The sequence below is a fragment of the Pan troglodytes genome, chromosome 22 (assembly GCF_028858775.2).
Source record: "Pan troglodytes isolate AG18354 chromosome 22, NHGRI_mPanTro3-v2.0_pri, whole genome shotgun sequence".
Taxonomy (NCBI): domain Eukaryota; kingdom Metazoa; phylum Chordata; class Mammalia; order Primates; family Hominidae; genus Pan; species Pan troglodytes.
In genome coordinates, this window is record NC_072420.2 from 45,580,332 (window position 1) to 45,648,238 (window position 67,907).

General features: G+C 58.9%; 2 protein-coding genes across 11 annotated transcripts; one reads left to right on the forward strand and one right to left on the reverse strand.

The window, feature by feature from the left end:
- Positions 1–465: 465 nt before the first annotated feature.
- LOC101059045 (uncharacterized protein encoded by LINC01547) lies at positions 466–5,708 on the reverse strand. 3 transcript variants are annotated; one of them, XM_063803503.1, is made up of 3 exons: positions 3,290–3,471; positions 1,366–1,629; positions 466–835 (listed from the first exon to the last, which is right to left on the reverse strand). In XM_063803503.1, the coding sequence occupies exons 1-3, from the start codon at positions 3,353–3,355 to the stop codon at positions 551–553; spliced, it is 615 nt and encodes a 204-aa protein (XP_063659573.1). In that variant the 5' UTR covers positions 3,356–3,471; the 3' UTR covers positions 466–550. The 3 variants fall into 3 exon arrangements, 1 of the variants encoding a protein (XP_063659573.1); XR_010154429.1 differs by lacking the exons at positions 1,366–1,629; positions 3,290–3,471 and adding an exon at positions 4,193–4,328 and having other exon boundaries at positions 750–835; XR_010154428.1 differs by lacking the exons at positions 466–835; positions 1,366–1,629; positions 3,290–3,471 and adding exons at positions 2,246–2,807; positions 4,193–5,708.
- A 1-nt stretch (position 5,709) lies between these two features.
- On the forward strand, positions 5,710–44,433 carry SLX9 (SLX9 ribosome biogenesis factor). Of its 8 annotated transcripts, none has more exons than XM_054675132.2 (8): positions 5,710–5,951; positions 9,433–9,541; positions 25,570–25,638; positions 32,505–32,652; positions 34,583–34,808; positions 35,292–35,351; positions 38,934–39,002; positions 42,095–44,433. In XM_054675132.2, exons 1-8 carry the CDS (start codon positions 5,823–5,825, stop codon positions 42,299–42,301), a joined length of 1,017 nt encoding a protein of 338 aa, XP_054531107.1. In that variant the 5' UTR covers positions 5,710–5,822; the 3' UTR covers positions 42,302–44,433. The 8 variants fall into 8 exon arrangements, with proteins under 8 accessions (XP_054531107.1, XP_009439831.3, XP_054531112.1 ...); XM_009441556.5 differs by having other exon boundaries at positions 38,937–39,002; XM_054675134.2 differs by lacking the exon at positions 9,433–9,541 and having other exon boundaries at positions 5,761–5,951.
- Positions 44,434–67,907: the final 23,474 nt, after the last annotated feature.

Below are 67,907 nucleotides of genomic sequence, written 5' to 3' on the forward strand. Positions count from 1 at the left end.
CATGTTCTTTTCTTGAGAACTTTCACCAGGTATGTCAGGAGCTGGGCTCCACCAGGGAGACTCAAGTGGAAAGCCCTCATCCTTGTCCTCCAGGAGACAGGAAAACCTATGGTTACAATTCCAGGGACAAGAGCGATGCATGTGAGGTGTGGCAAATCTCACTGTTCAACTGGAGAAATCAGAGACAGCTTCCTGGAGGCAGTGATACCTGGACAGGCTTCTCCACAGGAGGGAAGCGAGTGAGAGAAGCCAAGTGGGATGGACCCATCATGTAGGGGGAACAGTGCGCGCAGAACCGACAACCACCCCCACCCTAGGCCCAGAGCTCACGGAGAGAGCTGGGCCTCTCGGGGTGACTACATAGTTCCCTGCTGGATCTTAGGTCTTGTCCTTGGGCAGCTCTGCTGAGACCTCTATGCCTGTTCCAGGCTGCACCAAGGTTTTGTGACTATTGACCCTCGACTCTGAGTTGGGAGTTGCTGTATTTTTACTAAGGGATGGAGAGACACAGCCCCCAAACCCCAGGGAGCTGGGCTGGCTCTCCTATGGCTCAGCCCATAGCTCCAGCCCCAGGGATGTCCAGAGGATCAGAAAACTCCCTCCCTCCTTTAAAGCAGCTACCGGCAGAGTCCGTGGAGCTCTTGGGGGCTGGGAGACAGGCAGGAAACCCACCTGGCAGGCAGGCAAGAGCCCATGGGGGAGGGTTGATCTTTGATCTTCCTCTGATGGCCCAACGGGAACTGTGAGCACCCAGCCGCTCACTGGGACATCTCGGTGCAGGGAAAGGGCTGAAGCTGGCGCAGCCACGGCAGCATCCCCTCTCGTGGCAGTGCTCCTGAAACAGAGACGTGGTCTGGGCAGCATGCTGAAAGGCATTTCTGAATGAAGCCTCCTACTGACCTAGAGCCAGCACACACCACTCCAGGGGCAGAGAGGAGAGAGCAGGAGCAGGAGACAGTCCAGGGCAGAGGCAGGCTCAGAGTCCATGGAGACCCTCCCTGGGGCACCCCCTGCATCTGCAGGGGTCCAGGCCTAGCACTGGCTCTGCAAGGATTCAGCCACTCATACTGTGCCCCCCCAGCATGGGGCATCTGTGGGTCTCCCTGAAGGTGGGCACCTGGGCAGCCTTCCTGAGGGGTCAGAGCATCCTTGCAGGCATCAGTGATTCCCTCTGTCCCTTTCACCACTGGCCATGGCTGGAGCAGAGCAGCACCGCATGGTTTGGCTCTGGACAGCCGTGAGGCCCCATGAGGCCCAGCATGTCTGCAGGGGCCTCTCCTAGCCCCCTCTCTGCATTCTGAGGCTTCACTTGTTGAACAGAAAGAGGCAGCAGAATCCCAAATAAGAGTGCATCGTGTCACCTACCAGCTCCAGCGCCTGGGGGCTGAGTGTGGACTCAGAGCTTCTGTCCAGCAGAGGCCCCTGATGTGCAGCTGCACCGAGACACCCAGGCAGGGCGTCACCTGCAAGGTCAGCTGCAAGGCTGGGGCTGGGGTTTGTAATCGCTATTGTCTCTTGGCCTGCAGGATCCTCGCACGTGCCGCTTTGGTCCTGATGGGCAGGACCCAGGTCTCTCACTAGACCAGTGTTTCCCCCTGTGAGGCCTGGAGAGGAGCCTTCTGGCCACTCCTGGGTACAACACGAAGGGAGCAGCAGGCCTGAGTTTTTTATTTTTACTTTTTTTTTTTTTTTTTTTTTTTTGAGACGGAGTCTCGCTCCATCGCCCAGGCTGGAGTGCAGTGGTGCGATCTCGGCCCACTGCAAGCTCCGCCTCCCCGGTTCATGCCATTCTCCTGCCTCAGCCTCCTGAGTAGCTGGGACTACAGGCGCCCACCACCACGCCCAGCTAATTTTTTGTATTTTTAGTAGAGACAGGGTTTCACCGTGTTAGCCAGGATGGTCTTGATCTCCTGACATCATGATCTGCCCGCCTCGGCCTCCCAAAGTGCTGGGATTACAGGTGTAAGCCACTGCACCCGGCCAGGCCTGAGCTTTTTATATACACCAACTGCCAAACATTCCACGTGAATTTCCTGAAACTTCTCTTTGGAAAGCTTCTGTTTGTATGTATAAGGCAATGTGCATGCCAGCATGTCAGTTACAGCAGGAGAGAGGGAACAAGCCATGTGGGAACTGATGGAGCCATGTCACATCCAGTGTCCTCTGCAGCCGCTATGGAGTGACAGGAGGAATGAGGGGCAAACGGTAAGATCTTTATGACGTGAGAGAAGCCAGGCGCGGAGCAGGGAACAGTCAGGTTTAATTGGTGTGAAGAACAGGATCACTGAAAAATATTTTCTCATAGATAAAACTCTTTTTGTATAAAAGTCTACAGAATTGTGATAGGAAACCCATAATCATGGTTTCAAGTGGGCAGAGAACTAGGCTCTGGCATCGGGGGGGAAGGGGAACTGTTCACTGTCAACACCTTTTAGGACGTTTCCATTGGGATCGAAGGGTGGCTCACTCTGCCACTTTGACATAAGAATCACTTCTACCTAAGGCACTTGAAAAATGGCACAGGCAAGAGCATCATCGGATCTCTCCTTTTCTTCCTGAAGACAGGAGATAAAAACGCTCAGGTGAAAGATGCCTTCCCTGTACCGGGCAAAGAAAGATTCCTCTACAGGGAAGCACGTCCATAGCCGACAGAATTCTGTACAGACATTAAAGTAATTAAAGTAATTCCTGTCGTTCTTAAGCCTCCCCACACGGTTTACTTTTCCACAACTGCCTCTTTGTTCAGCCTCCTGCAAAAGCACATAGGTTTCGTCACTTCTTTGGGTCTTTGCTTCCTTAGGAGGGTCCTGTGTGACATAAAAGTGACATTAAATTTGTATACATTTCTCTTGTTAATCCATCTGATTTCAACTGAGTTCCCAGGCCCAGCCAGGAACCTAAGAGGAGGGAGGTGGATATTTGCCTCCCCTACAGTATCATGTACATATATGACTTCTTAAAAAAGAAAATCTGGGGCCACATGGCAGTGGCTCACGCCTGTCATCTCAGCATTTTGGGAGGCTGAAGTGGGACGACTACTTGAGCCGAGGAGTTCAAGATCAGCCTGGGCAACATAGGGAGATTGTGTCTCTACCAAAAAAAAAAACCCAAAAAATTAGCCAGGTGTGGTGGCACATGCCTGTGTTCCCAGCTATTCAGGAGGCTAAGATGGGAGGATCACTTGAGCCCAGGAGGTCACCGTTACAGTGAGCTATGATTGCACCACTGTTCCAACTTGGGCAACAGAGTGAGACCCTGTCTCTTAATTTTTTTTTAATTAATTAGTTACCTGATTAACACAGTTCCTTATTGGTGAGGGATTCTCTACTGTGGTCCTTCTGCAGTCCCACCCCATACATGAATGGCTTCTTTTGAAGCTTCCTCCTTTGTACAGGTGAGTATCTTTGTCACTGCCTTACTCTGTTTTGTGCTGCTATAACAGAATACCACAGACTAGGTAATTTATATAATGAACTGAAATTTACTGGCTCATGGTTCTGGAGACTGGGAAGTCCAAGACAGAAGAGCTGGCAACTGGCAAGGGCCTTCTTGCTGTGTCATCCCATGGTGGAACAGCAAAGAGAGGGCAAGAGTGTGCCAAAAGGGGGGCAAACTAGTCCTTTTATGAAAAATACTTTGATAACAAACCCACTCCCATGATAACATTAACCCTTTCCTGACGGTAGAGTCCTTGTGGTCTAATCACCTCTTAAAGGTGCCACATCTTAATACTAGTATGACGGCAATTGCATTTCAACATGGGTTTCAGAGGGGACCAACATTCAAACCATAGCAGTCTCAAACACTGGGCTGGCAGTGGAAGAGGAGGCTGATCTTTAAATATAGATTTTTTTTTTTTTTTTGAGACAGAGTTTTGCTCTTGTTGCCCAGGCCAGAGTGCAACGGTGCGATCTTGGGTCGTTGCAACCTCTGCCTCCCCGGTTCAAGCAATTCTCCTCCCTCAGCCTCCTGAGTAGCCGGGATTACAGGCATGCGCCACCACACCTGGCTAATTTTGTATTTTTAGTGGAGATGGGGTTTCTCCACGTTGGTCAGGCTGGTCTCAGACTCCTGACCTCAGGTGATCTGCCTGCCTCAGCCTCCCAAAGTGCTGGGATTACAGGCGTGGGCCACCGCGCCCAGCTAGAATATGTTCTTTATAAACAGGCACAATTCCATGAAGTAAACTCACGTTGGAATGGTTAACAGGTAAAGTGATCCAGCTGGCTGAAACAACAGGCATTCACCGGCATCCAAAGTACATAAAGATGAGCACTTTGAGATTGCGCCACTGCACTCCAGCCTGGGTGACAGAGTGAGACTGTCTCACCAAAAAAAAAAGATCAGCACTTTCACCTCAAGAGTCGCTAGGCTCAGATGCTGAACGCACCCTGAAGGAACTCTAAAGATACCAGCCTCTGGAGTTTTCATCTCTGGAGTTTTCACAGCCAACAGCATTCCTAGGTAGACTGGTTGAGAACACGGCTAGTTGGAGGGTAAAAAGAATGACTTGTGAATGCTCAATAGGTCTTTGAATATGTAAGTAGACACGACTTGAAGCCAGTTGCTCAGCCTTGAATATATCCTAGAGTCTATCACCTTGGGCTGTGAGTGGCTTGTGCGGTCATCTGTCCATCTCTCAGCTGGGCAAGAAACTTGATGTCCTTTCTGAGAGGTGGCCCTGGCTCTGCCTGGGACCTGCTACTCTTCTCCAAAGTGCATTTTTTTGTGGCTGGGTTTTCACTGCGGGTCCTGGGCAGGCGAGTGCTGGTGCCCAGTGTTGGGGAACAGGGTAGATAGAGGTGTGGCTGCTACCTGGCTGGGCCCCGACTTGGCAGCCTTCCTTCATGGCCCCCAGCCACAGCCTGTTCCATAGTTTGTTCTCGATGTGTCAGCTTTGTGTTCCCATGAGAACAATGGGCTCCTTGAGGACAGGCATTGCATCGTACCTGTGGTCTCTTCCCTAACGCACCCCAGTACGCCCAGCATAGACAGCACAGGGTGCAAGCAGTCAGATGAGCAGGGCTCCCGTTCCCAGCACGGGACCCAGCCCGTTACCTCGCTGCTATGTTTCCCACGTAAACGGAGCAATACCCAATTCTAAGGAACTGTTCTGAGGACTAAATGGAATAGTGTAAAAAATAAATTGACATGAAGTGAAAGTCAATTAAAATGCACTAGCTTGGCCAGGCGCAGTGTGGCTCATGCCTGTAACCCCAGCGCTTTGGGAGGCCGAGGAGGGAGGATCGCTGGAGCCCAGGAGTTTAAGACCAGCCAGACAACACAGCAAGATCCCGGCTGTAGCAAAACATTAATAAAAATTAGCCGGGCGTGGCGGTGCCCACCGGTGGTCCCACCTTCTCGAGAGGCTGAGGCGGGAGGATCGCTCGAGTCCCGGACGTCGAGGCTGCAATGAGCCGATTTCGCGCCATTGCGCTCCAGCCTGGGCGACAGCGCGAGACTCCTTCTCAAATATAGAATTTTAAAAAGGCCATCTCGACTGCCGCGGGGGTCGCGTCCTCTCCATCCCCGACCTTGGACGGAACCCCGGGCTTGGGTCTCCCACGATCTAGACAGAAACTCGTTGTTTCTCGTGCTCCGCGCCACCCGCGTCCTCCGGTCTGTTTCTCCCAGCTGCGTCGGTGAAAGGCGGAGCGCCGCCACCCTACACCCCCTACCCTGCGCCCGCCCGAGCCGCTTCCGGGTACTTCCGGCGCCCGCGGGGCTCCCGGCACCCGCGGCGCCTGTTTCCGCCGGGCGGCGAGAACGCAGGACCAGCTTCCGGGAGGCGCTCCGCACGTTCGCCGTGCTCCGCCGGGAAGATGGGGAAAGTGAGGGGTTTGCGCGCCCGAGTGCACCAGGCTGCCGTGAGGCCGAAAGGGGAGGCCGCCCCCGGCCCCGCGCCCCCTGCCCCGGAGGCGACCCCTCCGCCGGCCTCGGCCGCGGGGAAGGTGAGTTGGGGAGGCGCTGGCCGGGGGCTGCCGCGTGGGTCCGAGGGCGGGTGAGCTGCGGGGCGCCGCCTCCGGGAGGGTTCCGCGACCCCGGCCTTCCCTCGGGCTCTGCGGGCGTTTGCTGCGCGACAGACGCGACCTTCTTGCTTCGCGAAGCGTCGTAAACTCCGAGGCACCGCTCTGCGCTGCCGTCCTGGGCACACGGACTCGCGCCGCTCCCGGGGAGGGGAGAGAGCCAGGAACCTCCCGCTGCGGTCCAGGGTTGCCACGCGGACCCCAGAGGTTCCTGAATCGCACTGAGCTCCCAGGAAAGGAAAGGACGTTCCCAGAGTTAGAGAAGAACGGAGAGCAAACTGAAGAGAGACCCCGTTCCCTTTAGCAGTCAGCTGCCTGTTTCCCCATCCCACTCAGCCAAGCAAGCACGAATCTACCTTCTGTCTTTATTCTAGACACTGCATGTGAATGGAATTATTGCTTTCAGGATTTTTTTTTTTTTTGGCTTTTGCCTTAAATATTTTGACCGATGTGTCTTGGTGTAAGGTGTCTTTGCATTTATTTTGCGTGTTCACTGAGCTTCTTGCGTGTGTAGGTTAATGTTTTTCGTTACATTGGCAAGTCTTCAGCCATTATTTCCTTGAATATTTTTTTCTGCCCTTTTCTGTCACTCCTCTCTTTCGGATACTTCCATTATAAATATGTACGTCGTGCTTAATGGTGTCCCACAGTGCTCTGAGGCGCTGTTCACTCAGTTTTTCTCTTTTCTTCAGATGGCATAATCTATCTTAATTCAAGTTTACTGATGTTCTGCCAGCCCAGAGCTGCTTTTGAACCTTTCCAGTGAAATTTTCATTTTTTTTTTTTTTTGACTCCAGGATTTATTTACTTTCTCTTCTCCTGTTCCTCCTCATTTTAAAAATAATTTCTCTTTACTGATGTGTTCTGTTTGATGTGAGAATGTCATTATACCTTCGTTTAATTCTTTAGACACGGTTTCTTTTAGTCCTTAGAAATATTTATAATGCCTACTCTGAATTCTTTACATGTGGGCTGCTCAAAGCAGTTTCTGTTGCCTGGCTCATGCTGGCAGGTAGGAGCAGGTGGGCCTTCTTTGAATGTATCACTTTTTGTGGAAAATTGGGCATTTTGGATAGTCCTGTAGCAACCAGTGATTAGTATCTGCTTGATTACTTTGTTTATTGATCTGGAACTGAACTATGTGACCTCTCTCCTTGTCCCCTTCCGGCTGTGTGCAGCCTCTGATGTGCCCCCTTGGCTTTTTTTTTTTTTTCTTCCTGTTTTCCTCTTTTAGCCTGGCTAGTTGGATCTGCTTAAGCTCCTCACTGGTCAGCAATTGTTCTTAAAGCCTCCTTGGCCAGTGGGTTTTTGCCTTTTACCACTGGATACCTCTGGCTTGGAGGTGGCTGTCAGGTTCAGCGTGTTCACATTTTTGACCTTCATTTCTGCCCTCAGAGGCACAGCCAAGGACTAGTAGCTTACAGAGTCCCTCTGCTCACTCCTGGTAGGGTGCGCCCTTGAACATGCGCACAGCCTCCAGACTGCCAGGGATGCGACTTCCTGGGAGTTGTTCCTGGGTCAGAGGGGCTTACTGTCTACCCAGGAGCCTTGGGCACCCTGCCCTCTGCATCCGTCACCACCCAGAGCTCCTTCCTGGTCAACAACACCCGTAGGCGTGAGAGCCCTCGCAGGAGCTCCAGACAAAGCGAGTCCCCTCTGGCAGAGCTATGGAGTTCTTCCTTTTTGCAGCCTACCGCCCCTGGGCAGGAGCTCCGTGTCAGGACACCAGAGATGGGGCAGGAGCAGCTTCAGCTTCTCAGGTGACATCTCTCTCTACTAGCAGGAGAGGGGCGTGCCCTTAGTTGTCTTGGCTCATTGAAACCTGTGCCAGCATTTTTTTATTAAGCTCCAAAAATATGCATTAATGAGATATAAAGTGCTACCATGGAGAATGTCCCAGGTACAGTGGGAAAAGCAGTCGTCTGCCGTATACCAACATACATTCATGATCTGGAAGGCTGCATGCTGCACCCCTTGTCCCCACCTGGTCCCTGTTTGCCTGTGAGGCCTCAGCCTACCTGTGCTGCCTCAGCCACCTGCCTGCCCATCTGAAGGCTGCCCTGGTCTCCAGCACTGTTCCCCCGTGAGTCTGATATTTTCCCACCTACCGACTTTTCTGTCCCTGCCACGTAACCCTCCAAGACCAAGGACTTCTCCCTCAGGTGCTGTGGGTGAGGGCACCTGGGGAGTTGCAGTCCAGCCTGGCACCTCTTGGTGCCCTGGATGCCTTCTACCTCATCTGCATCCTGTCTCCTCCTCTGTAATGTGAGCGAGGCCATATTTTATCTCTACCTTCAAGGTTTTTAGGTTGGGCCTGAGATTTAGAATTACATAAAACAGATTTAACAGGAGAAAAGCATACCCATTCATTGAAGTTTTATGTGACATGGGAGCCTTATAAGGAAATGAAGACAAGGAAGTGGGAGAACTTTGTGCTTCTTTGAGAGGGTGAGAGGTTGAACGGAGGCGGTTGTGGAAAACTAAACCACGTGGGGAGGCTGCAGGAGGGGAGGGGTTGTGTTCACCAGGTGTGTCTGTACAGAGTGCTCTTGGCTCCTCTGATCCGTCCCTGATGATAAGAATGTCACTTGCCTTCTGGTGTAGGAGGGCATCTTCCATATGGGGGTTTTATCTCCTTTCAGGAAAAACAGGGAGGGGATTAATATGCCCTCTTGGTACCTGCTATATTTTTAAGTGCCTTTAGCTCAAAATAATTATTTTGCCAAAGTGACATGTTTTGGGGTGGCGTATTCTGACCCCCTTCAGAAACCTCTGTTGAGGTCAATGCCGCCTTCCCTGCCAAGGTCAGTGAGGCTTGCACATGAATGGGCCGGGCAGCACGGGGGTCAGGGACCGGGGGGTTCTGTCTCCTCACAGTGTGGTCGGCAGCTGACTTGGAGGAACTGAAATCTTCATGCAGGGATGAGTGTGGCTCAGAAACAGACCTGGCAGAGAGGCTGCTGAGATGACTAGTTCTGATGGGATGTGGTCAGTCTGAGCTGAAAGAGCTGGCAGGCTGGGAGCTGCCTATCCTTCATCTGCTCAGCTGCAGGTTTCTTCTGTGACACAGGAGAATGTTGTAGAAAGAGTAAGACGAAATGGTTGGGAAGGAAATTTGGTTCTTGAGATACTGGTCCTGACTCCTGAAGAACCAGGAGTGAAGCCCGTCTGGTGATTGAAGGCAGGGAGCAGGTGGGCCTGGGCGCTGCGGGTCTGCCCTGGAGCTCTGGAACCGGAGGCTCCTGCTCTGGGAGGTGAGGGTTGTTTCCCCCAGGTCCTCCCGGGCAGAGAAGCTGGGGAATCCAGGTTCTTGTCCTCCATCTTCTCCTCACCTTTAATGTCCCTCTGAAACCACAGAGCAAGTCTCACACCTCTTCTTTTCGTCCGTTTTTGTTGGGGACATTAGGACTGGGCGTTCATCAACACCAACATCTTTGCCAGGACCAAGATAGACCCCAGCGCCTTGGTTCAGAAGCTGGAGCTGGACGTGAGGAGCGTCACTTCCGTCAGGAGAGGTGAGGCAGGCTCGAGTGCACGGGTTACCATGCTGATGCCCAGCAGATCTGGGATTGTTCACTCACACACCCGAGGTCTCAGCAGCTTTCCAGCTAACCTGTACCTGACAATGTCCTTGAGCAAGGGATGCCCCTGGCTGTTTCTTGGGGCGATTCCCCAGAGTAGATTGCAGCTGCGGTTTTGCCCCTGGGCTGCATCATGTCCCCGCAGCTCTGCAAGAACTGCTCTGCATCCTGGCAGCCACGCTGAAGCCACAGGAACTTGGGCTTTGGTGACCTACAGGGTTTGAACTGTTTTCTCCGTGTGTGCTGATTCTCTCGTGGTCTGTCTGTATGTTTGGGGCAGTTTTGATCCTTTTCTTAAACAAGTGCTTTATGTGTTGCAGAGGTTAGCTGCTTATCATTTTGTACAAATAACTCTTGAGGGTTTAGATCCTGAAGCCGAAGCAGGGTCCTCTCAGTTTCATCAGATCCATGCGCAGCCCTTCCCCGTCTCCTGGTTGTGCTCCTTGCAGCCCTGCAGCACACACGTCAGCCTGGCCAGTGAGAGGGTCTGGGAACTCCCACTCACTCCAGTGTCCGGAGCTTAGCAGGGAACGCAGTCCCCCTGCACCTCCTGCTGAGTCTGAGGTGTTTTAGAGAGTTCCCGGCCACCATGGTCAATGCCGGGAGTGTTGACTTTCTGGCTGGAGGATGGTGAGCAGTGTCACTCCCCAGGGATAAATCCAGGAAAAAGCTTCCTTCACTCATCTAAGGGAGTCGGTGAGGAGCACAAGGAATACTTTTTACATCTTGACAGCCTCGGGAAGCCATAGGTTGGGGAGGGAGAGGGCCTGGCTGTAGGGGCAGAGCTCAGGGCACCAGTGTGACAGTGAAGACTGCACGTGGCTTCACAGTCAGCAGAGCTGGGAGCGCCAGGACAGGGCAGGAGCCGGGTCTGGGGCCTGTAGATGGCCTGTTAAGATCGTGGGCTCTGGGCCTCTGCCCCTCACCACCTGGTAGCCTCTGGCTGGACACTTGATCGCTCTGGGCCTGGGCTTTGCACCTGTCAAAGGAGGTAACAGTATTTATCTCCTAAGTTCTTGCAGTTTTGAGGTTGAGATGAGGTAGTTGGTGTGAAACGTTTAAAACAGTGCAGTGAAGGCTGTGGAGGTGCCCGCTCTGCATCTGTTGACCGAGGTTTGTCTGGTGGGAAGGCTGGGGATGAGTGGGTTTTGCAGCTGCCCAGAGGTGGGCCAGCCCTAATTCCTTGGGCACAAGTCATGTGATCATGGGTGCTCTGTGACCCTTAGCTCCATTGTCCACAAAGCAGCGACAGACATAGCTCATAGATGCTGAGGGCCTCACTGTGCCTCTAGAAAGATCCAGGTACATTTAACCAGTGCTGGCTTCCTGCTCCTTCTCTCCAAGGAGGACCTGGTGAGGTGACCAGGCCAGGTAACTCCAGAGAGAAGTTGTGCCTTCCAGCCAGGAACGCTTGATGTGGGTGGTCCGCCCGAGCTGTGTCCCTGGTTGCTGACAAGGCCTTTAAGGCTGTCCCCAAGGGGATGGGAGTCGTGGGTCTCAGTGACCTGGCTCTGGCCTGAGCTTCTCAGAGCTCTTTCACACAGCAGCCTCTTTCCTCTGCCTTTTCTTGGCCCTCTCCCTTGAAGCCCCTGTGGCTCATCTGGTCCCCAAGGTCACCTGCTGCACTGACTGTCACGTCCCCTCTTCCCCTCCTAATTTAGGGAGACGTCACGCTCACGACCCGTCTTGCCTACCAGGGAAACTCCTCTTTAGCAACATCTGGCCTCGCAGCGTTCTTGGGCTGAGGTCGTGCCCAGCAGCCCTGTGGCCTCTCCTTTGAGCCACGCTGGATCTTTGTTTTTGTTTGTTTGTTTTTTGTTTGTTTGTTTGTTTGGAGACAGAGTCTTGCTCTGTCGCCAGGGTGGAGTGCAGTGGCATGATCTTGGCTCACTGCAACCTCCGCCTCCTGGGTTCAAGTGATTCCCCTGCCTCAGCCTCCTGAGTAGCGGGGACAGGACCACAGGCACATGCCACCACGCCCAGCTAATGCCACCACGCCTGGCTAATTTTTGTATTTTTAGTAGAGATGGGGTTTCACCCCGTTGGCCGGGATGGTCTCGATCTCTTGACCTCGGAGATCTGCCTGTCTTGGCCTCTCAAAGTGCTGGGATTACAGGTGTGAGTCACCACGCCCGGCCTGGTCTTTGTTTTTTGTAAGCTCAAACCTCATTAATTTAGAGTAACTGGTGGGAGAGGGTAGAAGCTTGAACTTTACAATGTCAAAGATTGATTTCAAATTTCAGAACCACGTTATCAGAGTAGAGCATAGAAATGTTTTCTTGAAATAATTGAACAATAAGTTGAAAAAATTTGAAGATTCTATTGTTTGTGAGTCCGTTGGGTAATTAATTTTTTCTTAATTCACATACCCTTATTTGTGCATAAAAATCTTAAAGCTTGTGCTGACCGGACTGTAGCGTGGCCCGTTCTGGCGCTCCCCAGCCCTGAGCTCGTGCTGACAGTAGCGTGGCCCGTTCTGGCACTTCCTGCTTGTGTGCAGGTGTTTCCCATAGCCCGCCTTGAGGGGCACAAGGATGGGAATTATTTGAGTGGTGCGGCAGGGTCAGGGTTTTGGGTGTTGGGGAGGAGCCTTGGCCTGGGGAGGCACTTAGTGGTTCTGGCCAGGAGCCGGTGGCTTTGTGCACTGCCCATGGCTGTGATTTCTGCCTTGGTGCCCCAGGGGGATTCAGGAGAAGGTGCTCCAAAATGGTGCCTTGGAGGTTGTCCCTGAGGTGCGTTCCAGGTGGCTGTCCTGTGGGAGGGGCGTTCTGAGCTCATCGCCGTGGGCCCCCATTACAGCCCTCCTGGAGCGAGGCCTCTGGCCAGCCGTCTCTGGCTGTGGCTCTCAGCCCACGGTTCTGGTGCATATTCCTTCCACCGCCCTGCTGTGGGTTTTCTGCACTGAAGAGCCCCGGGCTGGATGAAGGGGACCATCGGACATCACAGAGGGCTCAGACGGAGGGACAGGCCTCCACTTCCCCTGCCCTGGGATGTGAAGCACCAGCTTGGCAGGGTGGCAGGGCCCACAGACCCTCATGGGTGGGACCTGCAGACCCTTAGAGGAGTAGCCCCACAGGCGGAGGGGCTTGCCCTGGTCTGGGGGCTCCAGCCCCTTTTCTTCAGGCCTCCGAGGTATCCAGGCGCCTCAGTGGGGTCCTTTGCATCTTGGTTGCTCCTCACCACGTTCCTCCCTCTCTCCAGGAACAGTTCTGTTTTTTTGGTGTGGTCTCCTCAGCTCCTGATTGGCTGGTGCCCTGCGTCCCTACCCCCACCCCACCCCGGGCTTGTGCTGGGGCCTGAGTGCCCATGTCATGCAGATACTGCATCCTGTGACTTGGCCGCCACCCTTCAATGACCTGCCTGGCTATGGAGGTGAGGTGGCGGCCTGTGGGTGCCTGTCTGCCTGGCTTAGTGCGACACCGCCTTCCCAAGATGTGTCTCATCGTCCGTGCCCTGCCTGAGTCAGGAATAGCACTGCATGCTGCGTCTCTGGCCAAGGAGCCGGGTGGCCCAGGGGAGGGGTCTAGGCTGTGGCCCATCACCTGGTGGACACCCGTGTGCCCATCTGCGCCCCTCCTCTCCCCCTCTAGCCCTGGGAAGTGGTGGGGCTTGTTAGTCCCTGTGACTAACAAGTTCATGGCATCTTTCCTATGTTTTTTTTCAAGCCCTTGGGATCCCAGCTCGCCAGGAAGCCACATCTGACCCGTTTCCCTTCCTGTGCCCTGGAGCCTGCCTTACCCTTACGGGCATCCTGGGAGGGACCCTCTGAGCTCTGCAGCCTCCTGCCACGGGAGGGGGAGGGCATGGGTGCAGGGCTGAGGCTGGCCTAGAGTCCCCTCCCCGCCCCAGCTCTCTAAGACCCCCTGCACCTCCCCAGCAGGACTCAGCTTTGCCTGTGGGCCGCGTTGTGCATGCAGGGGCTTTGCGGCAGCCTGTGGACCCCATGTCGGGGCTATAGCTCCTCCATGTCCGCTCTAGGGGTGGCGAGGGACCTGTGGCAGAGCCGGGGTGAGCACCCGTCTCCTGAGCCTCCCCCAACGCAGTGCCACCTGCTGTGCGTGCTGTGTGGCCAGCTCTAGCTGGCTTATGCGATACCAGAGCCTGGCAGCCGGCCGGGTGTCCAGTGGTGGCTGATCCTCCAGCCTTGGGCACGGCGCCAATCCTTGGCATCGGGCATCCGGGGAGCTGGTCATGCAGCATCGGGCAATCGGGCGTCTGGGGAGGTGGTCGTGGAGCATCAGGCGGTCTGGGGAGCTGGTCGTGGAGCATCGGGCGGTCCGGGGAGATGGTCGTGGAGCATCGGGCGGTCCGGGGAGCTGGTCGTGGAGCATCGGGCGTCCGGGGAGCTGGTCATGCAGCATCGGGCGGTCCGGGTAGCTGGTGGTGGAGCATCGGGCGTCCGGGGAGCTGGTCATGGAGCATCGGGCGTCTGGGGAGCCGGTCATGGAGCACACTTAGAATTGGATTTCTAGTTCTGTGTTCCTTCATACCAGAAAACGAGCCCGCCTGTTTTCAGACAGGCACTTGGGACTCAAGCTCAGACACAGGCAGGGTCGGGCAAGGCCTGGTGTGGACTCAGAGCCGGGTGGGGCTGGGGCCCCCTGGAGCAGAGGATGTTGGGAGGCCTGTCACCATTGCTGGAGAGGGAGCTCACAGCACGGTGGACGGCTTGGGGGCGGGGGGGCCATGAGAGGTGCCGGTGGTGGTACAGGATTTTGGGGGTGTTGCTTTTCTGGCCAGATACCTGTGGCCGGTGGCACCTTTACTTGAGTTTTGTCCGGGCCCGCTGGGCTCATTTCACCCACTTGGCCTGGCAGGCTGAGCTCAGCTCATGCTACTGGCCTGGATCTCATGCCTCCAAGGGAGACTGGAGTCAGGCGTGGAGTGGTGAAGTGTGTGTGTGAGCAAGTGTGGGGTCCGGCCATTGCAGGCCAGCGCCAAGCCACCCTCAGCCCCCGCCTTGGCTTCCTCCCAGAGCTTGTTGATGCCCAAGGTCCAGAGGGGGCCAAGGTGGCAGGGTCTGAGTGTGTGCACACCCAGCCGGGCTCTGACAGCACCCGGGCTTGGCCCCAACCCCCTCTTTGAGATTGGAGTGGCCGTTGGAAGCAGCGAGAGGCCAGGCAGCAGGAGCAGGCATCTCTGAGTCTGCAAGGGTAAGAGTGCAGAGAGGCCAGGGTCCCGAGCCCCGACTTGGCTGCTGCTTGCTCCTGCTCCTGCTGGCTCTGTGGAGCATGCAGCCCTGGCTCCCCCTCACACGGTTTGTGACCTTGCCCGGGGGCTGCTCCTGATCTGGGAGTGGATTGTGGGCCCTGGGCCCTGGGCCCGGCTGTCAGGAGTGTCGGGCCTGGCAGTCACACCGATGTGGGGTGGATCCTAGGGATGCAGCCCAGGTGGCCCTGTACCATAGCCTCCTCCAGAGGAACCCAGCACCCTCGGCCGGGTGGACACAGGGACCACACTGCTGTCTGGGTCCCCAAAGCGCGGCCCCAGCCCCACCTGCTCCCCAGAACCCTCTGTGCAGCCGCAGCAGGCCAGAGCGCACCATGGGGCTAGGCTCTGAAGCCACAGAGGCCTACTCTTAGACGCAGGGCACAGGGCACCCACCGCCGCCATTGCTGCTCCGGCAGCCACTCCTGCCGCTTCTGCCTGCGTCTCCCGGCTGTGTACGACCTGCTGCTGCTGTCAGTGGAACACGTCTGCGTCTGCAGGCGTGTTGGACTGGGTGACGAGGCCACCAGGCTGTGGTGCAAGGACATCCCGAGCTCCTGCACCCAGCCCTTGGGCAGGGCTGGCTCCCCCGGTCAGCACAGAGCGCTGCCCAGGTGATCGTACCTGCTTAGACCCCACTCCACCCCCAGGCACCTGCGGTGGAGGGCGCGACCTTGGCTTCCTGGCCGTCCCTCTGCCCTGGTGATCTGGCCAGCAGAGGGCAGCAGAGCTGTGTCCTTGTCAGGTCAGCCCAGGTGTGGGACAGTCCCGGGATAGAGACGAAGGCTCTCCCTCCTGCCTTGCACAGCGGAGACTTGGGAAGTCCCAGCTCCTCATCAGACAGTACAGACTCTGGGGTTACAGGGTTGTCTTCAGGGATTTTTTTTTTTTTTAAGATAACTGGAAAATGGCAGAAAATGAGCCTTGCCCCACCCTGCCTGTGTCTCTGGGCTTGAGTCCCAGGTGCCTGCCTGAAAACAGAATGAGCTCATTTTCTGCTATTTTCCAGTATCTCAAAAAAAAAAAATCCCTTTTTAAAGACCTTTTTTTACAGTTGTGAAGTCAAGGGTATGACAGAAACCATGCAGAATGTACTTGTTGCTTATATCTACTCCCAAGTTAAAATAAGAACAAACTGACGAGGAAGTTACATGGAGATGGCTCTGTGGAAGCGAGGCTTGGGGTCAGATGGCCTCGGCTCGGCCGCAGCTCCCTGTGTGTCACCTGCCTTGGCTGCGTGGTGCGGCGGCTGGGAGTGGCGCGCCTTCTTACCTGCGCTCCTGCGGAGAGTGTGGCCGTGCCAGCCGGTATGTTGGGAGCCCAATGACTTGTTGTTTCTTAAGCCAGGCATCCTTGTGAGCCACGTGTTGTTGAGACGCTAGACTAGGGGTCGGAGGCGTGGCCTATGCCAGTCCGGCTGGGAGCGTGGCCCTGTTGGTGGCGCTTCTCAGGCCCACGGTCACGCAGTCACATGGTGCCATGCTGAGGCATTTGACTTGGACCAGACATAGTGCTGTTTCCTCCCATCTTAGTGGGAGTCAGGAGCCAGCCAGGGCCTCTGGGGTTCTAGCCTCCTGCACCTCCTTGCCGGCGTCCTCAGGGTTTCTGCGATCACCTCCTTCATCTGCGAAAGGGGGGTGTCGGGGGGCTGCTGTAGAACTGCTGTGGGTTTATCCTCATAGAACTTTGAGCACAGAGACTGGCCCAGGCGGGTGTGGGCTGCACCTGTGCCTGAGGATCACGGTGACCCCACCTGGTCCCTGTCCTGGAGCACGTGGCGGCGACTGGGTACACGTGTCGTGGGCACAGTGCAGCAGGCTAAGCCTTCATCGGATTACAGTTGCCGGTTTGATTTAAAGGCCTTAAAAATGGTTTAAACACACAGCAGCAGCAGAACACACAGGAGAAGATTCCTCTGGGCTTGGCCAGCCTCTCCTGTGCCTGTGTCTCATGGCCTGGCTCCTGTTCACTCAGCTTGAGATGAAACCGTGGCTGCTGCCATACTGGGCGCAGAGGAGGCTCCCATCTCCTGGTGGCGCTGAAGCCCACAGCCATCCAAGGGGCCAACATCTTGCGGCATCGCGCAGGGAGGTAGGAGAGAGGCAGGGAGAGTGGGCATGGATGGCCCTGGCTTGCTGCACAGCCTGGGAGGAAGCAGGGGGACAGGCTGTGGATGTGGCCCTTGCCCGTCCTGTTCAAGTCCCAGCTCTACCATCTGGATCCAGGGGCTGAGTCCTCAACGCACAGGGTGAACGTCTGCGTCTTTGCCCACTGTGCCCCACTCACTGTCATGCCTGTGGCTGAGACTTGAAGGTTAGGGATCAACTTTTACCTAAAATTACTTCTGTAGAAAATAACATTTCATGATTGAGAAAGCAGCGCGTATGCACACATTGCAGAATAGACAAATACGCAACATTGGGAGATAAAAGCCAGGCCCTGCCCCCGGAGCCGCCCGAGCACACTGTGTGGGCACCATCTCTCACTGCCCGAGGGCACTGTGTGGGCACCATCTCTCGCCTACATGTGTTCTCGCCCAGGCCTGCTGCACGTGCCGATCACTAACCGGGGTGGGGCATCTCAGGAAAGGCCCTTAGCTAGCAGTGTCTTCAGGAGCCCTTGCTGCTCTTTGTCCGAGCAGGGTTCGCCCGTCGTGTGTGGCCTTTGTGGGCCGTGCACGTCTGGATCTCACCGGCTCGCCGAGGTCCCTGGGCCGCTGTCTTGGGCTTGCGCTGCTCGCCCCCAGGAAGCTCAGCCACTGCCTTTTTCTATTTGCCAGACAGCAATCGGCAGCTTCCCTGGCCACTCAGGGAGTGAGTCCTCCTCATCAGAGCTGTCTGCTGTCAGGGCTGATGTTTAAGTTGTTTCTGGAACTTTCACATCAGAGTGTGTGGCCTGATCACCTTGGGCCTGGCCTGGGGATTCCCGGGGCCGCCTTCCATCACCAGAAGGTTGGCCCCAGGGCCCTCCTTCTCCCCTACAGGACTGGCCCCAGCTGCTTCAGGACCGCCCTCCCATGGGGGATGCTGTGCCCAGCAGAGGTCTTTTGGCCGAGTGGACAGTTGGGGTTATGTGGCCCCACGCCCAGCAGAGGTCTTTTGGCCGGGTGGACAGTTGGGGTTGTGTGGCCCCACGGGACCCTCCCTCGTTTGGGGTGCTGCTATGTGGGTGTCCGTGTCATGTGCTCCGGGCGCCCCCCTGCCTAGGAGACGGCGGGGCAGTGTCTGAGCATGTGGGTTGCTATTTCTGAACCTGGCACTTGGAGCTCGGTGGCTGGAGCTATTTAAGGTTCTTGACATGTTCGGTTGGTGGGGCCTGGCTGGCAGCATCCTGCTGAGGCCATCTGCACGTCACTGTCCTCATCGACAGCTGGGGTGGGAGGGCAGCTGAGTGTTTTCAAATGGAAACTTAGGGGTGAGCAGGGAAGGGCTGGGGCCCCAGGTGCCACTGTATTCTGGGTGTGGCACTCATTCTGACTTGCAGGTGCCATCCTGAGACTAGGAGGTCCCGAGGGCCCTGCCTCTGGCAGCCTCCCCCTTGGCACCCCACCTGGTGTGTTTTCTAGACCCCGCCTGGCAAGGCCCAGGCCGAGCCTGTGCAGCAGGCTCTCCTCATTCACTCCTCAGACACTGCTCCTCATGGGAGGTGGCAGCGAGTGCCCCCTGGCTACGGGGCTATCCCTTCCTCTGTGGGCGCATGGCCGGCCTGTCACGTTCAGGGGCCCTGGGCACTGTGGTTTTCTGATGTGTGCTTGTCTGAGGTGTAGGCAGGTCGTGGAGGCTGTCTTGCGAGGTTCCCTAGGTGGGCCCCCAGACCAGCTGAACCCACCAAGAGCTGCGAGTGCCTGTACCTCCCAGAGCAGGATGCCTCTAGGTGAGCAGCACAGCCACTCCCTCGGGCACCATCCCCAGCGGTGGGGCCCTGTGTCCGGGCCTCGGGAGCCTCTTCTGCACCACCCCCGGCGGTGGGGCCCTGCATCCGGGCCTCGGGAGCCTCTTCTGCACCACCCCCGGCGGTGGGGCCCTGCGTCCGGGCCTCGGGAGCCTGTCCTGCACCATCCCCGGCGGTGGGGCCCGGCGTCCGGGCCTCGGGAGCCTGTCCTGCACCATCCCCGGCGGTGGGGCCCTGCGTCCGGGCCTCGGGAGCCTGTCCTGCACCATCCCCGGCGGTGGGGCCCTGTGTCCGGGCCTTGGGAGCCTGTCCTGTGTTGACTTAGGACTGAAGCAGTTCTCTGGGGCTTCTTCCTTTCCAGGTGGGACGGGGTAGTTTGGGCAGATGCTGAGGACACAGGCCAGGTGTGGCTCAGGAGGCCAAGAGTGCCCTCTGGCCCCACAGCCTGGGTTCCTCAGTGCAGTAGCGTGACCTTGGCGCTCTGCATTCAGTGTCCCTGGGTCGTGCCACCCCCCGGGGAGCTCTTGGCCATGACTGCTCTTCCCTGCGGCGCTGCTGGTACTTTCCTCGCCGCAAACCTCGGCCGCACCCCAAGGCCTTGCTGAAGCCCTCAGTCCCAGTAGCTGTTGATCCTTTGGCATTTTCTGCATCACGACCATGCCATGTATGGGGACAGCGGTGGTTCTGTCTCTTGCTTCTCCATTCTTAGGCCTTTGACGTGTTTCTCTTGCCTTGTTACCCTGGCTGGGAGCTCACAGGACAGCAAGAAGCCACGCTGCTCCCGGGGCACATGCTGCATCCACCGCTGGCTGCACTGCCCTTGGGGTTCTGGAGGGTCCTTGTGGGGTGAGCTAACACTGGGGGTGGGTGTGGAGTGTGCCAGGAGCCTGCTGCTGTGTCTGTGGAGAGAATCCTGTGGGGTTTGGAGCCCACGTTTCTTGTTTGTATCAGCTCCATGACACTTGCAAGGCCAGATCCCGCGGACTCTGCGTCTTCTGGTCGGTGGGTTGCTGAGGGGAGCAGAGGGGCCGAGCGTTCTGTGGGCGCCGTGCACAGGCTGTCTCCAGTGCTCCTGGGTACCCTTCTCTCAGGGGCCCCGTCTCCCAGGCCACCTTCTCTCGGGAGGAATGTCGAACCCCTGGCTGGGGTGGATGGTGTTGGCTGGAGGGTGGGGGCTGCCCGATGCGGCACTTTGGGAGCTCCGGCTGTCGGCAGGTTTGTCTGTGGTTTTGAATGTCCACCCTCAGGTCCTGGGAGAAGGGAGTTGAGGTGAGCCCTTTGCCTTTCCTCAGGACTGCAGAGGTGGGCACAGGGCCCAGTGGTGGAAACGTCCTCCGGCCCTGCAGCCTGGGCTCCTCAGCACAGTAGCGTCACCTTGGTGCTCTGCGTCTCAGTGTCCCTGGGTAGCGCCACCCCCCAGGCACTCTTGGCTGTGTCCCTGGGTAGCGCCACCCCCCAGGCGCTCTTGGCTGTGACTGCTCTTCCCTGTGGTGCCGCTGGTACTTTCCTCGCCACAAACCTCGGCGGGGGGTGTCTGCCGATGCGGACCCTGGATGGCGGTGCCTGGTTTGTTCCAGTACGCTGTCTTTGACCAGGACAATTTGTTACCAATTTTTCAAAAGGTCTTTGGGTTTTTCTTTAAAATGGACACCTAATGACAAACATGTAGTATAAAGAAAGAAGAGGCCGGGGACGGTGGCTCACACCTGTAGTCCCAGCACTTTGGGAGGCAGAGGCAGGTGGATCACTTGAGGTCAGGAGTTTGAGACCAGGCTGGCCAACATCATGAAAGACCCCGTCTCTACTAAAAATACAAAAATTAGCTGGGTGTGGTGGTGTGTGCCTGTAATTCCAGCTGCTCCGGAGGCTGAGGCAGGAGAATGGCTTGAACCCAGAAGGCAGAGATTGCAAGATGGTGCCACTGCGCTCCAGCCTGGGCGACAGAGTGAGACTTTGTCTCAAAAAAAAAAAAAGAAGTAAGAAAGCTTGGAAAACAGAGAGAGACAGGGCAACCCAGCCCTCCCGCTTCCCCGCTCCTAGTCCCCTGTGCTCCTGCTGCTTCTCCCCGCTGCCACGGTGCTAGGCACGTGCACCACCCCCTCACATGCTCGCCCACCAGCGCTCCGAGGGAAAGCTGTGCTTTCTCCAGCTTATTCCTGCAGCACTGCCTCTACGTGAAGTTGTGCAAAGTGGCACATGATAGATACCGTGAAAAACTCAATGCAAACTACCATTAAGTGACAGCCTCCCCGCTGCAGACTTGGTCTATCTGCTCCTTACTTTTTTTTTTTGTGAGTCAGTGTCTTGCTCTGTCACCCAGGCTGGAGTGCAGTGGTACAATCTGGCCTCACTGCAGCTTCGACCTCCTGGGCTCACGCAATCCTCCCTCCCACTTTGGCCTCCTGAGCAGCTGGGACCACAGGCACGTGCTGCTGCTCCCGGCCCCCTCTTTTCTTTACAAGTGGGTGTGTGTCTGCCCCTGCTGCTTCCCTGGGCTGCGTTCTAAGGCAGCCTTACATCACGGCTGCTGAGGTTTTGTTGTCCGATGCACCCAGCTCTATAGGGAGTGTGGGCCATCCTTGAAAACGGAGTGAAGACATTTGTAGATCAAACCACAGCAGTGGAGTTGCTGATCCAGTCGGATGAACGTCTGATACTTCACAGGCGTTCCCAGGTTGCCTACTGCAGACACCGCCGGGAGCAGCACCCAAGTCGGCCTCCGCCTGCGGCCTGTACCTTTGGAGGATATGGACGAGGTGTCTGCCGATGTGGACCCCAGCCTGCGGTGCCTGCTTTGTAAAATGCGCGGCTTTTCATCAGCAAGGCTACGTTCAGCCTTCATCGCTGTGAGCTGCCTATATGTGCCTTTTCCTGTTTTTCTTTTCGGCTGTTGATTGGTTTGAAAAAGCTATGTAGGAAGGAAGCAATCTCTTTCGTTAACTGCAGCTGTCTCCCCCTCGTTGGTAGTTCTTTTGAATTTGTTCATGTTATTTTTTTCTCTGCGGAGGTTTAAAGTTTCTCTGTAGCAAATTCGGTGTTTTCTGTGTGTTTTGTGGCCCCTTTGTGTCCTCTGCAGTGCTTTTGTAGTGCCTTTTTAATGTATTTAATCCATCAGGACTTTATTTTTGTGTATAGGGTGAGACGGATGATTCCCACTTCATTTTTCCCCAAACGGCCTGTCCTACGATGCATTTCAGCTTGCATTCACCCAGAAGGCGTGGCAAGGAGAACCTCAGCACCACGAGATGCTGCTGGCACGTGCCGCTTCAGCTGGTGACCTGGGTGGTGTTGGCAGCATCTGAGTGGCTCTGTAGGCCGCAGCATCTCCCGGCACCCGAGCCCGAGATGAAGCAGCACGTGCCAGCAGCATCGCGTCGTGTGTTCTGTCCTGAGCCTCATGCAGATCTTTGTGGAGTGAGAATCACGGCTTGTTGATGGCGTGCACGGAAAAGCCGGTCTCATGCTGATTTTCCTTAGGGTCCATCAGAACACGTGCCCCGTGAACCGTGTCACCCCACAGCCCAACTCTGGTGAGCCTGGTTCTGTGTCTGCTGACCTGGTGAGGGCTGGGGACCAGGTGAGCTGCCTGCGGCACAGGCGTGCTGTGTAGCTGCCATGTGTGGCTTCCTCCACTGAGGCTGGTTTACCGTGTCTGTTCCCGGGGCCCCTTTGTTAGAGTGCAAGAGCCCAGGCAGCACCGTGGCAGCTGGGAAGGCTGTGGTTCCGGTGGGGCGGTTGCCTTGCCCAGTGTACCTGGAATTGCAGCTCCAGAGCACGGGCCCTGGCTCCTGCATGGCAGCGTCTCACCTTCCCTTTTCTTGTCAGGGTTTTTAGGCAGCCTGTACCTGCGTGCACCCATCCCTCTCTCTGTGCGGGGCCATTCAGCTCATGCTGCAGGTTTCTGCCGGGCCGGCCGGCGTTCCAGGGACCAGAGCCACCCCCAGAGCTCTGTGACGAGTCAGCTCAGGGCAGGTTTCTAGTCACTCCCCAAGGGCAGGGCTGAGGCGGGGTCTTCCAGAGTCAAGGGTTAGAGGGGCTGTTCCTTGAACGGCCCTTGAGTCCTCCTCAGAGTGCCTCCCACTGGGCCGGAGGGGCTGTCCCACACGGTCAGTCCCCACACGCTGCTCGTGAGCCCGGTGCCTCTATGCAGATCGCTCCGTGGCAGCTGCATCCTGGGCTCCTGAAGACTCAGGCAAGGGCACGGCTTCTCCTCATCCTCCTCCTCTTCATCTCCACCATCCATCTGCCCTGTGCCTTGCAGTCCAGCTCAGATACAGGCACTGTGGCAGCCAGGAGCACCCTGGATACCACCGGGCCCCAGGACCCAGATCACAGGAGCCACCTCATGCCCTGCGGCCTTGTCTTTCACCCTTTGGGCTTGTTCACTGCCAGTAGCAACAGGTGGCCCCAGAGGGTTCCACCGAGTGTGAGGGGGAGTGGATGGCACCTGCAGCATGTTCCCCCACAGGGAGGCCTGGGCTCTGTCTTGGGGGGTCCTGTCTCGGTTTTGGGGGGAATGAGGGTATGAGCACCTCGTCTAGCCTTGCCTCAGCCACTGGCTGGGGTTCTGTGAGGTTCAGTTTAATGGGGACTTGCCCGTCTCCTGACACCTTTGAGCTGTGGACTGAGCGGGCCAGAAGGAGTGGCAGTGTGTGAGCCGCCCGTGCAGCAGGTGGCCTAGGGTGTGAAGCAGACAGGGCACGGAGGAAGAAGCCTGTCTGCCTAGAGTGGGAAGCCGAGGTCGCAGCCGCCTCTGCCCTTCTGAGTGTGCACCCTTCTGTAGCCTCAGCTCGGCTGGCTGGCGATTGTATGAAGTCGTTTTTACTGTCACCTCTGGCTTGGTATTCCTGGTGCCCACTTGGACTTCCAGGCCCCGTGTGAGAAGCTCGGGCTCGGCGGATGACCTGCCTCAGGTGTGGCCCCTGTTGCCGTCACTTTGTCACTAATCAGACGTGTTTGGTGACCTTCCCCTCCCCATAGCCACTGGGGCTGTAGTGCTGGTGCTGCTAGGATCTGGGTTTGGGGCGAGGCCCAGGACAGTAGCGGCTCCAGACACCCTTGCTTGAGGCGCAGCATCTGCACTCCCAGCCCGGCCCTCCTCCAAGCTGGCGTTTCTGCTGCACCCACGGGACGCTCCTGTGCTTCCACAGCACCTGCGAGAGCTGTGGTGTGCTGGCCTTGTCGTAGGTAAGTTTAGAAACCGGAGCAGCTCGAGCGGACTTCACACTGTCCCCAACACAGGGTGGGGTGCGCCCACCTGCCCTGTCCATGTGGCCTTGGGCCTGCGGGGGAGAGGGAATCGGGACCCACAGGGTGAGCCCCCTCCATAGCCCGCGGCACCGACTCGATCTCAGTGAACACCCGTCAGCCCATCCAGAGGCTAGAAGGGGGAGCAGGCGTGAACCTGTGCTGGGGCACTTCAGCAAGGGCGCCTCGGGCCCGGAAAGCGGCGGGCGCTGGGGGTCGTGGGGCCGCCGCCAGCAGTTCCAGGCGGCCTCTGCTCCAGCTGCAGCATTCCAAGCCCTCTCCTCCTGCAGGAGCGGTGTGTTTGGTTCCTGTTGTCCTGGTGCCATGGCAATGGGGCTGGGGAGCTCCCTGGGGCCAGAGCCGGGAAGGGTCACTGTGCTGCGTTCCTGACCTGGCCTGCGCCCAGGCCTCATTTTCTTCATTCCAACACAACACAGGTCACTGTTCGGGTCAGTTTCCACTGGTCTTAGATTCATTTTTCTTTTGAAACAATTTCAAAACTACAGAAAAGCTGCAGAATCAGCCCCTCCCCTTTGTGGTCGGGAGGGAGAGGTCGGGATGCTATGGAGGAAAGTAGGTCAACCCAGGCACACCAGGAAGCTGTGGGAGGGGATTAAATCCTGCGGGAGCCCTGGGCCTTGGAGGTTTCACACCAGCTCCTGAAGTGAAGTCTGAAATGCCGAGCACAGCGACTGCCTTTCTCCAGGCAGGGCTTGCTTCTGCTTTGTTTTTCATTAGACATGGTGGATTTGTTGGACAAGCCAGGAAGGTCTGCATGAATTAAAAGAGATATCGGGAGATGTGTTCTGGGGAGACTGCAGCCGAGGCTGAACCGTCTCGGGAAATCAGTTAAGGCCGAGGAAATGGGGATGCCCTTGAGTCCACTCTGTTTCAGAGCAAACTGGAGTCAGAGACGCAGCACCCAGTGCCCTCTCCACCTGTCCGCACCTGCAGAGCCCTGCAGGCTCATCCCACCCCTGACCCTGTCCCCGCAGCAAATGAGCCTCCTTTCCCCGCCCACCGGGCAGGTGGCTGGGCCCCGCGTGGACCAAGCACAGGGGCGCCTGTGGAGTTCACTTTTGGAGGCTCCCTGAGAGGGCCGCTTTGTGGGGTCCAGGGATGAAGCCTCTGGTCACCGAGCACGTCGTCGGGCCTGGCAGGGGGCAGGGAGCACGTACGTCGCTGGGCCTGACGTGACCACGCGGGATCTTGGGGATGTCCCCCTAAGGGCCTCTGCCCTGTTCGTGGCCCCCTTCATGAGCCGTCGGGCATTCCTGCATGGCTTCACTGCAGTGACTGCCCTGACAGTCATTCGGGGCATGAGTGGGGAGGAGGCCTCCTCGTTGGGACACCTGCTTTCCGGGGCGGGCCGGGGTGAGTGGCCAGGCCATCACTGTGGGGGGACGCTGCTGAGAGAGCCTCCCGAGGCCGGGCCGAGGCGTGCTGCAGGTGCCCCTGGTGCTGTCCAGAGCCCGGGAGTCTGAGAGGCTGGCACAGGCCAGACCAGTTGCAGTGACTGTGGCAGCTCTGCAGTCAGGACCCGCCCCAGCCCATTCTCAGGTCATGGGGGTGCCACCTGGACACGTTTTGCTCACTCCCGTGTTCTCTTTCCTCAGGTGCAGAGGCCAAGACCGTTTTGCCCAAGAAGGAGAAAATGAAGCTGAGGCGTGAGCAATGGTTACAGAGTAAGTCCATGCCTGCGTCTTGAGGCAGCTGCCGGCCCAAGTCCCATCCCGTGGGCCCTCCTATTCCCACAGCCTCACATCTGGCCTTCTACACCAGCCACACTCCCCGAGGAGTGCCCAAGGGGATCACCCAAGACACTTCAGAGGCTGCTGTAGGGGCCGAAGGACAGTGGAGGCACAGAGAGGTTGGCCATGAAGACTTGGCAGCATGGCCAAGCCGGTCTGGCCTGTTGTGGATGGCACTGCCACCCCGTCCGTGTGGGCACCTGCAGAGCTGGGCTGCCTCCCTTTGGAGGACGGCCTTGGGAAGCTGCTGCTCTCGGCTCCTTGTTTGTAAAAATTACCTATTTTTGTTCCCCACCGTGAAATTTTTTATTGTGGAAGTAACCTGTGCTTGTGGAGTTTTTATGGTTCAGAAATGCCTGCAGTGGTATGTGAAATCCTTCCAGGCCTTGCCCGCGGTGAAAACAGTGTCTGCGCATAGCGCAGGGGCAGGGCCCCTGGTGTCCCCAGACCCTTTCAGGCCTGTGGCTCCCTCTTTTCTGAGGTCAGCCTTGCCACGTGCTCCCAGCCGCACGTCTCCGCAGGCTGAAACCACACTTCCCACTCAGGTTGTTTTGGAGTATCTCCTTATTTTTCGTGGTGCTGGATATTTGCCAGTGTTTTTCTAAGATTGTTTCTCGTCAAAATTATTTTGTATTTTTCGGTTATCTTTTTAGTGTGATTCTGCTACCTTTGTGAAATTAATTTGGAATATTTTCTTTTTTATGTTATCTGCTTTATTTTTTCCTTGGAGGTTTTAAAGAAAATGTATGTTTTTCAGAGGTAGGACCTAGAAAACTTTGTCAGTTTCTTTCGTGATTATTAGTTTTATGGTTTCTGTCCCTTTTTGGATATTTCTTAGGGAAATGATTCATTCCTCCATTTTCTTTTTCACAGTTCCTAGCATAGCTGTGAAAGTGGATTTGGACGGGCTACTGGACTGTGGCCATTTGGACCCTGATTTTCTAGGCTGTAATTCTTTGATGATGTGTAAATTTTATTCCATGGCACTTGGTCCTTTTTTTTTTTGGTTTTTCACAACTTGAGTCAATTTTGGCCACTCATAAAATGATCGAATTTGTCTGAGGATGGTGTCTCATGCCTGTAATCCCAGCACTTTGGAAGGTTGAGGTGGAAGGATCACCTACGCCCAGGAGTTTCAGACGAGCCTGGGCAATATAGCGAGACCTTGTCTCTACAAAAAATGTAAAAATTAGTCAGATTAGGTGGTGTGTGCCTCTGAGCCTCTAGTCCTAGCGACTTAGGAGGCTGAGGTAGGAAGATCGCTTCAACCCAGGAGTTTGAGGCTGCAGTGAGCCGTAATTGCACTAGTGCACTCCAGCCTGGGTGACAGAGTGGGTCCTTGTCTCTAAATAATGTTAATGATCAAATTTAGTCAGATCTCAGTCTTCATATGTTAGTTGCCTTCTTATTAAATATTCTATTTTCTTTATCGTTCTTTATTTGTATCTCCACCTTCATTTCTGATTAAATTAAGAAGTTTTGTCTCTTCCATTTAATAATTAATTAATGTATTTAATAACCAATTCTACTCTTTTGTCTTCAAAATTATTTGTTTTTATTTTGATCACTCCCGTTTTAGCTTTCTTTGGGTTTCAGTTACTCTACTTATCTGTTTGTATATGTTTTGTTCAGGAGTGAAAGGCTGTAAGTTATCTCTAAATACAGCTTTAGCTACATTTCCCAAGTTACTTTTACTTTGTATTTTATTATGAAAAATTTTATTTAGGAAAGTGGGAAGAATTTTATAGTGAATACCCTGTACCCACCACACAGATTTTACAATCTTTATTACATAACCGTTCATCTAGCAGTTTCTGTCCATCTACCAACATGGGTTTTTAAAAATGCGTTTCAAAGTAAATGGCAGACATCAGTACACTCCACCCCAAATAATTCTGCTAGAGTTCATGATTCTTTTTTTTTCTTTTTCTTTTGAAGATTGTATTTACATAAAATGAAATGCAAATCTAAAGTGTGCCATTCAATGATTGCTGACAAATGTTGTAGACACCTGTGCAGCTGAAATCCTGTTCAGGTTATGGACCATCACCACCATTCCCCGGCAGTCACGCACCCCCCCAGTCAATTACCTCTCCCACTGGCCCCAGAGGTAACAACAGCTGTGTCACCCTTTGTCGTCCACAGTTGAGCTTTTCTTGCCTTAGACTCCGTATAAATGGAATCATGTAGGATGCACTCTTTCTGCTTCTGGCTGCTTTTGCTCAGCGTAATGGTTTTGAAACCCATCCAGGCTGCATGTAGCAGCAGTCCATGCCTTTTGATTGCTGAGAAGTATTTCATTGTATGAATACACCATTTGTTACTCACTTTCCTGCTGATGGGCACCTGGGCTTTTTTCCATTTTTAGCTACTGTGAATAAGGCTGCTCTGAACATTCTTTACAAGTCTTTTTGTGGACATGTTTTCGTTTCTCTTGGGTAAGTGCTGAGGAATGGAATGCTGGGTCATAGGGTAGGTGTATGTTTAGTTTTATAAGCAGCTGCCAGACGCTTTTCTAGAGTGGTTGTACACTCACACTCCCACCAGAGCCTGTGAGAGTTCTCCTGGCCCTCAGCTTTGCCAACACGTGGCCTGCCGTCCCCTCAGCCTCAGCCGTCTGGTAATCATGAAATGGTATCTCATGGTGGTACTCATTTCCGTTGCCACCAAAAGAGCATTTACATGTGCTTACTGTCCATTTGTGTTTCAGCGTTAGTGAAATTCATTTTTCATGAGGCTTTTTGTCTTTTTATTATTGAGCTCTAAGAGTTCTTTGTCCTAGAGTCCAGTCTTTGGTTGGATATGTGTTTTACAGATGTTTTTCCCAGACTGTGACTTGCCTGTTCATTTTCTTTATTTTTATTTATTTATTTTTTTTTTGAGATAGAGTCTTGCTCTGTCGCCAGGCTGGAGTGCAGTGGTGCGATCTTGGCTTACTAGCAAGCAACACCTCCCGGGTTCAAGCGATTCTCCTGCCTCAGCCTTCTGAGTAGCTGGGACTACAGGCGCCTGCCACCGTGCCCGGCTAATTTTTTTGTATTTTTAGTAGAGATGGGGTTTCACCGTGTTAGCAGGATGATCTCGATCTCTTGACCTCGTGATCTGCCCGCCTTGGCCTCCCAAAGTGCTCGGATTACAGGCGTGAGAACTTTTTTTTTTTTTTTAAATAAACGAGAGTTTAATTTTGAGAAGTTTAATTTATATTAGTTATTGTGTGTGTATATGTATGTGTGTCCTATTTAAGAAAACTTTGCCTAATCCCAAGTCATGAAGATATTATTCCTGTTTCCTTCTAAAAACTTTATACTTTGAGCTTTCATATTTTTTTTTTTTCTATCTTGAATTGTTTGTCTATGTGGTGTTAGTGGTTAAGTTCCTTTTTTCCCCCTAATATGGATATTCAGCTGTTCCAGCACCATTTGTTATAAGTACTTTTCTTTCCTTATTGGATTGTTTTGTTGCCTTTGTGAAAAATCAGAAAGTCTCATAAGTGTGGATCTGTTTCTAGGCTGTCTTCTGTTCCATTGCTCTATTTGTTGTACCTTAGCAAAAACCATACTGTCTTGATTACCATAGCTTTAGGATTAGTCTGGAAGTCAGGTAACATAAGTCCTTTTTGTTGGTTCGTCTGTCTTGAGGTTGTTTTGGATATTCTAAGTCCTTGGCATTTCCATATAAATTATCATTAGCTTGTCTATTTCTTTAAAAACAACAACAAAAACCTAGTGGGGTTATGATTGGGATTTCATTGAATCTATAGATCAGTTCAGAATTACCATCTTAGCAAAGCAAATCTTCAAATTCATGAACATAGTATATCTCACCATTTAAATTTCATCATCAGTGTTATACAGTTTTAGTGTAGAGATCTTACATCTTATAATAAGCTTATTGCTAAGTATTTTATACTTTCTTATGCTGTCATAAATGCAGTTTTTTCTCAGCTCTCTGCTAGTATGTTAAAATACAATTGGTTTTTTAAAATACTAATCTTGTATCCTATGAATTTACTAATATCATGCATTAGATCTGGTAGTCATTTTGTAGATTCCTTAGGATCTTTAGAAATGCATGTTTTCTGTATGTGTGGATTTTTTTCCTCAATTTGCTTTTTTTCCCCAATATGTGTTGAAATTTTCCCTGTGGATCTGCACGCACCATCCCACCTCGCCTTTGTGAGGACAAGCTTGCAAACTTTGTCCTTGCTGTTCCTCCCATTGCAGGGCCCTCCCACTCCTGGAGGGCTCCCCCGGTCACTCTCCATCCCTTGCTTTGCTTTGTTTTGTCCACATACCTCCCCAGCGCCCAGGTAGCGCCTCTATGCTCCACCACACAGCCTGTGCCCCAGCCGTGCCGTGGACAGTGGCTCCCCATGCCCTGTGGGCGGGAGGGTGGGTCGTTGGAATCACACACATGTCCCACTTGACTTTCCCAACCCTCAGTTGTCCTCCAAGGCGGCTGGGCCAGTTCACACCCACCCACCAGCTCCCTCCGTCCTCGAACACTCGATATTATGAAACATTTAAAAATTTGCCAGTCTATGAGGTGCAACATTTCCTTGATTTCGAATCCAGTCGAGTGGCTTCTACTGTATTTTTTGGCCTTTGATTCCTCTTTGTTTTTAGTATTTAATTCATACATACTGATTTTTAGGAACAGTGTGAGAGGGGATCTGGCTCTTTCCCCAGGAGGACCCAGTTTATCTAACCTCACGTGTCATGCTCACACTTTGCCCGGTCTGCCCTGCGTCCACTGAGTGTTCATCAGCACTTTTGCCACGCTGTTAATTTCTGTTATTTTATAATTTGCTTTAATATCCGATAGCCCTACTTTCTTGTTGCTTGTTCTTTATAAAAAATATTTTTACTATTCTTATGCATTTAGTTGTTTTTAAAAAATAAAATTTAGGATTAGCTGCACAGGTTTGACTAAAAATCCCGTTGAAATTTTAACTGAGGCAGCATCCGATTTTTCTGGAGTAACTGACAGAGAAGAACTGCACTCTCCCGTTGGTTCTCCTGGCTGCTTGGAAGCTGGTGTTTGTGTGGGACCTCCCCTAGGTGCTGCAGATGAGAGCAGTGCTGAGTGTTCCCAGGCCGTGGGTCCCGCCCCACCACTGCCTCGCTCCCTCCCTCCCCCTCAGAATTGAGTGGGCCGGGTGGGATTGTCGATATTGTGGTCATCTTTTCCTTGCTCGGATTTATCACTGAGTATCTAATGTTTGGCCCTGAAATGTGATACTCACTGTGGGTTTCTAGCAGCTCATCTGTCAAGGAGCTTCCTTCCGTTTGTGGTTTCATTGTAATTTTTCTCATGCGTGGGCAGTGAATTGTGCAGAATCCTCTGCACACTGGTGGTGGTGACCATAGGCTTTCTTGCCTCTTGAGTGGCCACTGTGGAGGGTCACCCTGAGGCATTTCCCGGGAGAACCATCCTTGCATGCCTGGGGCTCACCCTGCTTGGGCACAAGGTATCCTTCTTTTGAAAGGCTTCTGGCTTTGACTTGCTGAGGTGCGAGCCTTTGTGTCTGTCCTCATGGGAGCCACACGCCTCTGCTTTGCTTTTCCTGGCCTGGGTCTGCAGCCTGTGAAGGAGCCATCTGGCCTGGCCCGCCCCTCCCTACCCCAGCTTCCAGGGTGCCCTGGCTCTCTTTTGATGAGGTGCCGAGTAACGTGTCTACCACAGTCCAGGCAGGGTGGAGTAAGCGCTGGATTCTTACCTTATAAACCCCCATGATTCCCAAGGCTGTGGAGAGCTGGTGTACACCTTCCAAGCTCTCAACCTGCACTGGGGGCTGAGGACCCAGAGGAAGGGTGGTCTTTGTCCCAGGTTCTTGTCGGTGATTTGGAGCCAGGTAAACACACCCTGCTACAGGGACCCAGGGCAGGGTGGCATCCCCTGACTTCGGGTTGGTCACGGTGGGCCCTTCAGACCTTGTTCTGCGAGCCATCTGCCCTGGGGGCTGAGAGGGGCGCCGCTGTCCCAGACAGCAGGATTGGAGAGGAGCTGGCTGTTGTCACCTCTGGAAACCTGGGCATTCCCCCCAGGGGGCACAGGTCTGCCATGCCCGGGCCTGTGTCACGAGCTGGCAGTGTTTGAGCTGCAGGCCTGTCCCTCTGGGTTGCCCTGAAGAGAGCAGGCTTTGTCCACGCTCCACAGCCTCCAGGAGCCACGTGCAGTGAGCAGCATGTCCGAGCATGTGTTCTCTTAGCAGTTTTGAGATAAATACATTTTTAAATTAAATCAAATCCCAAGGCCATGCCCCTTCTGTCCAGACCCTGCCCAAATCCCTTCTCTAGCGTGGAGGCCTCAGCCCTACCTGCCACCCCCCATGGCCCCAAGCCCTCAGGTCTGTCCTGGGGCTTCTCCCCTTGCCTCTGGGGAGCCCTCTCCCTCCTGGGAACAACGCTGAGCCTCCCAGGCTGTGACTTGCCATCTTAAGTTGAGAGCCCCTTTTCCTTATTCCCCTCTGTCCCCTCTGCTCGGTGGCTGTGTGCACTCCCCTACGCGCGCTCCGGCCACAGTTGCCAGCGTCCCTTTGCAGGAGAAATCCTCAGTGGCTGCAGCTCCACCTCATTGTGAGCCCTGCGATTAAAAAGCGCAGCTCTGTCATTAAGGGGAAGAAAATAACTCAAGCCTGCCTGCCCTGCAGGTTCCCAGGGGCAGAATGGGGGCGACAGCGGGAAGGAGAGAGGCAGCAGGGCCGGGCACCCCGCCAGGTCTCTCGTGGGCCAGAGGCTCTGGGCCTGGGCTCGTCCTCTGCCTCTTGTTTGCCTCTAACATCATTTCTCCTTCCTTAGAAATCGAAGCCATAAAACTGGCTGAGCAGAAGCACAGGGAGGAGCGGAGGCGGAGGGCCACGGTGGTGGTGGGGGACCTGCACCCTCTCAGGGATGCCCTGCCCGAGCTGCTGGGGCTCGAGGCTGGCAGCCGGCGCCAGGCCCGCAGGTGAGTGTCCGGGAGGGGTGGCCCTTTCCAAGCTGTGGGGCTGACCCGGGTCCAGAGGTGGAGGGATATGAGTGGGACCCACGGGCCACGGTGGTTCCTGAGCCTGCAGAGGCCGAGAGCTGGGGCTCCAGCCAGTGCTCCACGCAGGTACCCTGTTCTCAGGGCGTGAGCTCATGAGGCCGGCGGGGGCTGTGGGGGACGTTTCAGGGGCACCCAGGCCCACCCTTGTGAGGAGCCTGGTGGCTCTGCTGATGCCGAGCTCCCTCATGTGCCCCTCCCCCAACATTGGCCACAGCTCCTGCCGGGTCCCACTGGGGGTCCCCCCAACTCACTGTTCTGCCACAGCCTCCACCCCACAGAGACCCTGCTGTGCTCATCTGAGGCCCCTGAGCATCCACCATGCTCTTCTTGTGCCTCTGACAGGGGCTCCAGTCTCCCCTCCTGAGTGGACCTTTCCCTGACGCCCACCTAACACTGCACACCCTGTCCTGCCCCTCACTCTGTCGCACAGAGGGTGGCCCGTGAGGACAGCTCAGGCCTGCTGTCGGGTGTGGTGAGGGTGTGGGACCCACTCATGCAGGGCCCTGGGACACACATCCCAGAGCTTGTCCTCATGGGGCGGGAGCTGCCTCGTGCATCCTCCCCAGGAGGGACGGGGCCTGATGTGAGTGCGGTTGCTCTCCCGAGCTGCACCTACCTGTGTGGGAAGCACATGCCTCCCAGCCTCACCACGGGTCTGGATGTGGTTTGTTCTTCAGGAAAGAGGCAGGCCCCTGCCCCACCCTTGGCTGCTGGCATCACAACGCCCCTCCCCCGCCCCCTGCTGAGAGCTGGGGTGGTGGGTTCTGGGCCCTTAGTGCATGAGCAGCCAAGCCAGCGGGCCTGGGCCTGGACCCCAGTGGGGCCCCTCCACCCCCCTGCCCTGGGCAAGGCCTGGTCCTGAGCATGAGCCCTCCTCCTGACGCACTGAGGTGCTCCCTCCAGAACCCCATCACCCAGTGACACAACCCCGCCACCCAGTGACGCAACCCCCAGTGACACAACCCTGCCACCCAGTGACGCAACCCCCAGTGACACAACCCCCAGTGACGCAACCCCACCACCCAATGAAGATACCGCCACCCGGTGACGCAACCCCGCCACCCAGTGAGCCATTTGCCAGTGGCAGGTTGCATGTGCCCTGACAATGTGGACAGTGTTCCGTGTGCCAGCCTGCTGTGGTGTGTGCACCCCAGGACGGCTCAACCAGGAGGGCAGTGGCTGCATGACCCTCCCTGTCACCTCACAGGGGATGCAGCCTGCTGATAAGCTGCTGCCTGTGGCGCCCCTCTCCCGGGAGCTTGGCTTTCAGGCTCTTTGTGCCTGGGTCACATGCGGTGAAAGGAGAGCAGCCTCTGCCCTTCCCCTGTGGCTGGAAGGCACCACCCAGGTGTGGGTGCTGAGGCTCTGGGCTCAGGCGGGGCCTGTGTAGCCACAGCCCAGCTTTCAGGGCTGGAAAGAGGCCGGACCACTCTGTTCTGTCTCAGCTTCTGGGCCTTCCTCATTCATTTGTGTCATCTCTATGCTTTTTTTTTTTTTTTTTTTTTTTTGAGACGGAGTCTTGCTGTGTCGCCCAGGCTGGAGTGCAGTGGCACGATCTTGGCTCACTGCAAGCTCCGCCTCCCGGGTTCACACCATTCTCCTCCTGCCTCAGCCTCCCGAGTAGGTGGGACTACAGGTGCCTGCCACCATACCTGGCTAATTTTTTGTATTTTTAGCGGAGACGGGGTTTCGCCATGTTAGCCAGGATGATCTAGATCTCCTGACCTCGTGATCCACCCACCTCGGCCTCCCAAAGTGCTAGGATTACAGGCGTGAGCCACCGCGCCCGGCCTAATTTTGCTGTTTAAAAAATAATTTTCTTTCTCCTACTAACTTTCCATCTGGGCAGAAAGCAGGGGCTGTGTGCAGTGTCAAACCTGGGGTCCATCCTTTCATGGCCTAGCTGCCCAGGCTTGAGGGTGGCAGGTCACGCGCTGCAGGCCCAGTCAGCTCCAGGCTGGCATCCCGCGGCGGAGGCACCAGAGCACTGGGTCCAGAATAGGAGCGGCCGCCCGGAGTGGAGATGTGACAACCGAACATTCCTGGTTCTTGGACAAAAATGTGACCCTGGTCAAGTATCCTTTCCCTGTTTTCAGTTTTCTCATCTGAAAAATGTGCTTGGCGCTCCCAGAAGGGAGAGGGCTGTATCAACACCCAGCCCCCAGGCCGAGGAGGATGTGCCCCTGCCTCCCTGCGGGGCTCTGGGCTGGGAAGGCCCATCTGCTCTCAGCCCTGAGAGCCTCCTGTCACTGGGAGTCCCCGTCCCTCCTCAGATGTGGCTCAGGCAGCAGTGCCTCCTGACCCTGGGGGAGCTCTTGGAATCAGCCCTATTTTAGACAGGCTTTAGATTTGTAGAAAAATGGCAAAGATGGTGCCAAGAGCTCCGTGCAGCTCCCCCGTCCCCACATGCTGTTGCTCTGACATGAGTGTGGTACGTTCGTCACATGGAAGGAACCAGTATCAACAGAGAAATAGTGAGCGTTAAGTAATTAATAGTTAACTAAAGCCCATACCTTAGGTGTCCTTCATTTTTCCCTAACGGACTCTTTCTGCCTCAGGATCCGTCCAGGATCCCACGTGACATTCAGATGTCACGGCTCCCTCGGCCCCTCTTGGCTGTGAGTTTCTCAGACTCCTCTTGGTTTTAATGACCTTGACTGTTCTGAGGAAGCTGCCCGTCAGCTGAGATCTGTCTGATGTTTTTCTCATGGGTACAAGAAGGGACTGGGTTTGGGGAGGAAGCCCCCAGAGGCAAAGTGCCACTGTCACTCCACTGTATTGGGCACACCATCACCTGACTCACCGTGAGGCTGAGCTTGCCCCTGCTGGATTGAGGCCCCCGCTCCATGCTGTCCGCTTTGGGAGGAAGTCGCTCTGCAGCCCTGGCCTCGGGGTGGGGGTTGTGCTCCACCTCCTGGAAGACACAGCAGTGACAGAGACTGTTTGGAATCCTGCTGGGAAAGGAGCTTTGTCTCTTCTCCCCGTGTATGTGTCGCTCATGCGTCGGTGTTGGTCTGGACAGATGGATGTTTAGTTTACACACACTGTTACTTGATTTTGGTGCCGAAACTGTTCCAGCATTGGCCGCTGGGAGTTCTTGCAGTTGCCTCCAGCTCCCTTTGGCCCCATTGACGTCGGGGTCGTATTTTTAGCTCTTTCCCACTGCCGAGCACCAACAGGTAACCCAGGCGCATCTTGGACATCTCCTGCCAGTCCTGCTGTTTCTCTAGGGAGCTCTGGCCCTGGTATTGCAGGAGGTGTGAGACCCTGAGATCTGGGGCTCGGTGCGCCTGTCCCAGGATCTGGGGTTTGGCGTGCCTGGGCAGTGGGCCGTATCTCTGGGAACTGCACCTTGGTCCCGGCAGGCAGGTCTGCCCCACTGACCACCACTCTTGGACTCTGATGTGCTTTGGGCTTGAGGGGTCAGCAGGCGAGCACCAGTGGCCTGGGAGGCTGGAGGGTGGACAGCCTCTCCCTCCCAGCCTGGAGCTCTGTCTCTCACTTCTCCCCTTCCCACCTAGCGGGGAGAACATATGGCTTGGGCTGGCAGAGCTGTCCTTGTGGAACCCAAGCATTGGGTCCTTGCCCCACGGCCCCTCCCAACCCTCAGTCCCCTCAGTCCCCTCCCAACCCAGTCCCCTCAATCCCCTGTCCTGGCGCCCTCCCCTGAGGGCCTCATGCCCCTGGGGTGCGGGATGCAGAGCTGGAATCTCAGAGGCCAGGGCAGGGCCCGTGTTTGGGGTCCACGTCACTCCTGGCTGGGAAGCAGGCATCGAGCGACACTTGACCCCGGTGACCCCCACGCTCTGGACCTCCACCTCCTGTGTGCGCTTTGTGGGCGATTGTCGGGAGGGGACCCCCCACACTCTGGACCTCTGCCTCCTGTGTGCGCTTTGTGGGCGATTGTCGGGAGGGGACCCCCCCACACTCTGGACCTCCACCTCCTGTGTGCGCTTTGTGGGCGATTGTCGGGAGGGGACCCCCCACACTGTGGACCTCTGCCTCCTGTGTGCGCTTTGTGGGCGATTGTCGGGAGGTGACCCCCACGCTCTGGACCTCCACCTCCTGTGTGCGCTTTGTGGGCGATTGTCGGGAGGGGACCCCCCACGCTCTGGACCTCCGCCTCCTGTGTGCGCTTTGTGGGCGATTGTCGGGAGGGGAGTGGTGGTGACACCGCTGCTCCTGCCTGGAGGGAGTGCCGTGGGGGCTGGTGAGGGTCCACACTGGGCAGAGTTAGGCTCCAATTCCTCCTCGGCTTCCTGCTGTTAGGCCTCATGGAGTCACGTCCGTCCCTGCCGGTGCTTGCCCTTGGCCCATGACGGTAACTGCCCAGCACTCTGTCCCCGGGGCCCTGAACTCCGGAAACCCCACTGGGAGGCTGTGCGTCCCGCCTGGGAGGATGGGGTGTGGGACACGTGGGTGGGGGACTGTCCCTGCAGTGGGGAGGGGAGGTGCCACTGGGTGCAGCTCCTCTGCTTTGGGACCTTGGGAGGCATTGGTCCCACCCCCACTGCTAGTTCATCTCTTAAAGTGAGGGTGCAGCTCCAGGGCCCGAGGTTTCCCCAACCAGGAAGGCTGTCCTGGACCCGGGCTCAGGTCTCCTGACCCCAGCACGTGGCTGCCCAGAGCCCTGGCACCAGGGGTGCACCTAGAGGAGGGGGCCCCACGCTGATGGCTTCTGCAAGGGTGGGGACCCGGGACAGCTCTGGGCAGTCAGTGAGGGAGCTGCTGCTCGGGGGTGGACACAGGAAGGGGGTCGGCTGGCCAGGGGGGCAGAGCTTCTGCATCGGGGCAACGCTGGCCCAGGAGAGGCCGTGGGGAGATGTCGTCAGCCCCGGCAGAGCCCCTGCAATGAATGGAGCTGTGGCTTTGAGCGGGCAGAGGGGACGGGAGATGCGAGGGGCTGTCATCTGCCACTGTCATCTGAGCAGGAAGGGATGGGGACTGAGTCCTTCTCCAAATCAGCGCAGAGCTAGGGTTAAAAGAAAGCGGGCGCTGAGGGCTATTTTGGGCAGACACAAAATGTCTGTCGTTCATATTTTAAGAGATCCATGAATAAAAGATGAAGTCTCCTGGCCCGAGGCTAAGTGTAGGGCTGGTCTGAGGACTCCGCGGCTCTGCCTTCCCGCCGTCGTCTGGCTCCCATCTCACTGTGTGGACGGCAGATCTGAGAAGGTGCCTGGTGTGGCCTTGCGGGTTCTCTGTTCCTTTTAAGGCCCCGGTCGCTGTCCCATGTGAACATTGGGCCAGGTGGGCGGCTGCCTTGGCCGGCTGACCACAGGGAGTGCAGGCGAGCTCCCGAAGATTCCCACGGTTAACTGAGGGTGAGAAGCTCCGCGGGCAGCCGGAGCCTGCCTGGGGTGGACGTCAGAGATGAGAGTGTCCTGGCCCGCCCGTGCCCTTAGTCAAGGCCCAGCTCGGTGGTTTGGAGATCCCAGGACTAAAGGAAATAGCCAGCAGCAGTCAGGAAACCTCCTCAGTTCCTCCACCTGTCCATGGGGGACTGCAGTGCTCGTTGGCACCCCCCGCAGGTGCAGGCAGGGCAGGATCTACGGTGGGTCCACGCCCCTGTCCCCAAGTTCAGTCATCAGGAGGGCAGGTGCAGCTTCCCACTGTAGCACAGCGTGCGCCTTCTTCTAAAGAGAGGACTTGGGGACGTGTAGGCTTGGGTGGGTGACTCAGCCTTCCTGGGAAGTGGTGTGTACTGCGGGAGTGGGACCGGCTGTGCCTGCCAGGGTCCTTTGGCCCGAAGTGTGAGGTGTCTGCGTAGCCTGCCCTGGCCAGGCAGGTGGGGTGGAGACGCTGTATATCGTGAGACGTGTTCCTGGCTGACCACTCCCTCCATGTCCCATGGAGCCAGGAGGAGCTGCAGGAGTCACCAGATTCCACAGGGAGCAGCTTGGGGCTCGCGGTCACAGGACAGTCAGGCAGTTGCACTGCTTGTCCGGGGCGGTCACAGGACGGTCAGGCAGTTGCACTGCTTGTCTGGGGCGGTCACAGGACGGTCAGGCAGTTGCACTGCTCGTCCAGGTCCCGCCTCCACGGCCACAGTGCAGCTTGGAACTTGTGGTTCTGCAGTGGTTTGGTCACCTCTGGCCACCACGACGTCTGCTCTAAGAAGGGAGGAGCCAGCCTCTGCCCACGGGAAGGTGTTTAGGGGATGCTGGATGCTGACTGACGTGGCTTCTCTGTGTCCACAGCAGGGAGAGCAACAAGCCCCGGCCCTCAGAGCTCAGCCGGATGAGCGCAGCCCAGAGACAGCAGCTTCTGTGAGTGCACCTGCCCACCCTCTCCAGGGGTTCAGCTCCTATGTGCCCTCACCCCGCCCACCCTCTCCAGGGGTTCAGCTCCTGTGTGCCCTCACCCCGCCCTCTCCAGGGGTCCTGAGCGCCTCCAGCCTGCCCTCCCAGGGGTTCAGCGGCTGAGAGCCCCGCCCGTGCCTCTAGTCCCCTCCATGCTGCTCCGCTGGCTCCTGCCTGTCTGCTCCAGGGGGGCTTTTCAGTGCAGTCAGGTCCTGTGGCCCTGGGTCAAGTCCCGCCTCCCAGGAAGGCTTCCAAGGGGAGTCATGGATCTAAAATGATGGGTGGACGCAGCCCCGTCTCCGCCCCTCCCCTCCGCTGGCTGGGTGAAATCTGGATGGTATGTTTGGTTCTGTGGCTGGGCACTGCGGCCTCCAGTTAGCAGGGCTAGGACACTGATTTGCAGAAATTTGTACTCAGTTGTCCTCTTGGGTACAAAAATCTCCAGACCACGCTCTTGCCTCTTTGTAGACTCAGCTCCAGTTTCCACTGAGAGAGCCACATTTTACACCCTTGTAAGATGGTTTTAGTTAGCTACTGGAATGATTTTTTTTCTTTGTTTTTGAAATGACTTTGCTAAGGTATTTATCAGTAGGGAACATTTTGTGTCAGTTTCTACCGAGACCCGTTGTGCCCTTCCAGTTTAGAATCTGAAGTCTGTTTTGTGAGTACGATTATGTTTAGAAGCTGGTGTCTGTTTTGTGAGTACAGTTATGTTGGGAAGGTGGTGTCGAATGGTAGCTCCAAAGATTTCTTTATTGTCTTGGCCCTTCTTCAGGGGCACCAATTATGCACTTACTGGATCTCTCTAATCTATTTGTCTTCCATCTCGTGTTCTATAATCCATTTTTACTCTAGACACTTTGTAGGGTCTAGGTGAAGTATAGATAGTATAGTAAACTGTCTTTTTTAGTTTTTTAAAAAGTTTTTATTTTTATTTTTTAGAGACAGTTCCTTGCTCTGTGGCCCAAGCTGGAGTGCAGAGGTGTGATCAAGGCTCACTGCAGCCTCCGCCTCCTGGGCTGCAGCGATCCTCCTGCCTCGGCCTCCTGAGGAGCAGGGTCTTCCCGTAGATCTTTGTGTTTGTCCTCTTTGGTTTCTGCTTCTCTGTTTATGAACTGAGTTCTTCCCAGGCCAGTCTTGTCTGGAGACAGTTTGCGAACAGCAGAGCCCTCTCCGTGTGGCCATCGTCCTGCCTGGCCTCCCTCTCCGCCTCTCCCCAGTGCACAGCCTGGTCCAGGGAGCCCCTCCCTGCCTGGACAGGGCGACGGGTTTCCCTCTCGCAGACTGTCTGTCGCCCGCACCCCTTGGTGCCCCCATGTCCTTGCAGTCGCGGCATTTTGAAGCAGCTCAGGTTAACAGGTCTCCTGGTTTCATCAAAGATCGAGTTTGGTTTCTCGCTGCTTCTGAGAGGAGAGCAGGAGGCCCCTTGTTCACTCCGTGTTTTGGAGCCAGAGGACTGTTCCCTTTCATGTCCATGGTGCTTTCTGGCGCGTGTGGACAGGGCTCAGGTGTTTGAGTGGCTTGGATCCTTCGATCCCAAGATCCCAGTGGGAAGCAAGAGTGTTCCCCTCCCTGGGTCATGCTCCCCTGGGGGCTTCATGTTGGGCATGAGCCTTGTAGCTCCTGGAGCTGGTGGTCTGTGCCCCAAGGCTGCTCCTCTGAGTACGAAACCAAGGAAGGGCTTTTCTCTCAGGTGGGAGGCCCCGTCTATGGGTCTCTGTTTACGGTTGTCCAGGATGGCATCTGGAGGCCTGGCCCAGCATGGGAGCCACACAGTGCCAGGGGCACTGAACCCGTGTCCCATAGTGTCTAAACTCAGGCGCAGGCACAGGCTCCCCCTGCAGCCCCTCCCCGTGCAGCTTCGCTTCCAAGCGTCACTGTCACGGCTCCTTTCCTTCCCCAGCTCTGACCCAGGACTCTGCCCAATGGACCACAGTGCTAAGAACCTGGCCTGGGCCTTCCCCTGGCCTCAGCTCCTCAGTTGCCCCAGGTGGGGCCTTGTTGGGTCCTGGTAGCCCCAGAGATCACTAGTGATGTCCAGGCTGTGACTGGGGCATTTCACCCTGACTTTACGGGGACAGCCCCAGCTGCCATGCTGGGGCCAGGGTGGCAGTGACAGGAGGAGGTGGTGGTTAGTGACCAGCAGAGCCCTGACCGCCTCCTGCTGTGGAGACGGCCCCAGCCCCACTGTCCTCTGTGGCTCTGGTGTGTAGGCACCCCGCCCAGGCGGTCGTCCAGTGGGGTGTGAAGGAGCCTTGTCAACTGCCCAGGAAACCAGGGCCAGTGTGGTCCAGCCTTGCACAAGGCTCCGTGCACACGGGGCACACAGGCCGGAGGGGTACAGGCCCCACCTCCCCGCCACCAGGCTCAGGGCCTCTTGGCAGCTGCGGCAGAGCCCGTCTGGGGGCTGCCCCCGAGGCTTCTGTGCCTGAGAGGGGACCCAGGTCACCTTTTGTGTTCCACAGGGCAGCTCTCTGGCATGCAGCTGGCTGCTCCGGGTTTAGAGCAGGAGCTGAGTGGCCGCCGGGCTGGGTGGCGGCTGGGGTGAGCTGGTGCTGTGCTGGGTCGTCGCCGTGGCACCCATCTGGGGCTGCCGCGCCCCACTCTGCCGCAGGCCTCTGCCGGCTCAGGCTCTCGGGTCTCGGCTCTCGGCTCTCCTCCGTGTGCACCTGTTTTGGTTGCCCGTGGAGCGAGCCGTCTCTTATGTAAGGTGTGAGTCTGCAGGGCTTGTGAGTCGCCGCCCCGTTTCTCAGCCTTGGCAGCAGCCCCGTCAGCCCCAGACTTGCTGGCCAGGCGACACCTCAACGGCAGACCCCACAGTGGGCACTGCCAGGGCTCTCGGATGCACGTGGCCACGAGGAGGGCCCGGGGCAGCCTCTCCCCTCCTGCCGGAAGTTTCCAAGGCCCCAGTACTCAGTCCCGTGGTGGCCCCAGGCCTCTGCCATTCATTTCGGTGTCTGACGTTTCCGGGTGTTGAGGGGCTGAGCTGTGTCAGATGCTGGGGGTGCTGAGGGGTCCGGGGGTTCCTGCCTGCTGATCTGTGGTCTCCATTCTTTCAGCGAGGAAGAAAGGACCCGGTTTCAGGAGCTGCTGGCCAGTCCAGCCTACAGAGCCAGCCCCCTGGTGGCCATCGGGCAGACGCTGGCCCGGCAGATGCAGCTGGAAGATGGCGGCCAGCTCTGACCAGGGCAGCGGGCATGCCACAACTCCTCAGGACACGTGTGGGCCAAGTAGAGAGCGCCGGCCCCTCAAGGACCATGGCCTGAGCCTGGTGGACGCCCTTCCCTCTGGTCGGTTGTGGGGCTCAATAAATGGCTCTGTGAACTTCCCCTGCACTGCCAGGGCCGTTCCCATGAGCTGCTTCCCTGATTCACAGGGCTGGGCACACCCTGGGACAGCTGCCCCTGCTCTCCTCAGGACAACAAGCCACATCTCTCCACTGGGGGCCCCAGTCCCCACGCAGTCAGGGTGGACCGTGCACTGGGTTTGTGGGGACTGCAGTTGTGGAGGCCCCAAGTCCGTCCCTGAGCAGGCACTGGTGCCCCCAAGATAGTCTGCTGGCTGTGTTGGGAAGGAATTGTGCCTGGGTGTGGCCCCACCTGTGCCACCGGCCGCCCTGATTTGCTTCAGCCTCGGTTCTTGCTGCGGCCCTGGTGGGATCCAGGAGCACTGAGGCCTGCAGGGGCTGCCGTGGGGGCTGGCTCAGGGCCTTCCCCACCTGGGGTTCTGTTTCCCTTCCAGTCTCCCCTGCCACCCTCAGTGACCAGGGACACAGATGGCCCTGGCAAGGCCCCCGGCCTGCTCCTCGCCTGTTGTCTGCACCCCGTGGGCTGCACCCCCCCACCCCACCCATTGCCCTCACCCTACCCAGCTGCTCCACACCCAGGCAGCCCACTGCCTTGCTCTGGGGGCGGAGAGCAGAGGGTCCTTCTGCAGGGAGGAGACGCGGAGTGGGCCCAGCCCTGAAGCTCTTGCTGACCCGGAAGTGAGAGAGGTCCTCCTTTGTTGCTGGAAGCCCTGGGATTTGGGGGTTGGTTTTTGGACTGTGAATCAGTGACTGATCAGTCCTTCTTTTCAGGTTGTGGAAAGCAAGGGGGTGGTGCGTCCCCAGGCCCCTGAGGCCCAGCTTGGCTCCCCCTGCCCGAGCTCCCCCCGTCCCAGGGCCCTGCAGGGCCTCGCTGGCCCATGTCCTGCAGCGGGGCTGGGCAGGCTGGATGTGGTGGTGTACCCCACTCAGAGTGTCTGGGAAGTGCAGAGCAGGACCACTCTCAGCTCCCAGGTGGGGGCCCAGCACCCTGAGCCTTCCCAGGCTGCCTGGAGTGGGGGTGGTCCCAGGGACTCCGGAGCCTCCTGGCTCCAGGGCATGTGGGTGGCCCCTATGCACAGCCCCTCTTGTTGTGAGCCCCCATGGTCCGACCTCCTCTGGCCCTGCTGCCTGCTTAGGGTTCATAGCCCCAGCAGCCCCGCCAAGGCTGCCTGGTGAGTGGGTGGCCGAGGCGAGTTGGAGCCTGTGTCCCTTCTGTTCAGTGTCCTGGCCCTTCCCTGACACGAGCAGACACGGCATCCACAGAGACAGCCCGGACACCCTCCAAGGCCCCGGCCGATGGGACAGACGGGCGTACAGGAGCCATAGGCAGCAGATCCCATGCTCCCTCGGCCGGGGCTGGCTTGGCTGCCCAGCCCCAGCTCCTTAGAGAACGGGCTTCTCGCTTCAGAGGAGCTGCTCACAAACCAGTGCTCGCGACAAAACCATTCCTGTGGTGGAGCGCATGTGGAGCGAGTGTGGGGTGAGTGTGGAGGCGTGTGGGGCGCGTGTGGAGCGAGTGTGGAGTGCGTGTGGAGCGCGTGTTGGGCGCGTGTTGAGCGAGTGTTGAGTGCGTGTGGGGCGCGTGTTGAGCGAGTGTTGAGTGCGTGTGGGGCACGTGTTGAGCGAGTGTTGAGTGCGTGTGGGGCGCATGTGGAGCGCCTGTGGAGCGTGTGTCAAGCGCGTGTCGGGAACAGCGTCCGGGATGCACAGAGCACAGCGCGGTGGGGAGGCGGCGGGGGCGGCTTCCACTTCCTCCAGCATCCCAATCCCACGGTCTGGGTTTCTTGTGAGAAACCTGGCCGGGCGCAGTGGTGCACACCTGTAGTCCCAGCACTTGGGGAGGCCAAGGCAGGCGTATCACTTGAGGCCAGGAGTTCAAGACCAGCCAACATAGTGAGACCCCATCTTGACAAAATACAAAAATTAGCCGGGCGTGGTGGTGCGTGCCTGTAGTCAGCTACTAGGGAGGCTGAGGTGGGAGGATTGCTTGAGCCTAGGAGGCCGTGGCTATAGTGAGTCAAGATTGCGCCACGGCACTCCCACCTGGGTGACAGGGTGATCCTGTCTCTAAAAATTAAAAATGTAAAAATGCTTCTTGCTTCCTGGTTTTGAAATGACTCCTGTCTGGTTGTGGCTCGCAGCCCCTCTTCTAGGGATCCTTGCGGGCTCAGGGGCCTCTAACTCCTCCCTGGGTAAGCAGCCCCCGGCGGTGCCTGAGAGTCGTGTGGAGGAGGGTGCCGTGGAAGGGAGGAGGGTGCCGTGGAAGGACAGCGACGGGTACTTGGCTGGGCAGGAGTGGCAGCAGGTGTCCCATCGGCTGAGATGGATGCAGATTGTCCCAGGAAAGTAGCCCTTGATAGTATTTGCGGGGGTGCCACCCCAGCATTCTTTGCAGGTGCAGAGCCCAACCCTCAGCTGAGGCCACAGCTGGGGCAGGGTCATCCCATGACAGAAGACCGTCCAAGCGTGGGGTTCTCCGTGGCTGTCAGCTGAGCGCTCCTGGCCACCATTGAGAGGGAGGCTGCAGGCGGAGGATGGGGTGTGTGCGTTCTCTGGACAGACACCTGGGGTAGAGCCCCTGAATCAGCAGATCAGAGAGGATGACTGTAGGAGCTTCAGGAGCAGGAACATGAATCCCTCGGTCATCGATTTAAACAAGTTCTGCAGTTGACTCGGCTTTCATGCCTTTTAGACCCTGGGCCCTCGGTGCATTTTTCCCAGTTAAAGGGTTAACACAGCAGATCAAAGCTTCCTGGGGCCTGGAGGTGCCTGGCGCTGGCCTGCAGGACTCTGAGAAGCTCTGGGCCGGGACTGTGGATGCCAGGCTCAAGGCCCGCAGACCTGGGCTGGGCACGTCCCGGGTGCCTCAGCCCCAGGCCCAGTGTTGGCATATGGGGGACTGCAGGGCACAGTGGGAGACAGGAGAGGCAGTGGGAGGAGCCCCCCACCCTGCCAGTCCCGCAGGAAGGGCAGTGTCTGGTTGCAGGGGGTGTGGGGTGTTGGCCAAAGGAATAGCAAATGCCTGGCCCAGAGTGAAGGGCTCCTGGCTGGGATGGCCACAGGCCCTGGGGGGTCTCCCTCAGCCCCGGGCAGGCCCAGGTTCTCCTTCCAGGCGCCCGGGATCTCCTTTGTCCCTGGCTGTCCTCAGGCTGCACTTAGTGTGGCCGCTCCAAGGGGGGCCGAGGAAACCACCTCTCAGCACCTACCAGGCTTCTGTAAGGCCCACACCCAGCAGCTATTGGATCCGCCTTTCCCCAAGAAAGCCCCTGGCCCTCCCCTTCTTCTCAGGCCCCTCACTGAGTCAGCAATCCGTGTTCCCAGGAGCTGTGTGTCCGTCACCAACTGCCGTCCTGGTCCTCAAGCAAGCAGGGACCGTTCCCACTGCTCCGGGGCAGGCCCCGCACACCCTGGCCAGCCTCGCTGGCTTCTGGAGCTGCCACGACAAACGCACACAGTGGGGGCGTCAGACAACAGTGCATTGTCTGTGTCCCGGAGGCCGGTGGTCTGCACTTGGGGTGTCGAGAGCCGCCTCCCTCAGGCTGCAGGGCAGGGTCCTTCTTTGCCTGTCCGGCTGCTGGTGATTACTTGTGTTTCTGATTCCAGACGCTTCCTCCTGGTGCCACAGATGCCGGCAGCCCTTGGTGTCCTGGCTTGTGGCCACGTCACTCGCGTCCCTGTGTCTGTGACGTCCCATAAGGACACCGGCCATGTTGGGTTAGGGCCCTCCCTGCTCCAGTGTGGCCTCATCTTGACTGGTTCCAAATATGGTCCGGCTCTGAGGTTCTGGGGGACGTGAGTTTTGGGAAATCTCCAGTCTAGGGGGTGGTCTTGGGCACCAGGGTTTTAGACGCCCCTGCCGCAGGTGGGAGGGGGCCTGCAGCTGGAGCTGAGCACCATGGGCGTGGTGGGGGCTGCGGAGGCGGTGGGGGCCTCATGGCCAGGAGCTGGGGCCTGGGCAGCCATAGGGGGCTGCTGATGGCCACGAATGGGCTGAGGCTGGGATGTGAGGATGAGGGAAGGAAGGTGGAAGCTGTTCCAGGGCCCGTGGGGGCGTCCACGCCGGCTCCCCTTGCCCACCCAGACCTCTGGCCCCTTCTCAGGGTCCGATCTCCCAGCGCAAACAGAAGCACCCGGCCCCTGCCTTTGTTTGTCCAGCACCTTCCTGGCCTGGCCACGATGCTCCTGGACACTTTGGGCCCTGGTTTTCCTTTCTTATTTCCTCACCGGAAGGAAAGCTCCTGAGAGCAGGGTCTTTGCCCTGTGCGTGCTGTGTGAGCAGCACCGGGACTGTGCACAGATGAGTGAATGAGAGGCAGGAGACAGCGGGGCCTGGACGGGCCCTGCACACAGAGCCTGCGTGTGGTGTTCAGAGGGGACAGCGGGGCCTGGACGGGGCCCTGCACACACAGCCTGCGTGTGGTGTTCACGGGGGACAGCGGGGCCTGGACGGGCCCTGCACACAGAGCCTGCGTGTGGTGTTCAGAGGGGACAGCGGGGCCTGGACGGGGCCCTGCACACACAGCCTGCGTGTGGTGTTCACGGGGGACAGCGGGGCCTGGACGGGCCCTGCACACAGAGCCTGCGGGTGGTGTTCAGTGGGGACAGCGGGGCCTGGACGGGGCCCTGCACACAGAGCCTGCGTGTGGTGTTCAGTGGGGACAGCGGGGCCTGGACGGGGCCCTGCACACAGAGCTGACTCCAGCGTCCCGATGGACCTCTCCCTGAGCTGTCCGTCTCAGCCTGCCCGTTCTACCTTCCCCTGTGGGCAAGCGTGGTGGGGTCCACCCAGATCACCCCAGATGCGTGAGTGGGTCGGCTCCCGGCAAGGGGTGTATTCCGTGCAGCATTGCCGTGGGAGGCAGCGGGACCCTGTGCTGGCCCTGGGAGGCGGCGGGACCCTGTGCTGGCCCTGAGGGCTGGCTTGCATTCGGGTCCCTTGCTCCGCTGCCTGGATCGCTGGGCTCTGAGAGTGCCCCACGCAAGGGCTTTGTCTTGATGAGGCCTGCACCTGGCTTGTCCAGGCCCCACAGCGCCCTTGCACCAGCCTGAGTTTGTCCCTGAAGGTTACATCGGGTCTGTGACCTTCGTCTTGTGTGGGGAGGGAGGGCGGTGACGGGCCGCATCGGGCAGGGGCAAGGCACAGCCGCGACCCCCAGGCTGGTGAGTCAGGGTTCTGTGCTGCTTGGAAGCCAAGTGTTGTACAAACACCAGGCGTGTTGATTCTGGAATGTTCCCTGTGTGGCGATAACGCCGGTGACGGCAGCCACTGTCGTTGCTCCGAGACGCTGGTGGGTGCTGGCTGCCGCCCAGGCCTTGTCTGCCTGCAGCCCCCGGCGGCCCCTCCAGCCTGGTGGGTTCTCAGCTGCCGCCGTGACCAGGGTTTTCCAGGGACACCGCTATCAGTGAGTGCTTCCAGGATGCCGGGGTGGCTGCCGGCGGGTGGGGAGGCAGGATGCTGGTCTTGCCTCCTTCCCCTTTGAAGTTGCCGTCTTGGGGCGTCTGTGCTGGGCCCTGGCTCCTGGCGCTGAGACCCTCATGGAAAGCTCCCTTCTTTTAAAGTCAAACAGACCCAATTAAAGTGTTTTTTCCAAAGATGTTAAAATAATGTGGGTCAGGGTGATAATGACAGGCCTCTTCCTGGCTTGTTTCAGTCTTCCTGAAGATGAGGAAGTTTTCATTTTAAAATTTTTGGTGGGGTATTTCTCAGAGAAAACCGGTGATGACATGTTTTCTGATTCTAAATACTTCTTCCCGGTGACACACATGCAGAGGCACCTGGGGCCTGAGAGTCCCTGCAAGACTGTGGAGCAGAGGCCTCATCTCCCGGTGGCCGGAGCCACATAGGACAGAAGGCCCTGGAGCCCTGAGTGGGGAAACTGAGGCCCAAGAGGAGAGAGCCTCCCTCCCCAGCCAGCCAGGTGATGGCGCTGAGATTCAGGAGCACGGAGCTTCTGACTCTCCCCTCCATGTTCAAGGTCGGCGTCCACCCCAGGCCCCGTGTTACTTGCTGAGCCTCCTGCTGTGCTCAGGTCTGTGTGAGGGGGACCGCGGTGCACACTCCAGTGTCCCAGGAGGAGCGGCGCCCAGGCGTCACAGGGCCAGAGGCAGGGGCCGCCCCTCCACAGGGTCCGAGACAGAATCTTTTCCATTTGAGCCCCTCCCTCCCGAACTCCAAGTTCAGGGGTGGGATTCACATACTCACACCCCGCTCCACACACCCCACACTCACATCCCCTCACATACACACCCCTCCTCACACCCCACACACTCACACCCCACATACACCCCTACACACACCCTACACACACACACACACCCCCCACACACCCACACACCCCACACCCACACACACCCCCATACACCCCCCCACACACACCCCTCCCCACACCCCACACACACTCCACATACACCCCTACACACACCCTACACACACCCCACACACACACCCCACACACACCCATACACCCCACACACCTCCCACATACACCCCACATAACCCCCAAACACACCGCACACATACATCCGACACATCCGACACATGCCCCCCACACTCACACCCCTCCATACACCCCGATACACACCCCCCACACTTGCACCCCTCCACTCACACATCCCACACACACTGCACACACACACCCTCCCACACACCTCCCCACAGTCCCACACACCCCACACACCCCTCCATACACCCCCCCACACGCAGCCCCCCACATACCCCCAACACTCTGGCGCCCACCCTGCTGTCTCAGGAGAAGCCCCCATGCTGGGCCTATGGCCTCTCGGGCTCTGGCATCCCCCACTGGCCCCGATGGTGGTGGTGACCACACGCAGTCGTAAGGACGGGCAGCGTGAGGGCCCCGCTGAGCCGAGTGTGACCTGTGTGCTCCAGCCTGGAGCTGGCATGGCCGGGGCGCCCCTCATGGGTGGCAGAGTCCTGGCCTCCCCGCCTTCCCAGTGGGTAGCACACTCCCCTCCTCCCCCGGCCTTAGCTCTGGATTTCCTGGCACAGCCGTGATTACTCCACCTCGGCCCCCTCCCCTGGGCCCGGAAGACTCTAATTAACCCTGATGTTTAATTGGAGAACGCGGCCGGGCCTCTGTCTGTGCGGCTCCTGTGGGATGGGGGCAGCCTTCTGTCTCTCCCCTCTGGAACTCTGCATGGCTCCTGGGTGGGGTTTGACTGGACCTGGCCTTTGCCCCACGGCCCCTCCACCCCCGGCGAAACTGCCCCCACCCACACAGGGCCTGGCTCCCGCTGCCTGAAGCCTGTCCCTGGCAGGGCCCACAAGCTCTGTCTCATTTGTGCGACAGCCGTGATCCCTGCTCCAGCCCGCCCCCTCGGAGCTCAGCCACGGGGGCATAGGATGGCCACAGGAAGTCCTGTCCCCTGTGCCCTTGGGCCGGCCCTGAAGTCTCCCGGGAGGGAAAGGGGCGCCTGTGGGAGGCGGGAGAGTTCTGAGTGGAGGGTGGTCAGCCCTGGGCCCTGGAGAGACAGCCCCAGTGGGGACTGAGGAGGGTGGAGGTGAGGCTGGGCGGGCAGCAGGCAGCTTCCGGCCAGGAGGTGCTCGGGGACCAGGATCCCCACTCCCGACTTTGCTGCTTTAGGATGAGCTCTGGCAGGTGGGGCGCAGGGGCAGGCAGAACTCAAGCCCATGTGGAACAGGCAGGGACGGGCTCGCCAGGCCCGGGAATGAGCGGGGCCTGCCGGCCTCCTAGTCTCATGGCAGGCTGCTTGTAAGAGAAGACCCAAGTCCTGGTGGCTTGTGTTTAAAATGCGGTGGGCCTTTCCGTCTCAAAGTGAGAAGTCTGGGCACAGGCAGTCGCAGCCTCTACGATGCCATTGATAGCCCGGGGCCACCACCCTTCCCTCGTTCTCATGCCAAACGGCTGCCAGAGCCCCAGCTGTCACGTCTGCATCCCAGTCCCCCAGATGAGGCTGTGGGCCCCACAAAGCTGGTGCTTTGGCTTACAGCTACTGAGCATGGAGGCAGCAGGGAAGCTGGCAGGAAGCTCCCTGGCCTCCAGGGAAGGTATCTGTCCCCTGTTGCCCAGGCCATGGGCAGGGACAGGAAAGCAGCTTGCAAATCCTCTGGGGCTGACTGGGCTCGGGCAGGGGCCCCATGTCACAGACACTCCCAGCCCTACAGGCAGGAGCTTGCATTTTCCAGAGAGAAAGAAAGTCCAGAGCGGGTGGGGGGTGAACGGCGTGCCAGGGCTGATCCTCTGTCAGGCCCCTGTGGTCTGGTGCTGCTGGAGTGCTCTAGGGGGAGAGGGTGCCTGTCCCAAGGAGCAGGGACGGTGCCCTGTTTGCTGCAGAAACACGGGCACACCTGCTGTCTGTTAGAAGACAGCTGCTCACCTGCACCCCAGTATGCCCCCAGGAGATGCCTGCACCACCTCTGGGAGAGAGTGGGCAGCTCAGCCAGGGGCCCAGGCCAGCCCGGGCAGGGGTGGCCAAAACCCCAACAGGACATCTCTGGCCTCTGGGGACAGAACCCGGCACCATCGAAGCCTCAGGAAGGCCTGGACTCTGGGGAGCCCTCCACAGAGCTGGGAGGGAGCCCCAGGGCATCTCTGTTCCCGTCGGCAGCTCTGCGGCCTGCGGTCCCGGGTTCCTGTGTCCGCCTACCACATGCCGTGATCGCTGCCCGCTGGAGAGCAGGACCCAGGGTGAGGTCTCTGCCCCCAACATGAGGCCCAGTGGGTGGTTTGCTATTGGCTTGGCCTCAGACCTGGTGGCTGAGGCTTTGGGGAGGTCATGCTCCCTCTGTGGGCCTCAGTTGACCCTCCGTAAGCCAGGGGAGCTGGAGTTGACCCCTGAGACCCTCCCGGCAGCTCTGTTCTGGGGCTACTGTGCCCCTGTAATGGACGCGCTGCCTTGGCCCCAGACCCCATCCTTTGGCGGCTGCTGCTCCCCGCCTGTTTCCACTGGACCCTTCAGCTGCCAACCAGCCTGGGCCTCCCCGCCCTGGGCAGTGGGCACATGGCCAAGCCCAGCTGGACTGACCCTCAGGGCCCTGCTGAAAGTGCCACCAGGAGGCATCTATGCATGGGTGTCTCGAAAACCCAAAATCCTTTCCAACAGGCACTGCTGCTGGTCAGTGTCAGCCAGCCTCTGTGGCCTGGTGCATGGGGAGGGTTGGGGCTCCAGGTCTGCAGACACGAGGCAGCAGCCACCTCTGCTCAGGATGGCGCAGGGCCCTGGGATCCCTAGGACCCAGCCCGTGGACCCCAGGCTCCGGGGTGCCATGCTGGTCACGTTCCTCCTTCCCAGAAGCATCCTGGCTCCCCCGGGCTCAGTGAGAAGTGGCCAAGGACTCAGGCCAGAGGACAGCCGAGCCCAGGGGCACTTGGTTCCACTCAGACAAGGCCCTGCCTGGGGGTAATGCCAGGGGCCGGGGCGGTGACCGTGCTGACCACTGGCTGCTCAGGGTGGGGGGCCCCATACTCCCCAGGGGGTGATGCCAGGGGCCGGGGCGGGGACCGTGTTGACCACTGGCTGCTCGGGGTGGGGGGCCCCATACTCCCCAGGGGTGATGCCAGGGGCCGGGGCGGGGACCGTGCCGACCACTGGCTGCTCGGGGTGGGGGGCCCCATACTCCCCAGGGGGTGATGCCAGGGGCCGGGGCGGGGACCGTGCTGACCACTGGCTGCTCGGGGTGGGGGGGCCCCATACTCCCCAGGGGGTGATGCCAGGGGCCGGGGCGGGGACCGTGCTGACCACTGGCTGCTCGGGGTGGTGGGGCCCCATACTCCCCAGGGGGTGATGCCAGGGGCCGGGGCGGGGACCGTGCTGACCACTGGCTGCTCGGGGTGGGGGGCCCCATACTCCCCAGGGGTGATGCCAGGGGCCGGGGCGGGGACCGTGCTGACCACTGGCTGCTCAGGGTGGGGGGCCCCATACTCCCCAGGGGGTGGTGCCAGGGGCCGGGGCGGGGACCGTGCCGACCACTGGCTGCTCAGGGTGGGGGGGCCCCATACTCCCCAGGGGGTGATGCCAGGGGCCGGGGCGGGGACCGTGCTGACCACTGGCTGCTCAGGGTGGGGGGGGCCCCATACTCCCCAGGGGTGGTGCCAGGGGCCGGGGCGGGGACCGTGCTGACCACTGGCTGCTCAGGGTGAGGGGCCCCATACTCCCCGGGGATGATGCCAGGGGCCGGGGCGGGGACCGTGCTGACCACTGGCTGCTCAGGGTGGGGGGCCCCATACTCCCCACTCAAGCTTCAGGGGGTGGGCTGGTGTCCAGGTTTAGACGAGGCAGGTGGGACCCAGAAGCACAGGCTGGTTACAGAGCAGCTGGTGGTTCTCATTGCCAGACGGACAGGCCTGGGACCAGCCTCTCGGCCCTGGGGTTCCTGTGTGCTCCAAGGACCTGCGACCTCGGCTGCAGGAGAGGCCAGTGCAGCCAGGCAGGCCCAGCTCCGAGAGCCAGGCTGGGGTGGGCTTCCCGCCGGGCACTGCTCCACCCGCCTTCTCCCTGAAGGTCCCATTCCACCACAGCTGGAGCCAAGGCCTCTGCTCATCCCCAGGCCCCCAGCAGTGTTGCCCGCAGACTCATCTCTGCCACGTCCCCCATCGCAGTCTCCTCCCAGCGTACTCCAAGGCTGCCTCCTCCGAGGAGCCTTCCCAGCTGCTCCATGGGTGGCCCTGTCCCTGCCCCTCTGTCCCGTGGCCCTGTGCATCCCTCCTGGCCCTCTTTTCCAAGGCCGGAAGTCAGACACCTTTTGGGATCTGCGTGCCTGAGCCCTGCGGCCCTTCCTGGAGGGGAAGCTCGGCAGAGCCCCCCAATTCCCTCCCACTCCTCACCACCCCTTCCTGTGGTCCCTGGGATGGGGAGGGCTTATTCACAGCCGACTTGGCCAGGGAGGTGTGGGCCAGGCCAGAGCCGCTGCAGGCGCTTCACCCAGACAGGCTGGAGCCCGTGGGCTGGGACCAGGGCAGAGTCGTAGAAGCTGCACAAAGATGTTTAGGGGCCATGTGCTGCCGTGGAGGCCGTGCAATGAGATTGGCCCCATCCAGAGCCCCCGTTCCTGGAAGAACAACTGGCCTGTGGCTGTGTGGGCTCCTCAGGTGTCCCCCCCTGGGGTGTGGAGAGCGGCGGAGCCAGGGCCAGTGCTCTTGGTCCACACGGGCTTCCCAACCGGCTTGCAAGGTCCCCGTTCACCCGATTCCCCAAAGGAGACCTCCTGTCACGACAACGTGAGTGCTCCGCAGCCAGGGGAGGTGCTGCAGCTGCAGAGGATGGGCACGCGGCACTGACCCCTGCCGAGGGGGCATCCAAGTGGCCTCGTCCTTCCCGCAACCCAAAGAAGGAAGCCCCAGGGTTTCCCAAAGTCCTCAGGGGAAAGCCTGCTGAAAAGCACAATTGCACCTAGAAAGTCAAGACACACCCGCAGTCTCGCCCGTGCTCTCCGGGGCGGAGCTAGGGGGCATGTGTGCATGTGTGTGCACGCATGTGTGTGCGTGTGCGTGCATGCCTGTGTGTGCATGTGCGTGCGTGTGCGCACGTGCGTGTGTGCGTGCGTGTGCGTGTGTGTGCACGCCTGTGTGCATGTGTGTGTGTGCATGTGGGCGCCTTTGCGTGCATGTGTGCATGTGTGTGCGTGTGTGTGCGGGCAGGCGGGCATGTGTGCGTGTGCGTGTGTGTGCGTGTGTGCATGCGCATGCGTGTGCGCGCGTGTGTGTGTGCGTGCGCGCGTGCGTGTGCATGTGCATGGTTTTAGAGGCAAACCCAAGCATTCTCAACCAGTATGTAGGCATTTGCTTTTATGCACGCAGTCTATCAGAGTAGGGATAAAGCCCATCATTCCTAATTGTGGAACACTTTTGTCAGGAGGAGATTTTATTGACTTTCCTCTCGGTGCTCTTTGAGAAAATTGTGTTTTTCTATTGTTTGTCCTGCTGGCAGGTGAAAGGTGTTTTCCTCCTGCGTGCTGCACAGCCTGAGTTTCTGAAGTCCCGAGCTCAGGGACGGGAATTCCCGGGCCGGGCTGTATTTTGCCTGCTGGGGCCTCATTTTGGAGTTGTCCTCTGCCCATGAGTGAACTGGCCCGTAACCTTCTGTTCCAATTTCATATTCTGGGGCAGCAGAGGGTTCCTTCTGGCTGGTATCCGGCCCTGGCTGAACAGAGGCCTGCCCTGCAGCTCAGGAGTCGTGTCTCTGACGCCTTGGGGTTGCAGGTTTTCAGCAGTGTCACTGAAGTTGCAGCCGGTAGGGACGGGGACGTGCTTGCCGGCCACCTCCCTGCCCCTGCCCTGCCCTTGGCAGGTGGTCCCCCAAGGCGGGACCCCACCCTGCCTGCCCTGCTGCTCCCCGACCTGGTGCGCATAGAGGTCAGGACCCCTAACTTCTCCCCTCCCCAGAGCTGCAAACCTTGCTGGGGGCTCAGAGCCAGGCAGCCCAGGCCTGAGGGAGGCCTGTCTGACAGCAAGGCTTCTGTGTGGCTTCTCAGGACCAGGTGTCCTGTCTGTCCTTGTCCTCACCTGGAACTTCCCCCTGGGTGGGGGTCCTGGGGTTCTTTGAGGCCGCTGCTGCCCACTACTACCTGCTACTCCCAGGGGTCCCAGCACTGGTCTGGCCCTCGGATGTCCTGATGCTCGGGCCACTGTCCTGCTCCTGACATTCCAGGATGAGCCCCATCCCTGTGTTCTCTGGGTTTGTGGGCCTCTGACAAGGTTGTTCCCTTGAGTTTCTCACTAGACAGTCCCCTCCCCATCCTACCGTGGGGCCTGCTCCTGTCTCCTTGTCACTGTTTGATGAAACCCTGTTTGTGGGATTCCACACTCTGGCGGGTGAGTATGCAGCTGAGGTCGGCCCCCTGGGAACAGTGCCACTGCAGCTGCAATGTGCACACGTGAGGCGCCCCCCAGGCACACAGGAAGGCTGGAAACAAGCCCTGTGTCGCACTGAGGTGAGAGGTGCTTGGACACTCACTCGATGCCCTCCAGAGCCGCTGTGAGGTCAGAGAGGAGCTGATGCCGCTGTGGCAGACAGCGCGGGGCAGCTTCCAGAAGGTGGCCAGAAACACACTGGGAGGAAAACTTCTCATCTGAAATGTTTTTATTATAAATGAGAGAATAGAAAATAGATGAACTAAACATTCAATTTCAGACAGTAGAAAAGAAAACCACTATAAGCCCAGAGGCTGAGGAAGCAGACCGTTGTGCGAGGGGAGATGAAAGCCAGGCTTGGCTTGGCAGACGGAAAACAGCCGCTGTGATAAACCCAAGGCCGAAAGCCGTCTCTGGGGAGCAGCTCGCATGGCACCTGGGTGACCTGGCAGCTTTCTGACCTGAAGCCACCATCCGGAATGTGATTCATTCCCTCTCTGCCCGGAGGATCCATCCCAGGAGGGTCAGGAGCAGCCATGGGGCCGGATGACCATGGCGTCCCCTCTCTGCCTGGAGGATCCATCCCAGGAGGGTCAGGAGCAGCCCTGGGGCCGGATGACCATGGCGTCCCCTCTCTGCCTGGAGGATCCGTCCCAGGAGGGTCAGGAGCAGTCCTGGGGCCAGATGACCATGGCGTCCCCGGACCATTCTCTGGAGCTGGCAGCCTGGGGCAAGGCACGTGGCCTCTCTGTGCAGCACCTGGCCCTTGTGCAACACGGATGGTGGCAGGCTCTGGGCAGAGGAGGGTGGAGAGGCCTAAGGTGCCCATGCTGGTCTGTACATCGGACGGTGGGGCTGGCCTGCGCCCCGCAAGCAGGAGCTGAGCCCTGGGCCTGCAGATTCTGTGGTGTGTCGGTGCAGTGCTCAGCATCAGCCGTGACGGTCACACTGGCACTCGCTGTCTGTGTCACGCATTCGCATCCACTGTCAGCGCGTCACAGTGGCGTTCGCGGTGAGGATGGGGCATTGCCGTTGGCCGGTGTCTCAGAGCACTGGCTGTTGGGCTGGTCCCCCTGGGTTCGCTGCTGGCGTGCTTGTTCTCCGAGCACTCGCCGTTCACGTCCTCTCCGTCCCACACCGGCCTTTGCTGTTTTCTCCATGCGGGTCTTATGGATGCTGTCCGAGCTGTGGAGCATCTGCCCTCCTGGCCCTCCTGCAGCTCGGGCTGTGCTCTGGATGAGCGAGGGCGACGTTAGCTGAGCGCGGGGGGCCTTGAGGTCTCTGCTGCACTTTCCCGAAGGCTGAGGTCCCTGGGGACCACTGAGCCGCCCCGTGGGCCCTCACAGCACTGCCGGTGCCAGAGGGCAGAACTCGGACCGACTCTTGCCTCATCTGCCCTCTGTTCCGAGGAGAACCCTTCCGGACTGGGCCACAGGGAGTCCAGCAGAGGTTCGGAGGGTGGTCAGGGGTCTGGCTGCCCCAAGGGGGTGCTTCTCAGAGCTTTGGGAAGACACCGGAGCCCAAGGGTCTGGATGGCCATGGCTGAGCTGGGTCTGAGAGGCCAAGACCAGGAGGGCGTCACATGCACCCATGTCAGGGCCAGCTGGGATGGGAGACTGAGGCTGGGGCGGGTGTCCGGGTGCCCCCCACAGCTGTGCTGGGGCAAGTCTGGGGACACCACCTCCTCAGCCCTGTCCAGGAGTGTGGACCCCAGGCATCAACTGTCCAGGGGCCTGTCCAGGAGTGTGGACCCCAGGCATCAACTGTCCAGAGCCCTGTCCAGGAGTGTGAACCCCAGGCATCAACTGTCCAGGGGCCTGTCCAGGAGTGTGAACCCCAGGCATCAACTGTCCAGGGGCCTGTCCAGGAGTGTGGACCCCAGGCATCAACTGTCCAGAGCCCTGTCCAGGAGTGTGGACCCCAGGCATCAACTGTCCAGAGCCCTGTCCAGGAGTGTGGACCCCAGGCATCAACTGTCCAGGGGCCTGTCCAGGAGTGTGGACCCCAGGCATCAACTGTCCAGGGGCCTGTCCAGGAGTGTGAACCCCAGGCATCAACTGACCAGAGCCCTGTCCAGGAGTGTGAACCCCAGGCATCAACTGTCCAGAGCCCTGTCCAGGAGTGTGGACCCCAGGCATCAACTGTCTGGGGGCCTGTCCAGGAGTGTGGACCCCAGGCATCAATTGTCCAGGGGCCTAGGGCATCCACGGGCCACACGGCAGTGCTGAAAACACAGGGCCCTTGCACCCAGGGCAGACCTCAGCACAGTTGGAGACATCACTCCTGCCCTCCTTGCGCTCGGCCCGAGAGCTAGAGCTTGCTCAGCTCAGCCCCAGGAGGAAGCAGAACCGCAGCCTCCAGAACGTTGGGGTGACCCCGTCGCTGAGGGTCCCCTGGCCCAAGGCCAGCGTGTGTCTTCCGGGGGAGGAATGACCTCTGGAGCCGCCATCCCCAGCCTCGGCGGCAGGGGCTCCAGGGTCCGGGAGCCAAAACTCAGCAGCTGCTGGGTGTGCAGGGAAAGTTGTTTAGATAAAATCCAAACAAGCACCTCATATATTACAGGAGGCTGTAAAACAAACTTAGCCTTGTGCTAATATTTTGGTTTGGTTTCCACTATCCACACCTAGAAGAATGTGAGCGCCATCCCAGCCCGGCGGTCAGTAACATTCCAGGAGCTTTGGGGAGCGTCTCCATTGCCAGTCAAGAGCCAGGCGCCACGCACCTCAGTCCGGAGGGACCGCTCAGCCTCGGGCTAAAAAAGGGAGAGAGCGCAAGCAGACGGCGTCCACAGCCGCGTCTCCAGACCACAGTGGGCACCTGCAGGGCAGCTGGGAATGGGAAGGGCAGAGGCGGCCAGAAGCTCATGCCTTCACTGATGCCGGCCCTGGCAGTTCTTTCCAAAAATTATCCCACTCAGCTCCCCGAGTCCCACGGATCAGGCGAGCTCCCCGAATCCCATGGATCAGGCGAGCTCCCCGAGTCCCACAGATCAGGCGCCCTTAGCCTGCTGTGCAGGGGGCGGGGGAGACTGAGGCACAGAAGGCCGGGCCCCCCAGGCACCAAGCATGGCCCACGACCCAGAGCCGTGGAGTCACCCAGGCCGCACAGCTGGTGAGAGCAGCCCCAGATGAGGCAGAGCCACTGGGTTCAAGGCCAGAGTTCCTGCTGCACCCCCGACCCCTAGTCCCGCCGTGGAAGGTGCCAGGAGTCATGTTCCCTGGGCTCCTCTTCCCCCAAAAGCCCCTCCTCATGTATGCGTGAGTGTGTGTGTGTGTGAGAGTGTGTGTGTGCACGTTTCCCTGCCTGAGCACTGAGCACACCTCCGCACAGGCAACTGCTGCCACCACCTTATGGTCTCCCAGTAGCCACTATGAGGGCAGAGGCCACCGCCTCTAGCCCAGCAGGATGAGGGCCTCATGACCCCTGGGGGGAGCAGAGCAGGGTCTGTGTGCTTCGTGACCCCTGGGGGGTGGGCAGAGCAAGGTCTGTGTGCCTCGTGACCCCTGGGGGGTGGGCAGAGCAGGGTCTGTGTGCCTCGTGACCCCTGGGGGGTGGGCAGAGCAAGGTCTGTGTGCTTCGTGACCCCTGGGGGGAGCAGAGCAGGGTCTGTGTGCCTCGTGACCCCTGGGGGGTGGGCAGAGCAGGGTCTGTGTGCCTCGTGACCCCTGGGGGGTGGGCAGAGCAGGGTCTGTGTGCAGGGTTCCTTGCCGGGCACGTGGCCAGCACTGCAGGAGCTGGCATTGTGGTGGCTCGGACGCCCTGACCCCGTGTTGATGTTTTTGGTGCAGCCCCGCCCGCGTGGCCTTAGGGTGACCCATGTGACCACAGCCCATGGCGGGCACAGCACAAGGGAGGCTACTTCCAGGCCTAGGGGGTTAGACTGTGGCTTCCAGCACCTGGAGGAGACTTGGCAGCCTGGGGGTGCCACGTGGTCAGGGGCTGAGGCCTCCCCACAGCCCCGTGAGCCCCGTCCTGGACGAGGGGCTGCCCGTGGCTGCCACCTGAGCCACAGCCACCAGCCATGCTGCCCCTGAAACGGGGGAGCTAACATGTGGAGGCGTTTTTAAGCCGCTACGTTTTGGGGTTATTTGCTACACGGCTATAGATGTCTGATACGCTGTGGGGTATGCCCTGAATGTGGGGTCTGGTTGGCCCTAGGTTAGCATCAAGCTTTGGGCAGCCAGGGCCCCAAAGCCCCCACTCCTGCTCACTGTGGCCACATGCCTGCAGGACCAGTCCTGCTGCTGTGTGGGCCTCGCCTCTGGACACAGGCCCCAGGACCCCCGAACTGAGGCTGGCCTGGCTCCACGTCCTCCCGCCCACTCCCGTTCAGCGCTGCCGGGCACCATACCCTCTGCTGCCCACCAGGACCCGGCTCCTGGCAGACCTGAGCCTCCTCCCCATCTCCTTTCACCCTCCCTGAGCACCCCCCGGGGCCCGGGGGCCCAGCCTGCTGAGGGTGACTTCTTCACACCCAGGCTCTTGGCCCAGCCTCCTCACCCCTGTCCCTGGGACTTCCTCCTGGCCACATCGTCCTTCCAGCAGTGCTCCCAACACACATGGCCATCCCTGGGGAGTCTTCCAGGCAGCCCTACCCACCATCTCCACCCACCTCCTTCCCACCTGCTCACCACGAGGTCCTGTTCCCAGCACACGGCCCTGCTGCTGGCTGGGGAGGAGACCTGACCCCTCCTGGGCCACTGTCAGCATCCCCAGGACACAGTGCTGCCGGCCTCCCTTTGGAGTCCAACCCTGTCCTGTCCCCACCTGCCCCATCCCCTCACCTGCCCCATCCCCTCCCCTGCCCCATCCCCCACCTGCCCCATCCCCCACCTGCCCCATCCCCTCACCTGCCCCATCCCCTCACCTGCCCCATCCCCCACCTGCCCCATCCCCCCACCTGCCCCATCCCCCCCACCTGCCCCATCCCCCCACCTGCCCCATCCCCTCACCTGCCCCATCCCCTCCCCTGCCCCATCCCCTCACCTGCCCCATCCCCCACCTGCCCCATCCCCCACCTGCCCCATCCCCTCACCTGCCCCATCCCCTCACCTGCCCCATCCCCCACCTGCCCCATCCCCCCACCTGCACCATCCCCCCCACCTGCCCCATCCCCCCACCTGCCCCATCCCCCACCTGCCCCATCCCCCCACCTACCCCATCACCTGTTCTGTCCTCCACCTGTCCACCACCTGTCCTGTCCTCCACCTGTCCACCACCTGTCCTGTCCTCACCTGCCCCATCCCAACCTACCCTGTCCCCACCTGCCCCATCCCCCTACCTGTGCCGGTTCTGGTGAGCCTGTCAGGTGACACATCCTGACTATCTCCTCCATGGGGCACCCAGTGAAGCCGAGGGAGGACCCTGGGGCTGGGACTCAGTTTCCCCTCCTAGGGGCCACGAACTGGTCTGGATGCCACAGGCTGCTGAGGGAGGACAGGTCGAGGGCACCATCGAGGGTGAGTCTTGGTCGGCTGGCAGAGGGCTGGCCCAGGGAGCCCCGTCCCTCCCTGAGGGCCCCGCCTGCTCAGTACTGTGGCCCGTGGCCTGGGTTTGGCCTGTCCATCAGATCCAGCCCTTCAGCACCGGTGTCCCCAGGGCCCTGGGCTGTGAGGGGGTGTGGAGGGGAAGGAAGGACATCTGGGGGCGGCTGTCACACATGGGAGCATCACTGACGGAGAAGTTTTCCTATAAATGCAGCTATGTTCATGGATGTTCCAAATGGAACTGCCAGCTGGCTTTTGGTTTATGAGACTTTATTAAAGATTACATTTCTGTTTAGTTATTTATTAGGTGTTTAGCCAATATTTCTAAATAGAGGACATGATGCTGAGACTGGGGCTACATGGCCATGGATGTGTGAGTGTGCGTGTGTGTGTGTTGTGTGTGAGTGCGTGAGTGTGTGTGCGTGTGAGTGCGTGCGTGTGAGCGTGCATGTGTCGTGTGTGTGTGTGTGAGTGCGTGTGCGCGTGTGAGCATGCATGTGTGTGTGCACATATAAGTGCATGTGTGAGCATGTGTGCATGCATGAGCGTGTCTGCATGAAACAGAGCTTTCTTGTTCTTGAACTTCTGGGGCCCGAGGCGTCCGAATGCTCGAGGAACGATGATCTGCAAAGCAGGATTCCGCAGCAAGTTGGTGCCCGCGGAAGCTGAGCATCAATTTGCTCTTAGGGAATTTTCCATGTTCTTCCATCTCCCTGTTTAGGTGCCAGGTCCCGGCCTGCAGGGTGGGGCTATCGGGCCTCTGCCACCTGCTTCGTGGTGGGACTCCTGGGCGCCCACAGCCTCCGCCTGGCAGGCCAGCCCAACAGAGGCTGTTTCATCAGATGGTGTTTCCAGGAGCCAAATAACAAACACACTTTCTGGAAACAGCCAGGAGGAGCAGCCGTCTCCCAAGAGGGGAAGGAAAACAAGAGGCCGCTGCGGCTCCACTCCCCATGACCGCCTGGACCTGCGGCAGGCTCGTGCAAAGGCCCTGGAGCAGTGGCCACTGCTGTCTGCACACCAGGGCCCAGCCCGTGGCCAGACCTGGGGCCGGTGGGTGTGGACTGGAGCCTGGGGCTCTGCCAGCCCCTCCTCTGGTGCCAGGCTGGTCTCCCGAGGCCCAGAGGAGGTAAAAACAGAGTCTTTAATGACACCAGGAGCCATTGGCCTTCAACCACTGCCTCCACAGTCTGGGCACCCCAGCCAGCAGCTTGAGGGCCTGGCCCAGGCAGAGGCTGGGGCAATGTGGGATGCTGTGAGGGCTGCAGGCTCTGGTGGGGGCGAAGCTGCCACCTGCTCAGAGGCCATGGCCTCCGCCTCAGGCACCTGCTCCCAGAACCGCCGGCTGCAGGGGAACCTGCCTCCATCACCCCTCAAGCCTGGGCCCTGATGCAGGGTGAGGGGGGAAGCCTCCCAAAGGAAGATGCAGGCTTGCAGGCAGCTGGAGGTCGTGGCCTGAGCTCTGCTGAGACTCGCGTAGGACATTGTGTGGAAAATCTGCTTTTTAAACTCAGCCTGCTGCAGAGATGAAAGGAGGCTCTGTGCCTGCGGCGCTTTGCCGCCCATTGGAGTTGGGTGTTGGCTTTGCATGGGACCAGTGATTCTGGCAAGCTTGGCCTGTCGGCCGAGTCTGCAGCCCTTGCCGGCTAGGGCAAGGTGTGGAACGGGAGCCAAAGACAGGGTCCCACCCACCCCCCACAGGGGACCCATGTTGGGAAAGACACGCGGGGGGCTCGGGACGGGTTCTGCAAACCTTGCGGGGGCGGCCACATGGGGTTCCCAGTATGTGTGACCTGGGGACGCAGAGGCAAGGCAGCTGGCACCATGGGCAGGTAGGTGCAGAGCCAGTGAGGTGCCCAGCAGCGGCCCCGCCTGAGCCTCCAGGCCCACCTGCCTCCTTTCCCAGCCTCAGTGGGGAAGGAGGAGACTTTCGGGCCCCTGGAGTCTGACCAAGGCCCCAGCTCCAGTGCAGGACCCGTTGGCCAAGATGCAGGGGAGAGAAAGGGCCCCCCTCTGAGGTCCTCGGGAGGCTGGGGAGGAGCTCTGGGGGCCGCTCAGTGGTGAGGTCTGTTCCGCCTGCCCCTGCCTGCCCCCCTCACTGAACAAGGGCATCCAAGGGCACATCAAAAAGATCCCAGAGTGGCTTTGGGTGGAAGCAAGAAACAGACCCCGAGAGGGGGCTTCACTGCCTCCGCCTGGCCTGCTCTAGAAGCCGCTGGCCTGCTCCAGAAGCCGCTGGCCATGGGTCTGAGTGCCCGTGGGCAGGCTGGCGGCTGCTGGCCTCTCAACCTCCAGCCACCAGGCAGCGGTTGGCACAGCCTCCTCCAGGTCCCTGGGCTCCTTTCAGCTCTGTAACCTGGGAAAGAGCTCACGGGGCACGAGCTCAGCCCTGTCGCCTCCAGGAGTCTCACCCTGTATTGTTTGTCTGCATCTTCAGCTTTGCGGGTGCCCTGAGGATGAGGTGCTGCTGCTGGGTGTTTTTTAAAGCGCCTTGGAGAAGGCTGAGTAGCTGGTGCCAGGCCAGGCATCTCCAGCCCTGAGCGGGAGGATCCCTTCCAGCCATGGTCCAGGAGCCCGGGGCTGGGGCTGGTCTGGGGGCTCTGGGGCCATCTGCACCCTGGGGACTGCTCTGGAGGATGCCCTGGTCCCCTGTTCCCTGTGGCAGGAGGAAGGGGCTGTGGGGTGAGCCTCGAGCCCTCCCTCAGTGAGCAGATGACCCCATGTGGGAGAGGCCAGGCCCTGGTGTTTGCACGGCCTGGTCAAGGCCACCTTGGCTGGGCAGGTGCAGGTGCATCTGGAGGCTGTCGTGAGACTCCCTGCCCAGGACTGGACACAGGCTAGACATGCTGCCCTCGCAGACACAGCTCCCCAGGAGCCTCATGCCGCTGGGAGGAAGATGGGGTGGGTGCCCCTGGGAGGAAGATGGGATGGGTGCCATGGGAGGAAGATGGGGTATCCTGGGAGGATAGTGGGTGCCCCCGGAGGAAGGTGGGTGCCCCAGGAGGAAAGTAGGTGCCTGGGAAGAAGGTGGGTGCCCTGAGAGGAAGGCACCTGGGTATCCCTGGAGGAAGGTGGGTCCCCGTGGAGGAAGGTGGGTACGCTGGGGAGGAAGGTGGGTGCCCCGGGAATTGTGGTGCTCCGGGAGGAGGGTGGGTGCCCCGGGAACTGTGGTGCTCCGGGAGGAGGGTGGGTGCCAAGGGTCAGAGTTGCTCAGAGCTGTGATTTGCTCAGCCCTGAGCAGCTGGGAACGGGGGTGCTCGGCCCAATGCCAGCTCTGTTCCTGCCCTCTGAGATGGGGCCCTGAGTCCTGTTTCTGCTGCTGGGCTGAGCAGGGTGGCAGGGCGGGGGCCAGGCTGAGGCCTCAAGGCCACCTCCACAGCAGGCGGGAGGGAGCCACTGTCCTGATGCCCCTGCAGCTCTGGGAGCTGGGCCACGGGCCGCTTCCTCCTCCCCCGGCGATGGGAGCTGGGCCACGGGCTGCTTCCTCCTCCCCCGGCGATGGGGGTCGCTCACATGAGCCCTGCAGGGGAGCAGCCGACGGGGCCGAGTAGCAGCAGCTGTGTGTGGACCCCTGCATCTCCCTCAGTGGTGGGCTCGGTCTGAGGCAGCACACCCAGCTGTGCGGGGCAGGACCTGGGCCCATCTCACGGCCAGAAGGAGGAGCACAGGCTGAAGTTGCCCCCTGGGAGGTGGCACCGGACTGCAGCCTCCACAGTGGCCAGGGGTGTCGGGGGAGGCCCGGGCCTGTGGCAGACGATGCCACCTGGCTGCTCAGGTCCCACAGCCCTGCTGGTTCAGATGCCAGCGCCGTGTGGACTCTGAAGCCTCGCTGGCCTGATGCCTGGCTCTCCCTCCACCTCACCCAGGGCCACGAGTGCTGTGCCGTAGAGGCGTCCCTTGGGCAGTGGTAGTGGCAGTGGAGACAGCCTGGCCTCCCTCCTGCACGCCCTCGCCGTCCCTGCTGTGTGGAGCTGTCCCCGCACCGGGCCGCGGGCTGGCAGCAGGGACAGTAGCCAGAGTCTGGCCTGCCCCCTCTGGACCTCCTGCGCCCCAGTCCCCATCTTCTGAGGGTGGGAGGGGTCCCCTGGCCTGGGCCCCATCAGGCACCTTCCAGCCTCCCTGGGACGGGGAGAGACAGGTGCACGAGGAGCGGGGCTCAGCCGGGCTGAGCTCAACCTCTGACCCTGCAGGGAGTGGTTTGGGGACCCCCTGGCCTCAGTTTCCCTCATCTGAAACAGAACGTGGACCACATGTCCTTGGAGCCTCTGCCCACGCCACAGTCCTTGACCCACGCTCCAGAAGGTTTGGCGGGATGGTGCCCTGTCCCCTCACCTTGGCAGGGAGCCTGGCGGGATGGTGCCCTGTCCCCTCACCTTGGCAGGGAGCCTGGCGGGATGGTGCCCTGTCCCCTCACCTTGGCAGGGAGCCTGGCGGGATGGTGCCCTGTCCCCTCACCTTGGCAGGGAGCCTGGCGGGATGGTGCCCTGTCCCCTCACCTTGGCAGGGAACCTGGCGGGATGGTGCCCTGTCCCCTCACCTTGGCAGGGAGCCTGGCGGGATGGTGCCCTGTCCCCTCACCTTGGGCTGGGAGCTTCGCAGGGGGAGCAGCTTCTGTGCTTCGTGCAAGGAGCCTCTTGGGGAAGGCACTGTGTGCCACCCTGCCTCTCCCGGGAGAACAGGGCTGGTAACACGGGCCTGGCTCCCTGAAGACGGTGGGGGAGGCATGGCCAGAGCTGCTTCCCAGGCCAGTTCTGCCTACCTCTCGCCCGAGACAAGCCCCGTGCAGAGCAACGGCTCACCAGACAGCAGCCCAGGGGGCCCTTCCGGTCTCAGAAAAGGGGAATAGGAACCCTTCACTCTTGTCTGTCTCTGCCAGCCAGGGTTCCAGGGCTCTGGGGCTCTGTGCAGGGTCGGGGCTCGCATCTGTGTGGATCCCAGGAACCTGACAAAAGGCCAGGCTGTGCGGCACCATCTTGGCCGTGGGGCCAGTCCTGGGCGTGACCAGTGCCTGGGACCCCCGACCGGGCAGCATGGCGGCTCTGCACAAACGTCCCCCCTGCAGGGTCAAGCAGAACTGTGGTTGCTGCCAGGCTGCCTGGCACCTCAGCACCTCGGCCCTCACTGCCCACAGGAATCTGTCAGGAGCCCCACCCCGGCCATGAGCTCGGGGGGCTGACGCCCCTGGGCTGGGCATGGCGCCGGGCAGAGGCTCATGGATCTGTTGAGTGGATGGACAGACACAGCCCACAGGTGAGCGATGGCCTTGCCAGTGTGGACCCGTGTTCCTGCAAGGCTGCTTTAAATTGCTTTTGATAAATTGATTTCCCACTGACTTGTTATATTTTCAGACACACTTCCTCTGTTTTCACTCATGACTGAGCTTTCCATCGGCCGTGGCCCCCACGCGTAGCAGGCACCTGCAGGCTGCCCATCTTCACCACATGTGCTCCCCGCCTAAGCAATGCGGAGAGGCCGCTGTGGGGGTCGTCCCTACTCAAGGAAAAAGACTGGGCTGGAGGCTGGAGCCCTGAGTTAGAGCTCCACGTTGGCCATGGCTGTGCGGTCTCCTCCTAGGTAGGGTCTTGGCCACTTCTCAGGGTACCCGGCTGGAGCCTCATTCACTGTGAAGTGACTGCAGATGTCTGAGGAAGAGGCACCTGCTCCTTCAGGTCCCTCTGCTCACCAGGTACTGGGCACCTCTCCGGAGCTGGAGCTCTCAGTCAGCAGACACTTGGCGGCCAGGGACGGTCAGGCCTCAGAGCAGAGCTGGAAGACAGAGGGCATCAGACAAACATCACATGGTTCTGCAGTACCCGGGGCAGGGGCCTCCAGGATGGAGAGGCTGGGCTGTGTTGGTGGCAGGTGGCCGGGAGGATGCCCCGGGGACCTCACAGCTGTTGTTGCACCCCTAAAACTCCCTCTGCCCAGAGTCCTTAGGGAGTCCGTGCTGCGCAGGTGCTGGGGCCGCCGTACGGTGCTGTCCGAGTCACCGTGTGGAGCTTAGCTCAGCGCTTTGCTTTGAGATCAGCCAGGCAGGAATATTTACACCACAGTAACTGGCAAACACTGCACATGGGCAGCCGGGTGTCGGATGGGCACCCTGGTGCTGGAGATTTCACTGGCCAGACCCCCACCCCCAATTCCACAGGAAACCCAAGAGGGACAGTGCTCACGGTCCTCCCCTGGTGGGCGCTCAGTCCATTCCTGGGTCACAGCGGTGCCCCACGCAGGCTGCCCCACAGGGACTCCACCCTGGGCGCCATGCTGGCATCTCTCCCCCAAGTTCCTGTGTCATGGGCATTAACACAGTGAGGACAACACCTCCAGGCACCCATGCTGGGTGTGGAGCATGGATGGGAAGGCCACAAGTCCTGAGGGCCACTTGTTAGGTGGCCTGGCCCCACCCGTCCCCACCTCCGGGGTCAGGGAGTTGCTCGCTGCTGCCGTAGAGGACCAGTGATTGCAGGCACCTGTGCGTCTCACGTGTGATGCCTTCTTACCAAACTCGCAAAACCTGCAGAGCCTTGGGTTCCCAGCAAGCTGCCTCTGCCCGCCAAGGAAGAGCATTCTGGAAACTGCCGCTGAGGCTGCTGCACTTCCTTGCCCACACTCAGCACTTCCAGCGTGACCACCCCTTTGTGCGGGCGGACCCTCCAGTCAGAGGAGCCAGGGCTCAACAGAAACCTGTCCTGGGCGTGCACCCGAATGAACCGAAAACCTGTATTCACACAAAACCCGGGAGTGAATGTGGAGAGATGCTGGTGTGTAACCCCCTACGCGCTGGAGAGAACTCAGGTGCCCATCACCGGCGAGGGGATAAAACAGCTGCGGACCCCCCATACCGCAGAATCTTGGGGGCAAAAGGCTCGCGCTGGCCCTTCACAGCACAGGCGAGTCCTAAACGCGCTTTTCTAAGTGAAGGAAGCCAGACAGGCCGCATCCTGTGAGACCTCATTTCTGTAACATTCCGGAAAAGGCAAAACTTTGGCGACAGAGCAGAGACGTAAATCGGATCCAAAACCAGACCCTGCAGATTTCCGCAGCGCCTCAGCCTAAGCGTCTGCGCGAGCCGAAGCCTGGACCCCGCAAGTACTCATGGCTCTTCTGCCCCGGGGTGTCTGTGACTCCAAGTGCAACCCGAGAAGAAGCCCCCCGTCACTCGTCCTGGGGGCACGGCAGTAGGTGGCCAGGCCAGTGCCCCTGACCACACACACTGAGGACGCTTTCCACCCTATCGGCTTCCTTTCTT

Bases quoted from the DNA above. Each gene is read 5' to 3' on its own strand.
- SLX9 (XM_054675132.2), top strand. From the start codon at position 5,823: ATGGGGAAAGTGAGGGGTTTGCGCGCCCGAGTGCACCAGGCTGCCGTG. The intron at 9,542-25,569 runs GTGAGGCAGGCT...CTCTTTCCTCAG, and splicing joins CGTCACTTCCGTCAGGAGAG to GTGCAGAGGCCAAGACCGTT. The intron at 34,809-35,291 runs GTATCCTTTCCC...TTTCTGCCTCAG, and splicing joins AAAAATGTGACCCTGGTCAA to GATCCGTCCAGGATCCCACG.
- LOC101059045 (XM_063803503.1), bottom strand. From the start codon at position 3,355: ATGGGGTGGGACTGCAGAAGGACCACAGTAGAGAATCCCTCACCAATA. The intron at 1,630-3,289 runs GTAACTAATTAA...TGTTGTACCCAG, and splicing joins TAAGGAACTGTGTTAATCAG to GAGTGGCCAGAAGGCTCCTC. The intron at 836-1,365 runs GTAGGTGACACG...TCTCTGTTTCAG, and splicing joins GCCCCCAGGCGCTGGAGCTG to GAGCACTGCCACGAGAGGGG.